This window comes from Panthera uncia, chromosome D2 (assembly GCF_023721935.1).
Source record: "Panthera uncia isolate 11264 chromosome D2, Puncia_PCG_1.0, whole genome shotgun sequence".
In the NCBI taxonomy this organism is placed as follows: Eukaryota; Metazoa; Chordata; class Mammalia; order Carnivora; family Felidae; genus Panthera; species Panthera uncia.
Window position 1 is genome coordinate 64,261,511 of NC_064818.1, and position 72,089 is coordinate 64,333,599.

Genomic DNA, 72,089 nt, shown 5'->3' on the forward strand with positions numbered 1-72,089 from the left:
GAATCTTCATTTAGACTCAAGGAGAGAGAGCTTGATTTCTAAATTTGTAACACACAAAGCCACCAAATCTGAAACAAAGTTTTAAATAACTATGGTGTTACAATGGCCAAAGCAGTGATCACAGATAATGAAATACAAAGGTAATGAAATATCCAGCCTATAGCATATTTCAGGATGCAAAATAACAAGATAGATTAAGTGCAGTGGAGACATAGAAACACTACACTAACTTACTTTCAGAAACACTTGAATAAAAGTTGCTTGGTGGAAAAAAAATTCTTCATAACAGAAACATTGATAATGTTGTCCAAGTAAGCTCTCTCAACTCAACTGAATTTTCAAAAGTAAGTATCATGCTACAAAAACAGACACTCAGATCAATGGAACAGAATAGAGAACCCAGAAATAGACCCACAAATGTATGGCCAACTAATCTTTGACAAAGGAGGAAAAAATATCCAATGGAATAAACACAGTCTCTTCAGCAAGTGGTGCTGGGAAAACTGGTCAGTGACATGCAGAAGAATGAACCTGGACCCCTCTCTTACACCATACACAAAAATAAACTCAAAATGGATGAAAGACCTCAATGCAATACAGGAAGCCATCAAAATCCTCGAGGAGAAAGCAGGCAAAAACCTCTTTGATCTTGGCCACAGCAACTTCTTACTCAACACGTCTCTGGAGGCAAGGGAAACAAAAGCAAAAATGAACTATTGGGACCTCATTAAAATAAAAAGCTTCTGCACAGCGAAGGAAACAATCAGCAAAACTAAAAGGCAACTGACAGAATGGGAGAAGATATTTGCAAATGACATATCAGATAAAGCGTTAGTATCCAAAATCTATAAAGAACTGATCAAACTGAACACCCAAAAACCAAATAATCCAGTGAAGAAATGGGCAAAAGACATATATAGACACTTCTCCAAAGATGACATCCAGATGGCCAACTGACACATGAAAAAATGCTCAACATCACTCATCATCAGGGAAATACAAATCAAAACCACAATGAGATACCATCTCACACCTGTCAGAATGGCTAACATTACCAACTCAGGCAACAACAGATGTTGGCGAGGATGTGGAGAAAGAGGATCTCTTTTGCACTGCTGGTGGAAATGCAAGCTGGTGCAGCCATTCTGGAAAACAGTATGGAGGTTCCTCAAAAAATTAAAAATAGAACTAGCCTACGACCCAGCAATTGCACTACTAGGTATTTATCCAAGGGATACAGGTGTGCTGTTTTGAAGGGACACATGCACCCCAATGTTTATAGCAGCACTATCAAATATAGCCAAAATATGGAAAGAGCCCAAATACCCATTGATGGATGAATGGATAAAGAAGATGCAGTATTATATATACAATGGAGTATTACTCAGCAATCAAAAAGAAGGAAATCTTGCCATTTGCAACTACGTGGATGGAACTAGAGGGTATTATGCTAAGTGAAATTAGTCAGAGAAACACGAATATCATATGACTTCACTCATATGAGGAATTTAAGATACAGAACAGATAAACATAAGGGAAGGGAAGCAAAAATAATATAAAAACAGGGAGGGGGAAAAACATAAGAGACTCTTAAATATGGAGAACAGAGGGTTACTGGAGGGTTTGTGGGAGGAGGGATGGGCTAAATGGGTGAGGGTCACTAGGGAATCTACTGAAATCTCTATCACACTATATACCAACTGATTTGGATGCAAATTTAAAAAATAAAATTAAAAAAAGAAGTTAAAGTGTTTATAACTAAATAAATAAAATTAATTTTTTTTTTAAAAAGGGCACCCGGGTGGCTCAGTCGGCTAAGCATCTGACTTGCACTCAGGTCATGATCTTGTGGTACGTGAGTTCCAGCCCCACATCAGGCTTTCTGCTGTCAGCTCTGAGCCTGCTTCAGATACTCTGTCTCACTCTCTGCTCCTCCCCTACTTGTGTGCCTGCACTCTTTCTCTCTCCCTCTCCCAATAAATAATTGATTAATTAATTAAAAAATATAAAAATAGAACTTTTATAACTAAAAATAATTGTTAATAAAAACTTATTTAGCATTCTGGACTGTATGAATATATTGTATTAAACACTGTATACTAATAAGCTGCCTTCTCACTCAAAAAAAAAAAAAGTAAATATCAAATAAGCAATAAACCAGAGGAGCAGCCCTGGTACACAGTGTAATATCATGCTTTTTTCGAAAGGTAATTTATTTATTTATTTATTTATTTATTTATTTATTTATTTATTTATTTTGAGGTGGGGGGGAAGGGGCAGGGAGAGAGGGAGAGAGAGAATCCCAGGCATGCTCTGCACTGTGAGTGCAGAGCCCCACGCGGGGCTCAAACCCACAAACAGTGAGATCATGACCTGAGCTGAAATCAAGAATAAAATGCTTAACTGACTGAACCACTCAGGTGCCCCTCGAAGGGTATTCCTTATACTTTCAAGCTACAAATGGCACGGGAAAAAATCAGTGCTTTTCTGGGTAGACTAAGCATGAAAAAACCCTTAACCATGGGAAATAAAAGGAAGAGGTCACAGAGCCACAGCTGAGTCTGAAGAGCCATTCTTCGGTCTATGATTTATTAACCTCTTACTAGGTATCAGACACTGGTTGTACCTATGTATCTCATTGAATCCTTACAACATTGTAAGGCATGACATTTTAAACACATTGTTCAAATGAAGAAAATGACTTAAATAACAAATCCAAGATCAGTATTCATCCAGGGAATACTACTCACTACCTCAGTTCAATACAAGTTCATACACATTAGAGTGGCTAAAGTTGTTTTGTTGTTGTTGTTGTTTTTGCTTTTTTTTTTAAAGAACAATTCCAAATATTATTGAAGCTATGGAACAACTTGGCTTTTTAAGCTGGGTTGTTTCTTAGAGGTAAAATATCTTTCTACCCTATATCCTTTTATTACCATTCCTAAATATTTACATAAGAAAAGTGAAACTGTATGTTCACAAAAAAGAAATGTGGAATAGTGCTATGGTAGCTTTATTTATAGTGGCCAAAACCTGTAACGAAACATATATCAGCAAGCGAGTTGTTAAATAAACTGTAGTATATTTATTTCATGAGATATGTAGCAGCTAAAAAAGAAGAAACAAATTCTAATAATAAGGGTGTACCTTGGAAAACATTATTTTTGATGAAATATTATGAACACCATCGTTCCATTTATATGAATTATGAGGAAGTTATACAAAGTGAGAGTAATCAGAACACTTTGCTTGTGGTATGGGGAATGACTAAAAGGGTTTGCGAGAACTTTCTAGGGTGAGGGACATTTTCTATATCTTGATTGAGTGGAGGTTATATGTATAAACATTTATCAGAACTCATTAAATTATAAAATTATTTTATTTGCCTTTTACCATTTGTCATTTTTCTCAATTGAAAAAAGTGATATTAAGTTCTGGGGGTGTAACGTACAATATAGTAAACAGAGTGCATAATAGTCTGTCATACATTTGAAAGGTGTTAGGACCATAGATGTTAAAAGTTCTCATCAAAAAAAAAGAAAAAAAAAAGAGTTCTGATTATGTGAGGTGATGGGTATGTTAAATAAAACTATTGTGATAATCATTATATTGTATGCATTAACTTTATAGAATGTTATATGTCATTTATATGTTATAAATGTCATGTTTATGTTAATGTTATATGTCATTTATAGAATGTTATATGTCAATTATATCAATAAAGCTGGGGGGGGGGAGAGAAAAAATTGTTAATGCATTTGAGCCAATTAAGCACACTACTGAGCACATTATACTCAGTAATGGTCAGTTGTTACTATTCTCATTAAACACTTGGTACGGGGGTAGGAAGTGAATGTATATTGAAGATGTTAAAGTAATTCCTTAAGTGAGCCAAGTATAAAACCAGAAAGGGAAACCAATTTTCCACCAAAGTTTCTTGCACCCATTCAGTAATAGATGGGCCATACACACACACAGTGATTCTTATAAGTCCATTAAAACAAATATTTTATTATTCCTTTCATTGGCAGATGCAGTGTTTCTTTAAATTTGACACTTTTATTCAACAAAAATAAACAAAATATTCTGAAAAGTAATACTAATATTTATGTCTTATTTCACTTGTTAAGCAATTCTTGTTTCCTGAGGAGCATGATCACTCTCATACCATTCCTGTATTTAAAATGTGATAAATATCAGGTCTCCTGGGCAGCTTAGTTGGTTAAGCATATGACTCTTGATATCAGCTAAGGTCATGATCTCACGATTCATGGGTTCGATCCTCATGTTGCACTCTTTCCTGACAGCAGGGCATGCGTGAGATTCTCTCTCTCCCCCTCTTTCTCTGCCCCTCCCCTGCTCATACTTTCTCATTCTCTCTCTCTCTCTCTCTCTCTCTCTCTCTCTCTCTTTCTCTCTCTCTCTCTCTCTCTCTCAAAATAAAGAAATGAACTTCAATTTTTTTAATACCATAAATACCGTTAAATCTGATAATTGTATCAGTTAAAGACATCAATATAAAATTCATTTATAAAAGAAGCAAATTTCAAGCTCTATTATTCTCTATGTAGTATGTTTGCTACAAATTTAGACATTGTCACACACCCCTATGTTTAATAACTATAAGAAATAAACAATGTAAAGGAGGGAGGAAAGAAAGGAAGGAAATGACAACTTTGTGGTTCTACTTACCTATGCAAAATTACAAATTAAAGATTATGAAACTAATACATAAGGGAAAAGATACCTGACCTGAAAAAGACCAGATGTATTATTCAACCAAACACTTTATAAAGTTGAAGAAACCCATCACATCTAAATTTATATATTGTTTTAAAGCACTTTACTGTGTGTACAAATAATGATTTGTTATAACTATTTCAAGGAATACAAAAAGAATTTTAAGACAAAAGTTAAAAAAATGTATTATCTCTGTTCTTGAGGATGAGATCCCAAGGGCACATCATAAAGGTGTTAGATGGAAAAAGCCATCAAGGAAACTAACATTTTGAGGAATATTACATATTGTGATCAAGCTAAGATCTGGATTCAGTGATCTAATTTAGGTCTGTGTGAAAAAAAAAAATCCAGCCAAGAATTCTCATACATTGAAAATTCTTCTTGATCACTTAAAAGCTAGAAAGGATATATAACCATATACCAAGCATGCCACATGCCCTAATGCAGTTCATATTATTGAAGTGTTTGTTAACAGTATACATTTTCCTTATGAATCCAGCCCTGAGGCTTGACTCAAATGTAATGGGCAAGATGGAAAGGATTGCTATCACAGTGTCAGCCAGCACCAGAACATTATTGAGAAGCAAATCAGACAAATATCAAAGCAAACAGCTATGACTCTATGGCACAGTCATGCATTAAGCATCACACACAGAGACCTCACACCGAAGAATCTGCAGGATTTTGAAGGATAATTCTATGGATACCCCAGTAAAGTTTATGTCTTTGGATTTGCCTGAATGGACCAAGGTGACATGACAACACTCCAATTCACACTTCATTATGTAGCACTTCGGGCACTGGAGATGCAGAAAAACCATCAGAAGGGTCTAGCATTATGATTACCATCTTGACAAACTAAATGAGGTTTACTGTCAAGGGAGTAGGGAACAGACTGGGAACAACTCAGCTGAGGCTCTGGACAACAAGTTGCTCTGTGCCCAACTGATAATGGAAAAAGCTGCAATTGTGAAAATCCATCAGGCTCATGTGGGATAGTTGCCTCAGAATCAGTCAGCCTCAAACCCTTGCACTCTGAACAGTCCCATTCAAAAAAGAGGAAGTTAAGTTCCCTAAGCCAAGGGGCAAAATTTCCATCTACAATAGTGAGAATGGAGTCAAAGATTCAAACTTTGCCATGGAAAATCTCTAAGATGTGATGCTCATTTTATTTTCCTATTTGCTGGAAAAAAAAAAAAAAGATGAGAAGTTGATTGATGTCACATAGGAGCTTTGGAAGTATAATGAGAATGCAAATTTTTAAAAGATACTCCACAAAGCTTCAGTTGGCATGTTGAGAAGTCATGCATAAAACAGATTGACTAAACTGGCAGAAATTGTGGAACAAGTGATAGAAAAGCAAACCATGTCCCATGAATTCCAAAAAATGTCAGCTTTAAGCAGTAATAATTTTTAAAGTTTGAATTATCATTCTTTAGTTGTATAATTTTGAATGTCTTAATACCCTGCAATTTCATTCCTTTTTTATACAGTTTAACTATGCTGTATAGATATAAATAAAGAAATCACTGGTAGCACTATATTTTTACAGAAAAACTCAGTTCCTGGAAACATCCTATTGCTTTAAGACTGTTTCTTCTGGGGCGCCTGGGTGGCGCAGTCGGTTAAGCGTCCGACTTCAGCCAGGTCACGATCTCGCGGTCCGTGAGTTCGAGCCCCGCATCAGGCTCTGGGCTGATGGCTCAGAGCCTGGAGCCTGTTTCCGATTCTGTGTCTCCCTCTCTCTCTGCCCCTCCCCCGTTCATGCTCTGTCTCTCTCTGTCCCAAAAATAAAAAAAAAAAAAAGTTGAAAAAAAAAAAGACTGTTTCTTCTAATGTTTGTAAGACAAGAGATGGTATTATCAAGGAAGATCCTTTTATTTGTAAACAGTATAAATAAACCATCCCTAAGCAGTAGGCATATAGAACCAAGTGCAGCTGACCCTTGAGCAAGGTGGGGGGGTTAGAGGTACCAATCCCTGTGTGGTTAAACATCTGCATATAGCTTTTGAGTCTCCTAAAACATAACTACTAAGAACTTTCTCGTAACTGGAAGTGTTACCAATAACAGTTGATTAATACATATTTCGTGTGCTTTTCATACATACACACATTGTATTCTTAAATAAGAAAAAAAAAAGCTTTTCAGAAAATCTTAAGAGAAAATATAGGGGCACAGGAGTAGCTCAGTGGTTATGCTTCAGAGTCTGGATTTCAGCTCAGGTCATTATCGCCCAGTTCATGAGATCGAGGCCCACAACCAGCTCTACACAGACAGCACGGGGCCTACTAGAGACTCTCTCTTCCTCCCTCTCTACCCCCGTTACCACTGGTGCTTTTTCTCTTTCTAAGTAAATAAATTTTTTAAAAAGGTCTGAAAAAAACTTAAAGAGAAAATACATTTACAGTACTGTAGTGTATTTATAAAATAAAATCCAACACCATTTATTGAAGAAAGCATCTTTTCCCATTGTATATTCTTGGCTCCTTTAAATGAATTAATGGGCAAATATATGCATGAGTTTATTTCTGGTCTCTCTGTTCTGTTGTATTGATCTATGTGTGGATTTTTGTGCCAATATCATACTGTTTTGATTATTATAGCTTTGTAATTTAGTTTGAAATCAGGAAGTATAATGCCTCCAGCTTTGTTACACTTTCTCAAGATTTCTTTGGCTATTCAGAGTCATTTATAGACAAATTTAAATTTTAGGAATAGTTTTACTACATCTGTGAAAAATGTCATTGGGATTTTAATAGGGTTTGCATTGAATCTGTAGGTAGCTTTGGGTAGTATGGACATTTTAACAAAAATAATTCTTCCAATTCACACACATGGAACACCTTTTCATTTATTTATGTCTTCATTTTTTAATTATTACTTGAGTATAGTTGGCAATATCCCTCCATCCACCAATCCCTGGCAACCATCAGTTTATTCTCTGTATGTATAGGTTTGATTTTGCTTTCTGTCTGCTTATTTATTTGTTTTATTTATTTATTTTTGGATATCACATATAAGCGAAATCATATAGTATTTGTTTTTTATCTGTCTCACTTATTTCTCTTAGCATAATAAAACCTGGTACGTCCATCCATGTTGTTGCAAATGATAAAATCTCATCCTTTTTCATGGCTGGATAATATCCTCAAACTATTCCAAGATAGAAAAAAGAGGATGAAAAGCTTCCAAATGCATTCCATGAGGCCAGCATTACCCAGATGAAGATACCATGCACGTGCGCGCACGCGCGCGCGCGCGCACACACACACACACACACACACACACATAACTACAGGGCAATATCCCTGATGAATATAGATGCTAAAATTTTTTATAAAATATTAGCAAGGGCTCCTGGATGGCTGAGTCAGTTAAGCATCCAACTCTTGATTTGATTTTTGGCTCAGGTCATGATCTCATGGTTCATCCCAGGTTAGGCTCTGCTCTGACAGCTCAGAGCCTGCTTGGGATTCTCTCTCTCCCTCTCTCTCTGCCCCTCTCCCACTCACTCATGCTCTCTCCCTCAAAATAAATAAACATTTTAAAAACCTATTAGCAAATCACATTCAACAATGCATTAAAAGGATAATTAATCATGATCAAGCAGGACTTATTCCAGGGATCAAGGATGGTTCCATATTTATAAATCAATCAATGTGATACACTACATCAGCAAAACAAAGGATAAAACTCATATAATTAATAGGTACAGAAAAACCATTTTACAAAATTCAACATCCATTCACAATAAAAACTCTCAACAAAGTGGGTTTAGAGGAAACATACTTCAACATAATAAAGGCTATATGTGAAAAACGCACAGCTAACATATTCAATGGTGAACAACAGAGCTTTTTCTATACTATCAGGAACTTGACAAGCATGTCTAATATTGCCACTTTTATTCAACAACATAGTACTGTAAGTTCTAGCCTCAGGACCAGATAAGAAAAAGAAAGTCATCCATTTTAATAAGGAAGGAGTTAAATTGTCACTATTTGCACATGACATGATACTATACATAGAAAACCCTAAAGATTCCACAAAAATCTATTGTAATAAATGAATTGAGTAAAGTTGCAGGATGCAAAATTAATACCCAGAAATTGGTTGTGTTCCCACATACTAATAACAATGTAGCAGAAAAAGAAATAAGGAAAACAATTCCATTTACAATTGCACCAAAAAGAATAAAATGCCTAGCAATAAACTTAACCAAGGAGATTTTAAATACCATGAATATCCAAAGCAATCTTAAGAAGAACAAAGCTGGAGGTATCACAATCCCAAATTTCAAGATATACTACAAAGCTGTAGTAATCAAAACAGTATGGTACTGGCACAAAAACAGACACATAGATCAATAGAACAGAAAAGAGATCCCAGAAATAAAGTAATGCTAATATGGTCAATTAATCTATGACAAAGGAGACAAGACAATTTCTTCAATAAATGGTGCTAGGAAAACTAGACAGCCACATAAAAAGAATGAAACTAGACCACTTTCTTACACCATTCACAAAAATAAACTCAAAGTGTATTAAATACCTAAACATGACACCTGTAACCATAAAAACTCTGAGAACATAGGCAAAATTTCTTTAACATTGGCCATAACAACATTTTTCTTTCTTTTTTTTTTTACTGTTTATTTTTTGAGAGAGACAGAGGCAGAGCATGAGTGAGGGAGAGGCAGAGAGAGAGAGGGAGACACAGAATCTGAAGCAGGCTCCAAGCTCCCATCTGTCAGCACAGACCCTGACAGGGGCGTCCAACTCACAAACAGTGAGATCATGACCTGAGCCAAAGTTGGACACTCAACTGACTGAGCCACATTTTTCAAGATAAGTCTTCAACTTCTTTCATTAATTTTCTAGTTTTCAGTGTATAAATCTTTCACTTCTTTGATTAAATCTGTTACTAAGTATTTTTAAAGTATTACAAGAGGGATTATTTTCTTAAAATTTTTTAGATAGTTCATTGTTAGTGTATAGAAACTCAGTATCTTACTATGTTACCGTCTTGGTGACATCCTTAAAATTAGTTCTTCAAAAGTCCATTTTCTTTAGTAAATCTCATACTTAGAACAAATTATGCTATTTCCAATTTTCTGGTATTATGAACTCTAATGAATGAAATATTCTCATGCATACACCATCATGAACTTGTTTTACTATTCCCTTGGAATAAAAACTAATCAGCTTTTGGGGCATCTAGGTGGTTCAGTCGGTTAAGTGTCTGGCTCTTGATTTTGGCTCAGGTCATGATCTCACAGTCATGAGATTGAGCCCCATGTAGGGCTCTGCGCTGCCAGCATGGAGCCTGCTTGGGATTCTGTCTTTCCCCTCTCTCTCTGCCCTTCCCCTGCTTGTGCTCTCTGTCTCTCTCTCTCTCTCTTTCTCTCTCTCTCTCTCTCTCTCTCTCTCAAAATAAATAAATAAACTTAAAAAAAAAGTACTTTAAAAAATTAATCAGCTTTTCTCCAAGGGGCAAAAATCTTTTTTTTTTTTACATTTATTTATTTTTGATAGGCAGAAAGAGAGCACAAGTGGGGGAGGGACAGAGAGAGAAGGAGACACAGAATCCAAAGCAGGCTCCAGGCTCCAAGGTGTCAGCGCAGAGCCCAATGCGGCCCGAACTCACAAACTGAGAGATCACGACCTGAGCCGAAATCAGACGCTCAACCGACTGAGCCACCCAGGCCCCCTGCCAAGGGGCAAAATCTTGTACACTGGAACTACATATTAGTAACCTAAAGACTAGAGGTAGTTTTGGTTTCCTTTATTGCCTTTATCTGTCTCAATATGCAGGTTAGAATGAGAGAGATGTCCTGCGACACTTCAAAACTTTGAAGTTCAACTAAACAAATGTAAACATTCTAGTGCAGTGATAAAAGTTAAAGGCCAGTCATATTTGGTTTTCTTATGTGTTCTGAAAGAAATTATAATTTTGTTTTTTATCCATTGATTTACTCAACAATTTATATTTTGTTTAAGCTAATATCAATTTCAGTTGCATTCCTGGATACCTATAAAATTAATATGAGAATTCAGACAGATGCTGGAAGTTAATCTGAAATTAACAATAAATGTGGCATTTCAGAGGTGATGGCACATTGCCTTAAAAATTAGGGCTTTCTTCCAAGACATTCAAAGCAAATATTACATACCATCAAAATCAAACATCCATACTTTTGAGCCAAAACATGACTATTTACTACATTTTGACCTACCATAAATTAAACTCTCTTGAGTATGGTCATTTACATCATGGAGAAAATTATAATTTATATTTCGTAGTTTATAAGCAAAACTTTTAGCACCTACCTCTAAACCACAAACTACTTCTAAAGACAGACTCATAGATTTTAAATACATCAAAACATGAATCTTCTATTTTTTCCATACATAATCCAATAAGGGTATTAAACCTCCTATAGACCTTTTCCAGGCAGATAAAATCTCAAAAGGGATTTGGATGATGACCTCATTTATTTTCATAGCATCTTTATGAAATACAAGTGGTGGGGATTACTCTTTTCTCCATTCTCCAAATGAGAAAACTAAGGGAGAGGGGTAAATAAATGGGCAAAACGTATAGCAAGCCAGTGTCAGAGCTTCCATTTGAATCCAACTCTCCAGTCCCTGCTCCAGGACTTTATCTGCCAGTATCAAGCATCAGAGGAATTTTGATATCAGCGATATTTAGTTGCTCTAGTAAAGGCACAGATTATTAAAGCATCAAATACCATTTTATCTTATAAAATTTCCAATTTATTTTATTTTTAAATATTAGCACCTAGTCTTAGCTATGAGGTATAGGAACAGGCAATATGTATTAAAAAGCCTAAAGAAGTTATGCCATTTACACTAATATGTCTACAAAGTGGAATTTGTCTGGAAGATATATTATAAACACAATATTAATAAACATTAAATACTTACAATAGAGAAAAAAAACTTGACTAAGAGGGTATTGGAAAAATAAGTTACAGTACATGGAAATGGTGAAATACAGACCTTAAAAATTGAGACGTGGAATAATATTAAAATAGCACCCAAACTGAATGAAATGTTAAGTGGGAAATCAGTTTATGAAAGAGTAGACACCATAGAAAACCAATTTTATAAAATAGAGCTCCAGATAAAATACACACATGTATGCATAGAGAAAACAATGGAAAGGTCTACAGAAAATAAAAAAAAAAAATGCTGGGAATTTTGTTCAGTTACATATATATATAACATTTTCTACATTTGTCTTCTGTATTTTTCATATTTTTTTATAATAAATCATCGATCCTGCTTATAATCAGAAAAACTGATGAGAATATATTCCAAATCCTCTTCTCAAGAGTGTGGATAATTATTAGTGTCCCAAATCTATTTTGAACTAAATTACAGCAGTCAGATGCTTTCCATCAGTATCTAAATTCAAAGAATGAATTTATTTATTTATTTTTAGAGAGAGAGAACGAGAGAGAGGGAGAATCCCAAGCAGGCTCTGCACTGTCAACACAGAGCTCAACACAGGGCTTGAACTCATGAACCATGAGATCATGACCTGAGCTGAAATCCAGAGTCCAACACTTAAACAACTGAGCCACTCGGGTGCCCCAGTCACCTTTTCTAGCCACAGATCTTCACATTAAAATAGATGCTCCGTCGTGAATTTCCTTTCATGCAGCAATGGCAACAGGCTGAAATACTGTTTTATGTACTAATGGCAGAATGGGTTTCAATAGATCTTTAACACCCTAGAAAGGTCACTAGCCCATGTGCTTGGTATAACTCTTCTTCATAATCCAAAAATTTCCCCTTGTGATCTTATCTTTATGTATTGACTAAACAGGCCAACTTTCTACCCTGGACTTTAACCCAAAGTGAACGAGTTGGTCTTCATGCTGAAGTACTCCTAAGTATGGTTTGCTACATTTCTTATAATTTTTATCTGTATATTATGATCAGGGTCAGGAGGTCACTTAGGCAGAAGTGGGCACAAACAGTTCAACCTAAGTTTTTTCCTCAGTTATACTTGGTTGGACTCCTGCTGGGCTCTTGTGGCCCTAAGAAGGCAATTATGGTGTAGTATTATTGTGTCTGTTTCCCTATAAGAGTTTAATTAGCTATATAATTTTTTCCTAAATACAATATTTCAATTTGTTATGTTATTAACTAACCATGAAATGTGTGCCTTCTCAGTACAATAAATTCCATTACTGATTAAAGCCTTCTATTTAATAATCTGAGAAAGAGCAGAGTTTCCATTCTCCTTACATTTACTTTACATCTCCATCACAATTTTACCATTTCTTCTATTGTACAAAACAGCAGAACTAAGAACATGCTGAAATAGGAATCCCTTATCTCTCATTCCCTAAATGGTTCCGCTAAATAAGTTCTATCCCTCCCCACCATAAGTATCCTTGGCTATTAGCAAAATTTTTTAGAATAGTTATGGATTGATGATCTTGAAGAATTTCAAGTTTAGTGAAAACTTAAAATGACCAGCTTGATGAGAAATCTGGACACTTTTTACATGATAATTGATTAGAGGGTGAACGTATTTTTAGGAAAAAAAATATCTAGTAGAGACAAGATGGTAGTATCGATAGCTAAAGGTTCATGGGAAGATTATGGAGTCAAAGTGAAATATTAGACCTGTTAAATAAACTATTCTGCCACACAACAAACAGATCCATCCAAACAGCACATGCACTTGGCAAACTGGAGAACCATTAGAAGTGGAGGGAAATAAATACTCCCTTTAATAAGCTGTCTTAAACTCAAAAATTTTAAAAATGAAAATATATCACCTCATCTTTAAAAAATTTGTGTCAAAGAAGGAAATTCATTTTACAGAACTACATTTTCCAGAAATGTGGATAAAACATTTTTAGCTGGGATGGGTTGTTGAATTTCATGGCCTCTAGGGTCCTTCTCAAATTCTAAAATTAAAAGTGTTCTGGTGAAAAGTTTCCTTGCTTCCTTTCATGAAAACAAAATATGTTGGTGCCAAATTTTAAAAAGGAATTAAAAAAGTAAAAATAAATACACACTAGAATAATCTTTTGAATAACTACAGACTTGGGTGTTCTAAAGAAGTGGAACATTTTTTTACCTGCAACTGTATCAGCGATCATGTGTCCAGGATATTCTGTGGTATCAGAATAATATGTAGAAGATCAGATGAGGAGTCAGAAGGCCAAACCTATTGTCCATTGGAGAGGTGAATGACCTTATAATAAATCACTTTACCTTTCCAAACTTCAGCTTCCTCAACATGGTTCTAAAGATAATAGTACCTGCCTGATTTTCTTCCCAGGAAAATAGCCAAACAACTTTAAAACCATGAGATAGTATAAAAATACAAGAAAATGTAATTACATGGATTTTCTGAAAATGAAGTAACAAAAAACTTACCTGTGCCTATTACTAAATTTATTGCCAAAGACTACCCCCCGAAAAAGCAAAATGATCCAGTTTTATCCCAAATAACTGGCTTGCAGTTTACACACACACACACACACACACAATATGCTTGACTCATAGTCTACCATACCTGCAGTTGATATAGAATATATATATTTTTTACATAATGGATACTCAATGAAAAAGCGCATTTTTGTTACCTTTTTGACGTCTTGTTGGCTTGTGCCCTTAAGTTTTCTTTACAACATCTGCAAAAACAATAAACCAATTATGAAGTCATCTGTAACAGAGCAAAGAGAAAGTACTATTTTTTTAAAACCTCTCCCCTGAATAACTGGAGCTCTAATGGATGGCATGTTAGCACAATAATATTAACAAGACCATTTTTGATAAAGAAAGAAAGTGAGATCTGCCTAGAAATTACTATTAAAATAATAAGTTACTAACATAATAAAAATTATCATCAGACACAGTGGGTCACATACTGGTTCACAGCTGAAAGAGGCCCATGATCCATTTTCATACATATTTGAAAAAGAAGGTGGGGCCATCCCATTTACGCCTACAAAACACCATGCTCTTCAATAAAAACATGGTTTTTTGTTTGTTTGTTTCAAGTTTTTACTTAAATTCTAGTTAGTTAATGTGTAGTGTAATATTGGTTCCAGGAAGAGAATTCATCATTTACATATAACACCCAGTGCTCATGCTGTATGATTCACCACTTACATGTAACACCCAGTGCTCATCACCACAAGTGCCCTCCTTAATACCCATCACCCTTTCAGCCCATCCCCCATCCACCTCCCCTTCATCAACCCTTGGTTTGTTCTCTACAATTACGAGTCTTATGGTTTTCTTCCTTTTTTTAACCCATTCCCCTATGTTCATCTAGTTTGTTTATTAAATTCCACACACATGTGAAATCATATGTATTTGTCTCCATCTGACTTGTTTCACTTTGCATAACACACTCTAGCTCCATCCATGTCGCTGTAAATGGAAAGATTTCATTCAACAATATGGATTTTTAAACAATGACCCGTGACATAGAACCACAGATTTGTTGGAGAAACTCAAAAAAATATTAGTCTCAAAATTCTATCCGCTTATTTTGTGAAAATGAATAAAAATTGAAACCCACCACTCAGAATCTGCTACTGATAATCTCAGACTATCCCATAGCTATTTGCCCTACTTTATATCAATAGGAAGACAGAGATATATGGTGGTTAGGGATGAGAGCACCGTTTTAAATGTCAAATCTGATAATTACTGTATGGTATTAATCTTACTAGCATTTTGACATTTTTAAAACTCATTTATTTGAAAATTGAGAATTATTGTAGCAGCTTATTTAAAAATTATATAAGGGGTGCCTGGGTGGCTCAGTCGGTTAAGCCGCCAACTTCAGCTCAGGTCATGATCTCACGATCTGTGAGTTCAAGCCCCGCGTCGGGCTCTGTGCTGACAGCTCAGGGCCTGGAGCCTGTTTCAGATTCTGTGTCTCCCTCTCTCTGACCCTCCTCCGTTCATGCTGTGTCTCTCTCTGTCTCAAAAATAAATAAACGTTAAAAAAATTTTTTTAAATAAAAAAAATAATAAAAATTATATAAGAAATTAATTCACACTACCATCACGCCTATTGTAAGCAGAAGTACTTCACATACTAGCCATATTATTATTTTCATTTTTAATTGTTTTATCAATATACGTTGTCATTCTCAAAAATGGTGAATAAATTTCTACTTTCTCCTCCTTTTATATCTTCCCTCAAAAACTGTGTAATTAAATTTAGAAATACTATAAAAATTAGAAAGTAATCAATAATCACATGCAAGTGAAATAAAATGATAAAACAAAAAAAGATCTCCTTATTTTTCCTGAATTAGTGTGTCAGTATCAGGACATGAAGATATTTGTTCTGGACCTGGCTCTGCCACTGAGTGCCTGCATCCTTGTGTACATCACTTAAATTTCCTCGGGTTCATTTTCTTTTAAATGAAGAAAATAATGCAGGTCTTGCTCTCTTCATATGACCCCCATTAAAGTCTAAAATCTGTGGGAAGATTCCTTATCAGTTTAACTGGTTGTATTTAGGATTCACAACTTTTGTCTAGTAGTATCATTCCTAAAAATTTTTCCTATGGAATGATCAAATGAAAAAGAAAAACACTAGGGGCGCCTAGGTGGCTCAGTTGGTTAAGTGGCTGACTTCAGCTCAAGTCTGTTCTCACCCTTTGTGAGTTCAAGCCCCACATCGGGTTCTGTGCTGATGGCTCTGAGCCTGGAGCCCGCTTTGGATTCTGTGTCTCCCTCTCTCTCTGACCCTCCCCCACTCACACTCTGTCTCTGTCTCTCTCTCTCTCAAAAATAAATAAACACTAAAAAAGAAATAGAAAAGAAAAAACACCAAAGCACAAACTATGGGAAAATAAAAAGTTAAGATGGACTTCATTAAAACTTAAAACTTGTACCTGCAAAGGACACTATTAAAGGACATATACCAAAATATACAAAGACCTTTTATAATACAACAATAAGAAAGCAAATAATCCAATTTATTTATTTTTAATTTTTTTAATGTTTATTTATTTTTGAGACAGAGAGAGACAGAGCATGAACAGGGGAGGGGCAGAGAGAGAGGGAGACACAGAATCTGAAACAGGCTCCAGGCTCTGAGCTGTCAGCACAGAGCCCGATGCGGGGCTTGAACTCATGGACCGTGAGATCATGACCTGAGCCGAAGCCGGATGCCTAACCGACTGAGCCACCCAGGCGCCCCTCAAATAATCCAATTTAAAAATGGGCAGAAGATCTGACTGGATACATCAAAGAAGATATAAAGAGGGCAAATATGCATACTAAAACTTTCTCAGAATCATATGTGATATTAAAACAACAATAAGATGCTGTAACACATGTATTAGAGTGGGCTAAAATGCAAACATGAATAACACCAAATTTGGCCAGGATATAGAACAATGAGGCTTCTCATTAATTGTGAGTGGTATTGAAAATGGTATATAGGCAGTTTGGAAGACAAAGCTAACAAGTTTTATCCTGCAATCCAGCAATCACCCTCCATAGTATTTTCATAACCAAATGAATTGAAAATTTATGTGCACACAAAAACCTTCACATTAATGTTAATAGCAGCTTTACTCATAATTATCAAAATTTGGAAGCAACCAGGGTACCTGATTGGTTCAGTTGGTTAAATGTCCGACTTGGCTCAGCTCATGATCTCGTGGTTCGTGAGTTTGAGCCTCGCATCAAGCTCTGTGCTAACCACTCAGAGCCTGGAGCCTGCTTCGGATTCTGTATCTCCCTCTCTCTCTGCCCCTCCCCTGCTCATGCTCCGTCTCTGTCTCTCTCAAATAAATAAACATTAAATTTTTTTTTCATTTTTTTAAATCTCTATTTTTGAGAGAGAGAGAGAGAGACAGAGCATGAGCAGGAGAGGGGCAGAGAGAGAGGGAGACACAGAATCCGAAGCAGGCTCCAGGCTCCAGGCTCCAAGCTGTCACCACAGAGGCCGATGCAGGCCTCGAACCCACAGCTGTGAGATCATGACCTGAGCCAAAGTCAGACACTTACCCAACTGAGCCACCCAGGTGCCCCTAAAAAAATAAAAAAGAAAACTTGGAAGCAACCAAGATGCCCTTTAATAGGTAAATGGATAAACTATGGTATATCTCTACCAAAAATATTATATAGTAATATAAAAAGTTAACTAGCAAGCCATAAAAAGAATAGAGGAAATTTAAATGCATATAGCTAGGTGAAGGAAGTCAGTCTAAGAGTTCATGCTGTATGATTTCAACTACATGATTTCAGAAAAGGCAAAACTCTAGAGAAGTGACAAGAGAAGAGTTTGCCAGGGTGCCTAGGTGGCAGTTGAGTCCAACTCTTGACTTCAGCTCAGGTCATGATCTCACAGTCCATGAATTCAAGCCCCACATTGGGCTCTGCCCTGACAGTGTGGAACCTGTGTGGAATTCTCTCTCTCTGCCCCTCCTCTGCTCATGCTCTCTCTCATTTTCTCTCTCTCTCTCTGTATCTCTCTCTCAAAATATTAATAAACACTTAAAAATAATAAAGGTTGCCAGAGTGTAGGGGAAGGGAGTGACAGATGAATAGGTTGAGTACAGAGTGTACTTAGATCAGTGAACTACTCTTTAAAATACTATAATGGCATTTTTAAAACCCATACAACTGTACAACATGAGACAAACCTTAATATAAACTATGAACATCATTTTGCAGTAATATATCAATATTGGTTCATTGTTTTTTACAAATGTATGAAACTAATGCAAGATGTTAAAAATAGAGAAAACTGGGAGGGGACAGTGTACATTAAGAACTCTACTTTCTGCTTTATTTTTCTGTAAACCTAAAACTACTCTAAAAAATAAAGTCTAGGGACACCTAGATGGTTCAGTCAGTTAAACATCTGACTCTTGTTTTCAGCTCAGGTCATGATCTCATGGTTCATGGGTTTAAGCTGCATATTGGGTTCAGAGCCTGCTTGGGATATTCATATTCATTCACTCATTCATTCTCTCTCTCTCTCTCTCTCCCCCTCTCTCTCTCTCTACCACAAAATAAACTTAATAAAAGTCTACTAATTTTAAGAAAACATACATCAAAATATAGTTCAGCTGTCTTTTCAAAGTATTAATCAATTGCAAATAGCAAAATTCCAATAATTTTCCAAATTTATTTTGATGTTATATAAATGTGATTACATATTAGATCTCCATGAAAATCAAATTCATAACTATTACTCTGAGTAAATGTTTAAAATACAACTTGAAGATAAACCATTGAACGGTTTTATAATCAATTATAACATAAAACACTTGTGCATTGTCTGAAAACGGTATCAAAATTTAATTATATTAGGGTTATAACATGTTATATTATAAAAAACTTAATAAACACAAATTAATGCTATAGTAAGTTTCCTTCTAACATTCTACTTTCGGGTAATTATAGACCAGGCATCTGCAAAAATAGTACACACTCCTTCCCAGATTTTCTCAAGGGTGAAATCTTATATAACTGTAATATAATATCAAAAACAGGAAATTGATATTGACACAATATTGTTAACTAAGCTATAGATCTAACCCAATTTTTTTTTGAGATGCATTTATTGGTATGCATTGGTATGCATGCATGGTTCTATGCAATTTTCTCCCAAGAATAGATCCATGTAACCATCACCACAATCACGACACAGAACTTCAACATCACAAAGACACTTGTGTTATTTGCTACATGTTAGCTCTACCTGTCCCCCTACTCCTGCCTTGTTTTCTGGCAAGTACTAATCTCTTCTTCATCTCTATAGATTTGTCATTCCTAAATATGATAGATATGTCATCATACAATATGAAACCTTTTGAGACAGACTTTTTTTCATTAGGCATGTTTTTGAGATCCATGTAGGATTTTACATGTCCCAATAATCATTTTTATTGCTCGATAGTATTCTATTGTATAGATATCCTATAATTTATTTAAGCATGCACCTTTTGAAGGACATTCATGTTGTTTACAGGTTTTGTTATTACAAATAAACCTGCTTTAAACAATCACATACAGTCTTTTATGTGTGTCTTTACTTTTATTTTTGTTTAAGATCAGGTTTATTTAGGTATAATTCACATATAATAAAACACACAAATCTTAAGTATACAATTGATGAGGCCTGACAAACATCTAGTTATATAATCCCCATCATGATCATGATATTGACTATCTTTATCAATTCCAAAGATTTCCGTATGTCCTTTTGCATTTATGTATTTTTTTTATTTTCTTTAATGTTTGTTTATTTTTGAGAGTGTAAAACAGAGCATGAGGGGGGAGGGGCAGAGAGACAGGGAGACACAGAATCTGAAGCAGGCCCCAGACTCTGAGCTGTCAGCACAGAGCCCAACATAAACCAAGATCATGACCTGAGCAGAAGTCAGATGCTTAACCAACTGAGCCACCTAGGAGCCCCTATGTCCTTTTGCATGGAATCTCCTCACTTCAATCCCAATCCCTGGCACCATTCATGTATTTTCTAATATTAAACTTGTGTTCTTTTTTAGAATTTATCAATAAAATTGTACAGTATTTAATCTTTAGTGCCTGGCTTTTCATGCTCACCAAAATTCTTTTCAAATTCATCCATCTTGTAACAGTAGCTTTTCCTTGTTGACTAGGATTTTATTGTCAGTGTGCCACTAATTTCTTATTTATCAGTTTATGAGCATTTGAATTGTTTCCAATTCCTTGATATTAAGAATAAATTGCTATGAAAATTCAATGAGCCTTTGTGTGAATCATTTTTCATTTATCTTATGTAACTATCTAAGAATGTGACTCTTAGGTTACAGGTGTGTCTACATTTAAAAAAACCACAAGCTATCTTTCTTTCTTTCTTTCTTTCTTTCTTTCTTTCTTTCTTTTTAGTATAATTTACTGTCAAGTTAGCTAACATACAGTGTATACAGTGTGCGCTTGGCTTTGGAGGTAGATTCCCATGATTCATTGCTTACATAGAATACCCAGTGCTCATCCCAACAAGTGCCCTCCTCAATACCCATCATCCATTTTCCCCTCTTTACTGCCACTCCCCCCATCAACCCTGAGTTTGTTCTCTGTATTTAAGAGTTTCTTATGGTTTGCCTTCTTCTCTGTTTGAAACTATTTTTCCCCTTCCCTCCCCCCATGGCCTTCTGTTAAGTTTCTCAAATTCCATATATGACTCATAATATATGCTATCTGTCTCTCTTTGACGGACTTATTTCACTTAGCATAAAACCCTCAAGTTCCATCCACATTGTTGCAAATGGCAAGATTTCATTATTTCTCATTGCCAAGTAGTATTTCATTGTATATGTAAACCACATCTTCTTTATCCATTCATCAGTTGATAGACATTCGGGCTCTTTCCAAAATTTGGTTATTGCTGATAGCACTGCTATAAACATTGGGGAACATGTGCCCCTATGAATCAGCACTCCTGTATCCTTTAGATAAATTCCTAGTAATGCTATTGCTGGTTTGTAGGATAATTCTATTTTTAATTTTGAGGAATCTCCACACTGTTTTCCAGAGAGGCTGCACCAGTTTGCATTCCCACCAGCAGGTCAAGTGGGTTCCTGTTTCTCCACATCCTCCCCAGCATCTGTTGTTTTCTGAGTTGTTGATTTTAACCACTTTGACTGGTGTAAGGTGGAATCTCAATGTGGTTTTGATTTGTATTTCCTTGATGATGAGTGATGTTGAGCATCTTTTCATGTGTCTGTTGGCCATCTGGATGTCTTCTTTGGAAAAGTGTCTATTCATGTCTTCTGCCCATTTCTTCACTGGATTGTGTTTTTTGGGTGTTGAATTCGGTAAGTTCTTTATAGATTATGGATACTAACCCTTTATCTGATGTCATACTCATACTGTTGGCTGCCTTTTAGTTTTGTTGATTGTTTCCTTTGTAGTGCAGAAGCTTTTTATCTTGATGAGGTCCCAGTAGTTCATTTTTGTTTGCTTTTAATTCCCTTGTCTTTGGAAGGAGACTCATTAAGCAAGAAATTGCTGTGGCTGAGGTTAAAGAGGGTGTCCCCTGCCTTCTCCTCTAGGGTTTTGATGGTTTCCTGTCTCACATTTAGGTCTTTCATCCATTTTGAGTTAATTTTGTGTATGGTGTAAGAAAGTGGTCCAGATTCATTCTTCTGCATGTTGCTGTCCAGTTCTCCCAGCAACATTTGCTAAAGAGACACTTTTTTCCATTGGATACTCTTTCTTGCTTTGTCAAAGATTAGTTGGCCATATATTTGTGGGTCCATTTCTGGGTTCTCTATTCTATTCCATTGGTCTATGTGTCTGTTTTTGTGCCAATACCATACTGTCTTGATGATTACAGCTTCCTAGTAGAGGGTGAAGTCTGGGATTGTGATGCCTCCCACTTTGGTTTTCTTTTTCAACATTACTTTGGCTATTCAGGGTCTTTTATGGTTCCATACAAGTGGATTAGATTGTTTGTTCTAGCTCTGAGAAGAAAGCCAGTGCAATTTTGATTGCGATTGCATTGAATGTGAGTTGCTTTGGATAGTATGTTCAGTTGTTCTGCATCTCTATCAACACTTGACTTTGCTGGTTACTTTTATTTATTCTAATGAGTATGTAATGGTATGTCAGTGGTTTTAATTTGAATTCCCTAGTGAGTAATGATGTTCAGCATCTTTTCATATGATTGTCATCTGTATATTTCCTTTGGTGAAGTGACTATTGAAATCTTATGGCTGCTTTTTAAGTTTTAGAATTTTTTTAAATAAATTTTACTATTTAAAATAGTTTTATTTTTATTTTTTTTCAACGTTTTTTATTTATTTTTGGGACAGAGAGACAGAACATGAATGGGGGAGGGGGAGAGAGAGAGGGAGACACAGAATCGGAAACAGGCTCCAGGCTCCGAGCCATCAGCCCAGAGCCTGATGCAGGGCTCGAACTCACGGACCGCGAGATCGTGACCTGGCTGAAGTCGGACGCTTAACTGACTGCGCCACCCAGGCTCCCCAAAATAGTTTTAGATTTACAAAAAAAAAAAAAACTGTAATGACATTACAGAAAATTTCCATATATCCCACAGTTCCACCTATCATTAACATATTAGTATGATCTCTGTGTCACAGTAAGCCAGTATTAATACATTATGCTTAACTAACGTCCACATTTTATTAAGATTTCCATGGTTTTTATCTAATGTCCTTTTACTGCTCAAGAATCCTAACCAAGACACTATATACATTTAGTTGTTACCGTTATTTACCATTACATTTAGTTGTTAGGTTGCCTCAGGATCCTTTTGGCTGTGGCAGATTTTTTAGAATTGCCTTGTGTTTTTGACCTTGATAGTTTTGAACAGTACTGATAAGGTATTCTATTGAATGTCCCTCTATTGACATTGTCTAATCTATGTCTCATGATTAGACTGGGGTTTACTGAGGGGAAGACAACAGTAGTAAGGTGCCATATTCATTACCTCATACTAAGGGTACATATACTATCTACATAAATTATCACTTTTGATGTTGACTCTTATCCCTTAGCCAAGGTTGTATTAGATTTCTTCATTGTTAAGTTTATACCCTTACTTTTCTGTATTGCACTCTTTAAAAAGAAGTCACTACTCACAGCTTACACTTCAGTAATTGAGAGGTATGCTTCATCTCCTTCAGGGTAGAACATCCACGCAAATAATTGGGAACTAATCAGCATAGGAAATTTGCCTATTCTCCTTCAACTATTTATTAATCCATTCATTTCATTCATTGAATCATTTATATCATTATGGAATCAGATATTTACTTCATATTTTGGGTTATAATCCAACACAGCTTCATTTGTTTTGTTGTTCAAATCGTCTCAACTTTGGCCTCTGGAAGCTCTTTCATTTGGCTCTGTGTCCCTTTGACATATTCTCATCATTATGCTTTTGTTTTTGTTTTTAAGTGCTCCATTACTTTCTGGCACTGTAAGATGCTCCAGCCTTATTTTGCATATTTCCTGCCATAATCCTAGGATCAGGCATTTCTGTAATGAAACTTGAATCTTTTCCCCATGAAATTTTCTTTGCCTTATTGTCAAAGATCAGTGGACCAGATTTGTGGCTCTATTTTGGGGTTCTCTATTCTGTTCCATTGATTGTATGTCTATTCTGTAACTAATATGCTTTCTTAATTCTTATTACTTTATGATAAAAATCATGAAATTGGGTAGCATGTGTCATCAAACTTTTTATTTTCCAGTATTTTGTTGGCTATTTTAAGCCTTTCATCTATCTTACAAGCATTAGAATCAGTTTGCTTCTATCGACAAACTAGAATGCTGGCATTTTTATTGCCATTATATGAACTCCATAGGTCAAATTTGGAACAACTAATATCCTAAAAATATTGAGTCTTTAAATCCATGAAAATGGAATACCTCCCTATTTATTTACATCTTTTTTTTAATGTATATTTATTTTTTGAAGGAAAGAGACAGAGAGAGGAAGAGGCGGGGGAGGGGCTGAGAGAGAGAGGGACACACAGAATCCAAAGCAGGCTCCATCTCTGAGCTGTCACCACAGAGCCTGATGTGGGGATCAAACCCACGGACTGTGAGATCATGACCTGAGCTGAAGTCAGAGGCTCAACCAACTGAGCCACCCAGGTGCCCCTAGATCAACTGTCTTTATCAAAGTTGTACAGTTTCTGCATAATGATTCTGTACATATTTTGTTAGAGTTATATTTAAGTACTGCTTTATTTTTAGTACTGTTTTAAAGGTTATTTATTTCAAGTTCCAAAATGTTCATTATTTTTATATAGGGAAGTAGTTGGCTTTTTGTATTAATCTAGTGTCCTGTGACTTTGATCTATTAAATTGCCCATTGTGGGGTACCTGAGTGGCTCAGTCATTTGAGTGTCTGACTCTGGATTTTGGCTCAGGTCATGATCTTCCGGTTCATGGGATCAAGCCCTGTGTTGGGCTCTGCACTGACAATGTAGAGCCTGCTGGGGATTCTCTCTCTTCCTCTCTCTCTCTGCCCATTCCACTCCCCCTCTCTCAAAACAAACATTTAAAAAATAAATTGTCCATTTTAAGAATGAATCGAAACAGAAGAAATCAGAGATAGTTATGTTTGACAAAATATAAAAGGTCATTATACATGTGAAATAAAGTTCTATTCTAACTCATCATTTGTCTAATTGCCTACAAAGGAAAGGAAGCAAGTCATTCAGACATCACTGAGTGAGAACCTCCTACATATAGGATGCTGTCCTGGAAGTTTTTCAGGAACAAAACAAAACAAAAAAGTTATCCACATTATCAATGATTTTACAGTTATCTTTTTAGCTAACATCAACTGCATGCTTACCATGTGTCAGGCATTACAGAGAGTGCTTTACATGCTACTTCATTCGATTTCCACCACATTCCTAAAACTCTAGTCGAGTTCAAACAAAAGTACAATTCTAACTAAATTAAGTGAAATAAAATCAAAATAGGTAATTAAGAGATTTTAACATTTCAAGGCTCTGAAACGTGTGGGTGAAAATGGATCAGGCACTATACACACACACACACACACACACACACACACACACACACAGTGCCTACTCTTCTTTACCCACTTCTCTTTATGTTTTGACTATTCTGTCACACTAAGAACAGATTCCTCCATATGGCAGAGACGGTGAATACTTATAGCTATCAAGGAGAGACCCCATTGCATTTATCAAGCAGGGAAGTTTCAAGATAGTGTCTCCATTGACATTGATTGGGTCATATATCTATTCATTAACTAATTACCATCGGCAAAAGAACGAAGCTCCCTTATAGGCCAGTCCAGGTCCTGTACTCAACCTTAAAGGCCATAAAGTGGAGCCTCATGATTGGCAGCCCCACTGGAAATGAGTACTGGATGGGGGATTTTAAAAATCTAATGCCAGTTATAGGTAGGTATCATTTTATAGATGAGAACATGAAGCTTAGTATTTATATAAGTTATTGAAAGTCATCTATGTAAAGTGCCAGAATGATATTTGATTTTGGTCTGATTCAATTATATACCCAAGGTCTAAATACCTAAGTTACATTGCCTTCCCCATTCCTGTTTTAGTAGCGCTTACAACCTATAGGGAAGAAAGAAGGAAGAAGAAGGAGAAGACCAAACTAGATAACCAATATAGGATAACAAGGTGACCCAGAATCTTCTCATCAGTCACAGAAGATATAATGATCAAGTAAGGGAATTGATAAAGAACTTCTTGGAGAAATGAAACTTAAAGTAAATTTTAAGAAGGATAAAGGATTGGTGAAGGGGAAAAAAAGAAAATATGAATCTATGTTTTTCTAGTTCCAGTTAGAACTTTATTTCTTGTCAAAATAGCATAGAGATTAGAAATTAAAAAAAAAAATGGATTCTAGGCTTAGCTGCTGATTCATTTGTCACTATGGACAACTCATTCAGTCTGTAAGCTGTTTTTACTCATCTACAGCATATGGACACCAATATCTGCCTATTTGATGGATGTGTCATGAAATTCAAACTGGGAAGCAAGTATCAAAGCACACTGAAACCAATAAAAACTCTTCAAGTAACAGCACTGTTTTTCATACTATATGCTTCCTCTTCTGCCTAACATTGTCATCAACATTCTTTAGAAAATCCTAGAGAAATTAAATCCTTATTACAAAAGCAGGCTTTTTTGACAGGTAGCTGAAGGGGCGAATTTTATACCAGCTAATTTATCCCTTAACTATTAGTTTATCTTACTCTTTTAATCCAAGGGAGCTGTTTTTGCTAACCATTTCTCTTGTGAATTAAATTCTGTGCCTCGAGTATTTTTTTTTCACTTCACCCAGATGAAATATTTATTTCTTTATGCTTTATAATCTTCAGCAAACAGGGATATCACACTTTCTCCACACTGATCATTAATTTCCCCTGAATCTTTTCCTGTGTAATTTAAGCCATGCTTTCATTTCTTCTTATGGGAAATGTCTTTTTCCCCTCAAATACTTCTAATCCTCTTGGGGGATCCTCTTCCTATGCAATTCCAGGTGAGAATAAGGCACTGATTTATGCTGTCTGTATCCACAACCCTAAGGCAAAAAGTGAAATGCCTCATTTTATGAATAATTGGTTTGTTAAACAAACCCAGAGGCAATGAAAAAGATAATGAAATTTGTGTTTGATCTCATTTATTTTGACATTTGCAAAAGTTCAAGTCCAATTATGCATGTTAATATTGGTAAGTAAAGGTACATAAAAAAATTAAGTCAAAAAAGATGCAAACTCACTAGTGCTCAAAAACCATTAAATTGTGACTATGTAGGATAGCATGTTTCTTATAATTTGGGGATGTATTTTGTCAAAATGTCCTGCACATTTCTTGTTTCTTTTTTTTCCCCACAATAGGATAAACAGCCCAATGAAAACATTCTTTCAGGGAACCCACAAAGAGCAGCAGACTGCCCTTTGACCTCATAGCGATGCTGTTGCTGGACAGGATACCTGGATCTTAGAAAGAAAATGTCTGTTTTCTTCAGACTCAGTTTTTTTGGTTTGAGTTAGAGAGAAAAGTGGTATTTTTAAAAAGGGATATAAGTATAGACTATAAATTAAATGAATAAGGTAAAAAAAATCAAGACAAGGATATAGAAATATTATTGAAACATTGTGATGTCAACATAGAAAAATAAAAGAAATTACTAAAATTGGTTATATCCAGGGAATGAGATTATAGCTAGGGTTCAGTGGAGTGGGAATTTTTCATCATAGAGCTTTTGGTACTATTTGGTTTGTTTTTATTATGGACATATTACTTTAGTGATGGTATTAACAATGATACCAATAATAATAACAATAATAATAATAATAATGTTAGAAGAATTAAAGTTAATAAGGAATAGCACTGAAGTCTACAAAATAATGAAGTCATAATTCATAATTATTAGTCTAATATAGCATCATAATACCTCTTTGAGTTACATAGGTCAGATTTATTATCCTACTATTCAGATAAAAAACTTAGGGTTCAAAAACATATGGATTTCTCCCAAAGTTATGTAGCAAGTTGGGAATAGGGAAACAGACAACCTGTCTCCTGAGTTACATTCTAGTGCTCTTTCCTGCTTACAAGATTGAAAAAGATGTTCCCAAGATTCTAATCACAAGACCAAGAGAGATTTAGTGCAAAGAGGAGCAGTGAAAATACCACTTCAGCCAAAGAAATATCAACTGAGACTTGACAGTCAAAATCATTACCTGATTCAATAAAGTTTTAAATAATAAATGTGAAAGCAGTTGATCTATCTATACAGATCTGAGAAATTGCAAATAACTGGGCAGAACCCTGATATTTTTAAAGGTACACATTTTCTCATAAATCAGCCCTGACCAAACATACGAACACATGAACACACAAACACAAAAATGAGTGAACCATAGTCTGACATAATGGGGCAATGCTTTGACTATAGATTTAGAGACTGTCATAAACAAGTACTACATTTCTTCCACTAAAGTAAGATCAGTATAAATGTATAAGCAAGTACTGAGTAGAACATGTCTACAAATATCAGTAATATATCCTGAGCAACTCACATCATGCCCCCACCGCTCTTCCAGTCTGCCATGGCAATGAGGAGTCCTACTTGCATCTTTTCTATTCTGATTATGGTAAATATTTGAAGACACGTCCAGCAATAGGAAAATATTACAACAAGATGTAACCCAAAGAATTTGGGTGGGTGATATTCAAGCAGAACAAAGTGGGAAGAACAGGAATAAAAACTCTGAATTGGGAAGCACAGAACTCATTGAAGAACAAGAGATATTCAAGCTGGGTTGGAGCTTCAAGGGAGAGAGGAAGGGTGTGGGACTTCAGAGAGGGCCAGGGCCAGTTCCTAGAGGATACTATATGCCATGTTGATAAATTTCACTCTCCAAATGTCCCCATGGTTTACTCCCTTACCTCATGCGAAACAAGTCAGATGCACAGACTTTCCTTGACCACTACATCGAGAATAATAGGTCCACTCTACCACTCTTTATCTCTTTATCTTGTTACTCTCTCTACAACTCTTTACCATATATATCTTCTTTTATCGAAAAAAAACATTGTTATTCCCCACTAGGGTGTAGACTCCAAGAAGATAGAATCTGTTTCTGTTTTGTTCACTATTATATCCCCAGTACCTAAAATAATGGAATATATATAATAAGTGTTCTATAAATGTCTGGAAGATGAATGAATAAAAGAATTTGCTTTTGCTGTTGTAGCTGGGAGAATTGAGCAATTCATTCAGCCTCTCCATATTCACGTATACATACCTCACTGGGCTGTTGTGAGATCAAAGGACATGTATGTATTTACTCTGGGTCTGACACACAGTAAATTCTCAAAAAAAAACCAATAGATTTTAGAATCAGAGAGATGTAAAAAAAAAAAAAAAAAAGAGAAGCAAAGAGTCAATCAAACTATGCATCCATTCTATTTTTCAGATATAGCACTTCTGTTGATTTAAATAAATCTCTGTCCAAATGTGAAAAAAAAAATCTCTTCTATCTTCATCAAGGAAAGAAACACAGAGAGAAATAAAAGAAAAAAATGAAAGAAAAGTCTAAGAGTTTAGTGAGGGATACCACAAGAGTTTCACCTATTATGTTACAAAACCAAGCACGATAGTCCTGCCACAAGTTTTTCTTTCCCACAATAGTACATAATATTCTGCATAGGAAGAGTGTGCTTGTGTATGTGATACTGTGTGTGTAAACACCTAACTACAAAATCACATATAGAGTCAGTGGGAAAATTGAGACTTTTCCTCTCATCTTCAGTACACAGTAGAAACAACAAAAAATAAGCAAGTCTTTCTGGTTTTACAAAATATCTTACTCCTGACTCTGAGGAGTTGGGTTTCGATTTTGAGGTTTATCTACTTTGTTTATAAGCCATAGCCTATTTGCCAAAAAGATTCAAAGTAGTTTAAGGAATACTTGCTTTTATAACAAAGTTGTGTTTTCCACTATCCCAAGTCTTTCGGCTTTGCGGGGGGAAAGCCAGAGCTAACCCTGTTCATCCTATCCAAGTGCACTTGTGGATGTGGGAGAAGTGAGGGGGGATGGGGATGAAGATTATCCAATCACTATTTCTAAAGTAAAAATTCATGACAGGTAGCAGCTGAATTATCGCGTATTTGTATTAGCTTCAAAAGAACCAAAGTGATAGATATATCATAGGCCAGTGGTTCTCAAATCTGTGTCTTTCAGGATTACTCTCAGAGCCTGTCAAAAAAAAGTTGAACTCCAAATCTAGCCCCCCTCACCCCAGGTTTTGATTCTGGGTGCCATAAGTGAGAACAAGGGATCTGAAAGGTTAGGAATCACCTGAGGTGCAATTTATGGTCCGTGAGCCATATTTTCAGTACTCCTAGAGTAATCAATCCTCTGGTCGCTGTCTTGCATAGGACTTGTTTATTGACACCTTTTTTATTTCATTAACTCCCTCTTCCATAATCCAACCTCCCTAAATTTTCTCTTAGTCTATTGTGTGAGTTTGAACTGGTCCCACTGTAAATGTCACTTTATAAGACGACAAATGCCTATAGATAGCCCTCCCCAGAATTAAGTGACAGGTAAAGCAGCAGATATGACAGAGATACAGAAAGACTGTCATCTCATTTAATGACTACAGGATTTACATTGGCATTTTTAGTAGTTGAATAAACTAATGTTGATAAAGGTCAAGTTACTGGTCAAACTCACACAAATGGGGTAGGAAAGGCTTTAGGAAAAGCAAAAAGTAGAATGGAAAATTATTGTGAATTGGAGGTTGGAGGTTAAATTTCAGTTTTTGGGGGGGCACATTATTGATATTAATTATTCTCTGAAGGATCAAAGTAGTCCAATAAACTGGCTGTGCTAAATAACATGATTACAAAAGAAGATTGTAGTGCCTGTTATCCAATCCCAAATGCAAGTAATTCAAAAGTGAACCGAGTGAGGTTGCACATGATACAGGAGTGAAAAACCCTTGCCAAAAGGGATATATGTGCATATGCATGTGTGCACCCACAAGCTTGGGTGATAAACTTCTGGGCCAAGAGGTTATCATCTTTTTCAAAGAACAGCTGAGATGGAGCGGATCACAAGGTGGCACAAGGCATGCAACCTCAAGAATTAAAACTTCCATTTATAACCTTTCTTTTAAAAGAAGAAAATTGATTAGAAGTTTCTCAAATCAAGTGAATTAACTTCAGTAATTCTAATCCCTATGCCCTAGGCTCTCTGCAACCCATCTCTTCAGGTCTTCTTGAAGCTAGCATGTAATTTAATCCTGTGTGGTCTGTATGAAGATAGGAATCACATGTTCTCAGTCAGATGAAAAAATGTAGGCCCTTTTGTCCAGGGACCTCATCCATAAAACATGATTGAAATTAAGCCATTAGCATGAAGAGAAACTAGCATTTCATAAATTTCAACTTTCACTGCTATGTAAATTTAATGCATTTAAAATAATGTATGAATATTTATGTTTATATTATCTGTCTGGGTTTTTTTTTTAATTTTAAATGATTTAGAGTGCATTACTGCATTGTATAAAGCCCAGTAATTGGCTGTATATGGAGCTACAAAACAGAGATCCATTTCCTTCTCAAAGAAAAACTAACTATACTAACAACAAAGTCCCAGAAGGATATATTTAAACACACACACACACACACACACACACACACACACACAATTTACAATTGAACAAAAAATTATAAAATACCTGGACAAAGCTTAACCAAAGAGCTGAAAGACCTGGGCTTGGAAAACAATACAACACTAATGAAAGGAATTGAAGATGACACAAATAGAAAGATATTCCATGCTCATGGATTGGAAGAATTAATATTGTCAATGTTTCCATATTCCCCAGAGCAATCTACAGATTCAATGTAATCCCTATAAAAATACCAATATTCTTTTTCACAAAACTAGAACAAATAACTTTAAAATTTGCATCTAACCACAGAAGACCTTGAATAGCCAAAGCAATCTTGACAAAGAAGAACAAACCTGGAAGTACCACAATTCTAGATTTCAAGATATACTACAAAGTTGTAGTAATCACAACAGCATGGTACTGGTACAAAAATAAACACATAAATCAATAGAACAGAGAGTCCCCAAATAAATCCACAATTATATGGCCAATTAATCTATGACAAATGACGACAGAATATACACAAAGGTCACAATTTCTCTGACATCAGCCATAGCAACATTTTTTCTAGATAGGTCTCCTAAGGCAAGGGAAACAAAAGCAAAAATAAACAATTAACACTGCATCAAAATAAAAAGCTTTTGTACAGCAAAGGAAACCATCAAGAAAACAAAAAGACAACCCACTGAATGGGAGAAGGTATTTCCAAATGATATATTCAACAAGGCATTAGGACCTCAAATACGTAAAGAACTTCTACAACTCAATCCCCAAGAGAAACCAAATACAATTCAAAAAAATGGCAGAAAATGTGAATAGACATTTTTCCAAAGAAAACATATATACGGCCAACAGGCACATGAAACATGATCAACACTCACTATATACTAACTATACAGTAATTAAAATAAAAACTTAATAAAAACTCAGAAAAAATATACTCCACATCACTAATTATCAGGGAAATGAAAATTAAAACCACAAAGAGATATGACCTCACACCTAGTAGAATGGCTAAAATAAAAAAGACAAGAAACAGGGTGTCTGAGTGGCCCAGTTAGTTAAGCAATGGACTCTTTTTTTCCGTGCAGGTTATGATCTCACGATTAGTGAGTTCCAGCCCTGTGTTGGGCTCTGCAGCTGGCAGCATGGAACCTGCTCGGGATTCTCTTGCTCACTATCTCTCTCTGCCTCTCCCCCACTCACACTGTCACTATCTCTCTCAAAATAAATAAATAAAATTTAAAAAAAGACAAGAGGGGCACCTGGGTGGCTCAGTCAGTTGAGCATCCAACTTCAACTCTGGTCATGATCTCACAGTTTATGGGTTTGAGGCTCACATCAGGCTCTGTGCTGACAGCTCAGAGCCTGGAGCCTGCTTCAGATTCTGTGTCTCCCTCTCCCTTTGCCCCTTCTCTGTGTGCTCTCGCACTCTCTCTCTCTCTCTGTCTCAAATACCAGAAATTGGTATTATAAAAAACAAATTCCCTTGTCTTTAGAAAAGACAAGAAAAAACAACTGTTCGTGAAAATGGAGGAAAAGGAACCCTCATGCACTGTTAGGAATGTAAATTGGGGCAGTCACTGTAGAAAACAGTGTGGAGTTTCCTCAAAAAATTAGAAGTACAGATATATGTCCCAATAACTCCACTGTTGGATATTTGCCAACAGAAATAGAAAACATTAGCTTAAAAAGATGTATGCACCCCTGTTTATTGTAGCATTATTCACAATAGCCAATAGATGTAAGCAGCACAAGTAATCATCAATAGACAAACGCATAAGGAAGTGTGATATATGTATACTACGGAATATTATACAGTCATAGAAAAGGATCAGATCATACCATCTGAGACAACATGGAAGGACCCAGACAGTATAATGCTAAGTGAAATAAGTCAGACTGAGAAAGACAAATACCATGATTCCACTCCTATGTGCAATCTTTAAAAAGTAGTAAACGAAAAGCAGAATCACTACTATAAATACAGGGAACAAATTGATGATTGCTAGAGGGGAGGGGTTGGAGGGTTAGGAAAAATGGGTGAAGTGGAGAGGGAGATACAGGCCTCCAGTTATGGAATGAGTTATTCATGGGAATAAAAAGCAGAGCCTAAAGAATACTGTCAATGACCTTGTAATAGCAATATAATGGGACAGATGGTAGCTATACTTGTGGTAAACATAGCATAATGTATAAACTTGTCAAATCACTAAATTGAATACCTGAAACTAATGTAATGTTGTATGTCAACTATACTCAAATTAAAAAAAATAATAAAAATAGGGATGCCTGAGTGGCTCAGTTGATTGAGTATCCCACTTCAGCTGAGGTCATGGTCTCATGGTTCATGAGTTTGAGCCCCACATCAGGGCTGTCAGGGTGGAGCCCACTTTGGATCCTCTGTGCCCCACCCCCATCTCTGCCCCTTCCCCACTCGTGCTTTGTCTCAAAAAAAAAAAAAAAATTAAAAATAAATAAATAAATAAATGAAAATTAAGAAAAAGTAACTACTAAGACCCTTCTAAACTAAAAAGGAAGAGGAGTGATACCAAATCTAAAGGCACCAATATTAAGAAGCACTATGGAATAATCAAGTGGCTCTATAAAATGCACATTTAAAAATGACTAATATTTGAGCCATAAGAAATGTAAAACCAGCAACAACTAAAATTTTAACATTTATTCATAATTGAGCTATGCTCTAAGCACCAAAACATCAAGGGTTTTATTCTTTTTTATCCTTGGGGCCTAGCACAATCCTCAACATATAGTATATGAATTATAGGTTCATGTTTATGACAGAGGCACATTTCATCCTGCATCTTCTGAAGCTACAGGCGGTCTCTGGAGAACCCTGGATAATACAGAACCAATAGGCTATCCATCTATCCATCCGATCTATCCATCCATAGATATACATTTATATACATATACATACATTGTGAGAGCTAACAATTCTGAAATTTACAGGTCAGGCCAGCAGACTGGAAATTCTGGCAGGATTTCTATGTTACAGTCCTGAGGCATAATTCCTTTTCCAGAAAATGTTTTGCTCTTAAAGCCTTCAACTGATTGGATAAAGCTGGTCTACGTTACCAAAGGTAATCTTACTTAAAGCCAACGGATTGTAGATGTTAATCACATCTATAACAAATCTTCATAGCAATATCTAGACAGTTTGACCAAACAACTGGCACAACCATCTAGCCAAGATGACACAAAATTTAACCATTGCAGACTTACAGGTGGGGAAAAGCCTCATGTTGAAAGTTGACGGTAACAGAAAATTTTTTAACAAAGATGCCTCATTATTTTTATGATTTAATGAAATAGAAACTTATCTTTTTAACCTTATACAGCCTAATGTGATATTTTACATTGGTAAGCATTCTTCTGAACATGGTTGTTCAAAGACTCAGTTTCCTTCCATCTTTTGCCTCCAGTATCTCTCAGGTCCTCATTATCCTCTGCACCTGGTCAGCAGGGCAGGAAATATAATATTGGATATGAATAGCTATTACTTCCCAGCTCTATCCCAGAAGTTCTATTTCTTCCACTCACACTCCAATCGCAAGATCTAATCCTATGGCCATATTTAGAAGCAAAGGGGCTTGGCAAGCTTATTGTCAGCAAAACTTACTCTACCAGGGGGGAAACACACAGTCTCTCGGCCATCTAGACACTACAATGCAAAAGGAACCTCAAGAGTTCATGTAAATAAAGTCATTTGTTTATAAATTAGGCTCTGGGTCAGCCTATCACTAAGTATGTAGGAAGTTTATTTTCAAATACATATTCCTGTGGCTCTTGATTCATAGGTCACACTTTAAGAGGTCTGGTAGGAACCAGAAATTCGTATTAAAAAAAACAAATTCCCTCAGATCACACCTCTAGTTAGAGACACACTCTAACCAGAACCACTTAATTCAAATCCAGTATTCATCTCCAAGCAAGGTCACAAACTAGTTGATAAATGGATACCTACCATGGAACTCAGTGATTCCCAAAGTGAGCATGCATATCCTAGCTCCATTTAACCAACCCCCAGCTAATAATTTTAGCTAAACTTTATTAGGCATTTCAGATGTAGTAAGCATTTTTCTGGGAGTACTGCATGAATTACTAATTTTCCCTGTACAGAAACATCAAAACTTAACTATTATCTCCAATATTTTACAGATGAGAAAACCTAGACACAGGAAGATTAAATTAAATTCTAAAAGTTATACTAGGAGATGAGAGAGATAGGATTTAAACCTCAGTCTTGCATGTTTCTTAGTGCACTATTATCCAAGTGATTCTGATACGCATGGTCTAAAACACATTGAGTGAAGGGCTTTTGATTGAAATTGAGCAAAGTGTTGTTGAGAATCACTGCAATAAATAATACTTGACTTTTCCTCTCTCACTTAAATCTCTCTCCAAATAACTTCTCTGAATTCCAAGTCTGTATATCTAACTACTTATTCCAGATATCTCAAAGGCAATCATAATACATGACCTAAAACAAACTGGCAATCTCTTTCTAAACATTAGGGCCCTTCCTAGTGTTACCCATCTCAACGAATGTTGACATCTCCCCCCACCCCGACACTGCAAGTCTATTACCCGGGAATCATGCCAATACATTCTTCATCAGCATTCCCCATCATCCCCATACAGCCATAAATTAGTTGTATCATTTTATTTACACATTCTCTCTCAAAACCATCGTCTCCCCACTTTACCAGCTTCCAAATTCTTAGCACCATCATGTTGCTTTGGCAACTCCCAAAGCCTTCTAAACAGGCTCCAACTCTTGCCCTTTCTGATGTATATACTGTGCAGTCGCAAGATTGATCTTTGAAGTATGTAATGATTGAAGCCCAAAATACTTAATCATCCTTGTTATCTCACAATCCTCTGCTCAGACCACTCTTTCCATTTTTCCAACTTTCATCCCCTCTTTTTTTAGGGTAAGTTTTTGCACATATGGGCTTGCAGTCCTCCCTTTAATCCACATTGGATGCTCACTTAACCACTCTAAACCTCACCACCTCATCTATAAAATGGGACCAAAATCCCACCATTGTTAAATGATAAAAGATGAAACAAACTTTTCAATGAACTTATTTCCCCTTAAATAGTTCTAAATTATAAAAGATTTCATCCAACATTCTAAAAAGATATATCCATTTTCTTGTTCCTAAAATTGTGATTGTATTGAATCTCTAGGTTGGAAAGAACCTTTAAAAGGATTTATTTATCTCATTTCATAAATCTGTTAAAACAGCGTATTTTTATCTGAAGGCAGCAACAGACATCTTAAGTTATTGTCAAGTTAATAACACCCCCAGCATGTTGCATCTTTGCCAAATATTGAACTATCATAATTTGCAATACTACTGCTTTGTTCCAGAATCATTAATGAAATACACATGCCTTCATAGGCTCTGACATGAGAAAAGGACAATTTCAAATAAATGAGCAAGAAAAAAAAAATAGTAACTAGTATCTAATTTCAAAGAGCAGAGTGCAGCACTCAATTTGAAAATCAATTAAAATTTGATGTTGGTATAAAAGTTGGAAGCATAGCCAGGTTCTCCTTGAGATAATATTAATGTTAACTTAATAAACATATTAAGAAAACTGGCTTGTTTAAGAAACAAAAGTAATTATATAAGGAAGATCTGTATCAGTGCACATCCAACTTGGTACAGCAAAAAATTAGAGTGTTTGAAGGATAGTGTAGAACTGTGAAAGTGGACATGCAGGGGAATTCTGGAGATAACAGCAGCCAAGACAACAATAGTAGTTTTATTTAAGTTTAAATCATTAGAAAATTGCACTAGAATGTTAGCTGATGTGTAGAAGAATCCAAATAAACAAGTTTATAATAATTGAAAGAACTGTTGGTATGATTTAAGTCTTTTGGAAATTGAAATTATTTAAACTCAATACTCAATAGTTTTTTAAACTCCCTTGAAGGAATCTTTGTAATTCTCAATTTTGCTTACTGGAGTTTTAGGCAGAATTATATAATTTTTTTAATTAAAAAAAAATATTTATTTTGAGAGAGAGAGCATGAGCAGAGGAGGGGCAGAAAGAGGAGAGAGAGGATCCCAAGCAGGCTGCACGCTGCCAACACAGAGCCTGACATGGGCTCCATCTCTCAAACCCTGAAGTCATGACCTGTGCCAAAATCAAGAATCCGACGCTTAACCGACTGACCTACCCTGGGACCCTGGAGGAATTATCATTTTATGAAGCAGTAATGTGCATAGATGATAGAGACAAAGGACCGATCATCAATCACTGTGGGTATATAGTACCATGACTGAGAGGCTAGGCTTTACACTCAGACACAGGTTCAATTCCACCACTAAACCTTGCAGACTGTGCAAATTTGACCAATTACACAAGCTTTCTAAGTCTCAGTTTCCTCATTTGGAAGATAGGGATAATATTACCTACTCATTGGTTTATTTGGGGTGAGGGATCAAATAAGGTTATTATGTAAAGTGGCAGAACCAGGATTCCGACCCAAGTATTCTAACTCTAGAACCTCGCATTTTAAAAAGGACAATGCTATGCCCACCTTCCCATTCTATCTACAGGACTTGGATGTCCTCAAGTGTGCCTAGAACACAGTAAATGCTCAGTAGAGGTAGAAATTATAAATCCAGAACAACAGTTTATTTCTTATTTTTTGGACATTTAACCCAAATTGATCAGAAAAATAAATACCAGACTTTGGCCTAGCATATTGTCTTTAAAGACTGAAACCCAGCAGGAAATCAGGTAAGTCTGATTTCCATTTCCTAGAGGTACTTGCAGAGATAATATGGTATACTACAAGCTTGGGCTGTATTTTTTGTGTGTTTTGATTGCTTTACTCATCACAAACAAATGTCAGTCACTCAAACTAGCACTTGTATAGGGAATCAATGCAGCTTAGTCCACACATGTTGGACCTTACCCTATAATGAAGGCTGACCTTTCAACTCACTTAGTCCTGCGGAGAATCTGATTTATAAGACAACCTCCCTTTTTGTACTAACTCAAAAAAAAAAAAAAAGTTTTGCCCCTAGAGTTTTTGAAAAATAAAAACTGTGTTTTAATACACAAAGAGATTACTATTTTAAAACTCCCCAGATAAAACATTTCTTAACGCAACAAAATTTTATTTACAAGTACATAATAGGGGCACCTGGGTGGCTCAGACAGTTGAGCATCCAATTCTTGATTTGGGCTCAGGTCATAATCCCAGGGTCATGGGACAGAGTCCCACATTGGGCTCTTCTGAGGGTGGAGCCTGCTTGGGATTCTCTCTCTCTCCCTCTGCCCCTCTCCCCTACTCTATCTCTCACAAAGAAATTAAGTGAATGAATGTACATAATAGACAGCAAGGCTTGACATAGAGGGCCTGGCCTATTGGCCTGCACTTTAAGAGTGAATTTCTGGGGAGAGAGAGAAGGAAGATCCTGAGCTCACCTCCCACAGACACAGGGGCAACATCCACACGTAATGCAACTCACTCTGAAAATGTCCTGAGACTGATGGACCAGATCTTCCACAGGGCAGGAGGGAACAGACATGGTAGGGAACAACCCTCCCCACCTCCCACAGCGCAACAGCAGCCCACAGCAAGAGAGATGTCAGAGGCATGAGAAGGGAGAAGGGAGGGGATCAAGCCCCAAATTAGGCAACTATGGTCCTGGGGACCTGCACCAGGAATATGGGTCCCCACAATGTCTGGCTTTGCAATATGGCAGGTCTTGGCTTGAGTTTTGAAAATAAGTGGAGCTTACCTCTGGGGGAGCCAGAAGGCTAAAGGAAATGTAGTCTTTGCTCTTAAAGGGCCAGAGTGCTTTCCCACTCAGCCTAAGACCCAAAGCAGCAGTTTGAACAGCACCTGGGGTATACATGAAGATTTATTAACTAATTTTAGGAAGCGTGCTGGAGGGACAGGGATCTGTAGGAGCTTTCTCTGGAAATGGAGATCTAAGCCAGTGCCATTTTGCTTGCCCGCTTTCAACCTAGCTAGTAAGACACTGGTGCCAGCCAGTTCCAACTCCCCCAATAGAAATAGGTTTTTAAATCGCCATGATGTGACACCCTATAAATTCAAAGAAGAAGGCTGAAATGGACTTCCTTGAGAGAGGTGCATCATGGGACTGGGACCCAGACCTCGGAAGAGAGGCTGCTAGCCATGCAGTGCTGAAGTCACTCAACCAGAAAGAGTGATGAGGAGGACCCAGGACCTAGACTTTTTGAACAGGCTGTCAGGCAGCTGGTGTCTAGGAGCATGTGGGGATCAGTGTGAGAGGATGCTATGGAAGGCATGGAGGAGCTATGTGCTGAGAAAACCGTAAACAGGATTCCGCTGCTGCCACAGGAGGGTTCTGCTGCTGCTGAGGCAAAAAAGCATTTTTGGGATGATGCTTCCAGGAACTAAGAACAGAAAATGCAACCCAGAGAAGCACTTCTCGTTTGGACAAGTCCCAATGTACAGACATCCTTGAGACTAGCCGGCTCGTTCTATGGTTCCCTAAATTAATAAATTTCACTATCGTGGGCTTATTCCTCTTATTTTCAACTAAGCTTCTGTCACATGCAATCAGAAGAGTCCTGAGAGAACTTCCCAGCACGAACACTTAAACTGTGAGAGGTCCGACAGAGGGTATTTGGAAGAGAGGGCATTTGGAAGAGGTGGAATCTAAACAGGTAAGGGGTTCCCACAGGTGGACATCAGAGGAGATATGTCCTACAAAGAGGAAAGAGCCTAAACCAAAGCACAGCAACCAAGAAGAATAGAATGTGTTTTGGGCAAAGCCAGTGAGGCCAGAGTACAAGAAAAAAAACAGAGACGTCAATCTGCTATGTCACTGATGTTTGCACGGCTGATACTTTCTCATCTCTCAGATAGCATCTTCTCCTAGAGGTCTTCTCTGACTACCCTACCTTGTTTTCCCGAATGTGTAGCATTTATATCGCATACCGTCTTCCTTGTGGATCAGTCTGTATCCCCCACTGAAACGACAGCACTCTGAGGAAAGTGCCCTCGTCCTTCCTCTCCCCAGTGCTCACAAAGAAGGCTGAACAACACAGGCTCTCAGAGAGCATCTGTGAAGTGAGCAGGTGATAAGCTTCGCAAGAGCAGCTGGAGCCAGATGTTGGGGGATGCAAAATCTGGCCTTTACTCAGAAGACAGGACTGGACATAAATTTTCAGAGCTATGCTGTTAGGAGATTCATCTAGTATGGAGCTAGAGACTACAGGCAGTACAAAGGGCAAAGAGAGCAGTTTAGAAGCCCACTTGAAAATATTGAAGGAAGAGGTAACATTTATTTGATTGAGTGAATGAGCTCAATGAGTGAGTTTTTGAACCTTCCCCTCAGGTGAAAGAAGAATGAAAAATGGTTTGTAACTCTTCTTTTCCTTTTTCTTTCAGAGCTGACCGCACTGCAGACTTTCATCTTCCTTCAGATAATGTTTTGTGACCATACATGAATGGTGTCTTACACATCAATCTATAACAGCTATTTTCCCCCAGGTAACAGCTTTGAAAAGAGGACAGTGGCTGCTTGATCAGATAATGAAAGCAGAGTGATTCTCAAAGGTCCAGCAATACAGCCTGTATTTCACAGGCTGTCCTACTCCAGGCACCTCTCGTCTGAGCCAGATGACAACAATCCTACCTTCTGCCACACAGCCTATTTCTAGTCCAAAATATTCCCTCCTCCCTAGAATGTTCATTCGGTCTTTTATTGGTTTGTTTGTTTGTTGTATTTTGCTTGTTTTCATTTTTGACATAAATGGTATCAAATGATATATAACGTTCAGAACTTATTTTTCTTCTAAAATTTGGTTGGGGCGCCTGGGTGGCTCAGTCGGTTGAGCGGCTGACTTCGGCTCAGGTCATGATTTCACGGTCGGTGAGTTCGAGCCCCGTGTCGGGCTCTGTGCTGACCGCTCAGAGCCTGGAGCCTGTTTCAGATTCTGTGTCTCCCTCTCTCTCTGACCCTCCCCCGTTCATGCTCTGTCTCTCTCTGTCTCAAAAATAAATAAACGTTAAAAAAAAAATTTTTTTTAAATAATAAAATTTGGTTGAGTTGAAATATGTAGTCTGTTCATTTTCACCAGGATATAGTTTTCCCCTTGAGTATGTATACCACCAATTACTTAGCTACCTCTTGCCAAGGAGCACTGTTTTGGGTTTGCATGCAGTACTACATTGGATATTCTTCCAAATCGTTCCTTGCACAAATATGAAAGAGTTTCCCTAGGATAAACGGGCCAAACACAAAATTGCTCCAAAGGTATATAATGAATACTCAACATTACAAAATATTGCCAACTTGTAATCAAAAGGATTTTACCAATTTGCATTCCCACCAGCAGTCTATAAGAATTATTTTTCCACATCGTTGCCATCTGCTTAACATTTTGCAAATACAATTATTACAGAATATTTCAGTTATTTAAATTTCTATAACTCTGATAGTTTGAGAAGTGAGCATGCTTTCATATCTCTACTATTTGTGTTTCCTCTTTTTTGAATGGCATTTTCATTAAATTATATCCCATTTGTTGACTTGCTTTTTGCACATTGATTTGTAGAAACGCTTTGTAAATTCTTTACATAATTATTCACTAGTTTTATTCATTTTAAGTAATTATTCCAAGTCTGTAATTTTTGTTTGGATCAATTTTTTTTTTTTAATTTTAAAAAAGGTCAAGCAAGATTTTTTATGGCTTGTGAGTTTTCTGTCTGGTTTTAAAAAGTGTCTTTTCACGTCCTACTATCATAAAGGTAGTCTCCTACATTGTCTTCTTAAAGTTTTAGGGGTTGATTTTCATTTGTAGAACTTTAATCCACCTGTAATTTAACTTGTATTCACTTTTCTTCTGCTACTTCTCAGGAACACTTCTCTCAAGTACCCTGCATGTATCCCTCTCCTTGTCTAAATTCTGTTATCTTACAAGACAACTTCATTCTCACTTCTTTTTTGAGACTTCCTCTCTGACTGTTCCAGCCCTCACTGACCTTCTCCTCTCTGGACTCCTAAGGCAGCAACCATTGGGCTAGGATTTAGTTATTGCTTAATCAGATATTATAAACCTATAGACATATAGCACCAGGAAGGTCACCCAAATGTGTGAATGAAACTGAATTAAGACAACAGAAAGCAGAGAGACTGGAATAGTTCCTAACAGTCTTTGGATGTGGAAATGTGGGCCCACAGTTTCTAATCCTTTGAAATTATACAAATATAAATATTGTTAGGAATCCATTTTTATTTTAATAGTATTTATCTTTACAGGTTGGAAAGTGATTCATTTTAAAGCAATTTGTTTAAAGCCAAACAATTCTTCTACACTGAATTCATCTCATTGCCCTTTGGTCTATCTTTGATTTATCTTTATATAATCATTTTGTAATTTCTTATCACTACTTGTCTACTAAATAAAAATTGAAACCATTCAAGTATAGAGATTCCATTAGTATCTAATACAGATACAATCTCAAAGAAAAACACATGATAACTGATCAATAAATCCACAGTTGCATGCTGGTTGGTGGGAGATCTTATAACCACACCTCTGAACACATAACTGCCTCCACAGTCCAAATAGAGGAGAGGTTTAAAAGATAATTGCACATATCAAAGTGACCAAATGCCTTCCCATCCATTGTGTTTCCATACAGACATGTTTACAAGTGAACTACAGATAGACAGAAACCTCCCCTCAAGTCCTGATTATCTAAACACCCAACAGGCCATGATGCTGTGGTTTTTGTGTTTTTTTAGTGTTTATTTATTTGGGTGGGGGAGGGGCAGGGAGAGAGGGAGAGAGAGAATCCCAGGCAGGCTCCACACTGTCAGCACAGAGCCCAAGGTAGGGATTGATCTCCCAAACCCTGAGATCATGATGTGAGCCCAAATCAAGGGTCAGATGCTTAACCAACTGAATCACCCATGCACCCCAAGGATGCAGTGGGTTCTGAATCTATTATAACAGCATCTGTGTGTTTGGTTAAAAGAACAGTTGCACATATCTCAAATATGTAATCCCCGTTGTCTTCTGGGGGGTAAGCACTTGATGCTAAGTCTGTTTGAGACATACATACTGCCGTTTTATTTCCAGAGCTGGGCCTTAGTATCTAAGCTATATTTCTCCCTTTTCACCTGGTCAACATCTATACATCTCATTGCCAAGTTGAAATTGACCTGAACTAGGAATTGGGTTTGTCCTGGAATATCCCTGAGTAGGGCAATCTTTCTGAACCTCTTTTTCTTTCATTTACAAAGAAAGAATAATCATAATGTCAATTCCAATTTCACAGTATAACATGAAGATAATAAATCTACCCATCCAGTTGATTGCTCAGAGGATCAAATGAGATTGAGATCAAACTGTAAAGCTATCTATAAATGCAGGTATAATAAAATAAGTTTGAAGGTGTGAGAGAAGGGGGAAATGTGTAATGCCACTCAAATATTATTCCGATTTTTTTTAGAGCTCATTTGGTCTGCTATTCACATGTCTCAGCACTCCATACTCAAGGGGAAACTTTCAATAGAATTTCCTTTCTGGGGGCTCCTGAGTAGCTCAGTCGGTTAAGCATCTGACTTTGGCTCAGGTCATAATCTCTCGATTTGTGAGTTGGAGCCCCACTTCAGGGTCTGTGCTGACAGCTCAGAGCCTGAAGCCTGCTTTGTATTCTGTGTCTCCCTCTCTCTCTGCCCCTCCTCCACTCACACTCTCTCTTTCTCTCAAAAATAAACATTAAAAAAAAAAAAAGAATTTCCTTTCCCATTGATATGTTGAATGGTTTCCTCCTTTGAGGCTCCAGTTGCCATCTTACCTTGCATAATACCCATACAAGTGAGTGATCTGGGGGCTTGCACTGAGCTGGGCTCAATTATATCCATAGAGAAACAGTAGATAATCCCTAACGATGTTCCAAGCAAACAGGAAAAAAACTTCTAAGGTCAATATTGTTTTTAATTTTTTTAATGTTTATTTTTCAGATACAGAGAGAGAGACACAGCGCATGTGGGGGAGGGGCAGAGAGAGAGGGAGACACAGAATCTGAAATAAACTCCAGGCTCTGAGCTGTCAGCACAGAGCCTGATGCGGGGCTCTAAATCTGAATGGCAAAATCATGACCTGAGCTAAAGTTGGACACTTAACCGACTGAGCCATCCAGGTGGCCCTAAGGTCAATTTTTTAATGTTTCTCTATCTTTGTGTCTGTTTATGGCTTCCTATTTGGTCTCTCTTGGTCTCTGTATGGATGATTCTGTATGTAAATCTTTGAATGCTTTTATTGTGGGCAAGTCTTCATGCTTAGAACTGTGTCTACACAAGTAAGTGTTAGTATGCATGTCTATGTTTCACATTAGTCTTTGAGTGTGTTGTACCTTAACATACCTGTATCTGTGCATAGCTGTATCTCCATTTGTGTGGGGGTCTATGCACCTATGTCATTAAAGTGTGTTTTTATGCTATATGCTTGTGCCAGTGAACATTCTAGAATATGACTGCATGTCATATACCTCAAATATACCTGAGGCTGTAAGTGTGTGTCTCCAAGCATGTTTGTGTATCTGCCAGTGAAACTATCTTTGAGCTATATATATATGCCTGAGTTTTTGTGCAACAATGAAGGATTGAGAAATTTCTACTAGGTCCACCAATACTCCTAAACTACTCCTTACTGTTATCAAGCATATTCCTCAGAAAGCAATTTGTTTAGTATTCACCTGCAAAACTGAATCACCTGGCAGCTCTTAAAACATATTGATGTTAAGGGGCACCTGGGTGGCTCAGTCACTTGGGTGTCCAACTTCAGCTCAGGTCATGATCTCACAGTTCCTGAGTTTGAGCCCTGCATCAGGCTCTGTGCTGACAGCTCAGAGCCTGGAGCCTGCTTTGGATTCTGTGTCTCCCTCTCTCTCTGTCCCTCCCCTGCTCATGCTCTGTCTCTCTCAAAAAAATAAATAATAAACATTAAAAAATATTGATGTTAAGACTCTATTTCTAACAGTTTTTAATTATTCATTCTTTTTTGGAATGAGGCCCAGACACCAGAAATGTTTTAAGCCCCTCTCTTGATTTTAATATAAAGCTAGATTTGAGAACCACCATACCAATGAAAAGGGTACAATTCTTTACAGAAAACTTTAATGTGCTTCAATGATATGTGCTTTTAATTTTATCACAGTTGGAGAGGAAGGAGTATTTAAATCCCATGAGGGGCCACCTGGGTGGCTCAGTTGGTTGAGTGTCTGACTCTTGGTCTCCACTCAGGTCATGATCCCAGGGTCATGGGATCAAGCCCCGCGTTGTCCTCTGCGCTGAGTGTGGAGCCTGCTTAAGATTCTCTCTCTCCCTCTGCCTCTCTTCCAGTTGCGTTCTCCCTCTCAAAAAGTTTAAGTAAAAAAAATAAATAAATCCCATGTAGAAAAGGACTGATCCCCTCTTTTCCTTCTGAGGGGGTGGAAGCCCCACCAGACTGGAACCCATGAGTCAACAGCCCTAGGTTGACCTGTGGAAATAACTGAAGAACAAAAACCCTCCAGCCTATCTTCTCTTTCATCCAGCACTTGTTTGCTCCTATATAGAGCTCTATATAATTAAAATGACAGAATGTTTACTTAATTTACATATAAACTCTTCATATCTACTATGGGCCTTTGGCAAACAAAGAGAAGATTTATTAGTATAATAAAGTGAGTACTACATAAAAATTTAAATGCATGTTTTGGAGCATTCTTTACATAGTAATTAAAAGAAGGACAGTAAATGGAACAAAATTGATAGCCTTCAAAGATGGGAATCCTAGGATAGGAGGGACAGAGGATCTAAAAGTTGAGAAGAAAAGAAATAAAATCATTGATGTTTAACCCTAAAAGGCAGGGCTCCTTTCATCCTTAAATACGTTTTGCACAAATTAAAAGCCTGCTTTCCTCCAGAATTCAGCCATGTTTACATCATCAGCTTACACCTGTTTTTCAGTGAACATCCCAGAAGCCCTATTGGAGATAGATAGCCTGTGTGGTGTCCACATAGCCCTTCTCTCATTTCCAACTCTTCACACTTAGAGAAGCTCTCCAGAGCACCGACTATTTGTGCCTCCCATTAACATGAAGTCAAGGGAATAAACTCTTGATTAGGAAAGAGGGAAACAGACTTATAAACATTCTTCAGTTCAATTCTTCATTAAACTCATAGAGACATACTAAGGGGTGAATAAATATTTGTGGAACAAAGAAATGGATTACTGTTTAACAACCTGTCTGAACTGAAAGAGCAACTCACAAGGCTGTTCCAATGGAAGCCAACACAGAGCATCAAAAGGAAGCTTTGTGACACGAGCACAGTTATCACTATAGAGATGGGTCTTACAAAGTATCCATGGAAAAGCATGGAGAAGATTGTTATTTCTATGGTGTGCCTCAGTTGATATACTCAACTTCCTGATGAGGTAGGTCCTCTTTCACCAGTGAAAAAACCTAAGTCCAAGAGGCCAAATAAAATAACCAAGGTGTGACAATAAATACTTAAGTAAGGAATCCTGAAATCCAGTTCAGATCATAGGACTCCAGACCCTGTACACTTAATATACCACTTGTTTTCTGTATACCAGGGACAAGATAATAGAGCAATGGATGAAGACGCATAGATTGGGCCCACTTTAAATTCTCCCTTATGATACCAGGCCCTTTTATCTCATATCCTAAGTTACTTGGGTATATCCAAGATGCTAACTGACTCCACAGGGTGAGGGATGCCTTAATGAGGAAGGTTGCAATTGCCTTGCTTGGGACTTTTTCAACAAGAAAGATGAACACTTTATAGAATGCTGATCTGGAAAAGACTCAATTCTGTCCAGGCTAGATGTCTCATACAATATTGAGGAAACCGGTTTTCAAAGATGTAAAGTGATGTGTTATCACAGAGCTGGTCAATGATGGAACCAGAACCTGTACCCAAAACTACTTTTCCTTATCCGTTACGTTTTTTAGTAAATCATGTTTTCTCTCTTTCTCTCTATCTTAACAAAACTTATTTAGCAGCATAAATATAGACTTACTGATCTCATGAACCTTGTGCTAGACCATTTGACCCCAAGAAATTCCATTTTTCCAGATCTACAACAAATTTATTGATAAAAAGTTCAATATAATTTCCTTCCCCCTGTGGGAAACAAGGACTCTTCCAGTTCCTTCTCTTTCTTTTCCTAATTTGTAACCTGTCAATGTTTACAGGTATTGTTATGCAAATCAAGTCACTAAAAAGAAATTGCATTTAGCCTGCAGAACTACTTTAGCTTTTAAATTAGAATGATGGATCTGTGTGTTGGTGGGAGCTAATAAATGGTACATGTGCATATCCTACAATGAAATCAAATCTCTATTAAGAAGGAGAAAATCAAACACACACACACACAGACACATACAAATGTATAATCTTCTTAGAAATAAACCCAAAGTTTTGAAGTTCATCCAGTATTTAATCATTTAAATAAGGTCATGATTGGAAGTAACACCAATTACTAAACTGATTGTTTTTGTATTTTACAGTTTTTATCTGACCCACAGTTTTGCTCATTTTTACAATCCATACACTCCCCCCACTACCACCAAATGTATTTCCACATGTAGCTATCTGCAATAATAAATAAGATAAAAATAAAAGAAGAAGAACAGACTGTGACTTACTATTGGAAAATCAACTTTGAGGAACAAGAGTGCAGTGTAGCAGGGTTCTAACATAGAGGGACGGGACACTGAGGCCTCCTATCCAGAAAGCAGCTTTATTTGTGCTGGCATGGGCTCAGTTGGGTTCATACCTGAAAAACTGAGCCTTCAGCACAGTGAGGTGTAGCCTTTTATACATTTTCTACTTCTCTGTCTCCCATACATGGTAATATATAGACATACAGTCTGACTGGGTGGTCTCATGCTACAGGGTCATGAGGGATGTCACTTACAGATACAGAGTCATGACGAATGTCAAGTATCTGCACAAAGCCAGATTGCCTTCCTTTATCTTGTTTTTTTCTTTTTTTTTCCCCTCACCACATTCCTTAGGGAGGGGACCCTACCACAGCAGGATTTCCAGATGTGGAAATGAAGATAAGCAAATGCCAGATTTTGCCATCAGAGGCTCCTCCCCACAGTGGGAGCCATTTTCAAGGATGCAATGTGTTATATGGACCTGAACCCAGTTCAGGCCTCTAAATTATCTTTTTAAATTTTTGGCCAAAAGGCATGGAAATATACCCATTTTTCAGCTGCCCAGGACAAGCCTTGTATGTAAAAGCCTTGTTAAAACTGCCACTTAGCAACCTGGAGCAGCCTGCCTTTTTCTTTGGTCTCTCCCTGCCCTCCATGTACAGTGACCTGTTTCAGATTTTACCTGCAAAGCTCCTGCATTTGTGAACCAAGATCTTGGCAATGATTTAAAAGGTCCTAATTAGTAATCATTCACACTAGCCAAACAACAACAACAACAACAACAACAAAAACAAACAAAAAAACACCTCAAATGAGCAACATTGGTATGCATTGACTACTTACCCCCAACGTTTATTAGTCATTTTCTATAAATATTTGCAAAAAGAGAAATTACATAAATTATCAAAAACTTGGGAATTTTCTGGTAAGGACATTTTAGTGGAGACTTTTTAACTGCAGACATATTTTAAAGCTACTGGAATAAATCTCAAAGAGCTAAAAACATGCAATTCTTTTATTTGTATGTAGTTTGAAATTTTACTAATCTATGACAAACTTATCCTTAGGCTTAATAATTTTCCTAATTATATATTTGTTACTTCATGTACAAGAAACTTTTTGAAATTAAAGTCTTCTCAGATTAAATATGAGAAAAGGTAGCCAAATACTAAATGGGATTACAGACTATAGAACAAGAATATGCAAACAAAAATAGTCATTGACAAATGTGCAGAAGCCAAAGCTTGAAAAAATAAACTGCAATGTTATTACTTCATGTTAAACACATATCCATTTATAGATGTGAGTTTAAAAAGTAAAAAAAAAAAAACAAAAAAAAAAACTAAACGACAACAATAACAACAAAACAGGTGTTGGATGAAAGTGTTGAATCACTATATTGTACACCTGAAGCTAATGTTACACTGTAAGTTAACTGGAATTTAAATAAAAACTTTAAAAAATACATTAATGTGGTAGAAAAGTATTAATTCACTTATTTTCCCTTTTGCCTTTCTGTATTTTTTTCTGTTATGATACATGTAGCATTCAATAAAAGAAAACACTTTCTGCCTTCTATTTTGGCCATTATTTTCATTGCTCATTTCATGTAATAATTAATAAGTAATTATCACCTACAAGAGGGAGGGGACTGCTAAAAAAAATGTGTATTCTGATGCCCAAAACACTAGGTATACCATTGGGTACTAGGTAGATTGGCACATGAAATTCACCTGTGGCTATGCTTCTATTTTTTTTTTTTCCCCAACTTCTCAAACTCCCATAGAACAGATATGGTTACTCCAAGTTCCTTCCAGGTATACTGAGTGGGAAAAATCTAACCTATGCCAGCTTGAGGTAGTAAGAGTATTAGTTAATTTTAGTTAAGAGGCTACAAAGAATGTATTAGCCACTACGCACAAAATAGCCATAAATTAAAAGACCCCAAGTAGCCTGTGATTGCTTTTCAGCATATCTGTTTGCATTCCCTGAATCCTAATTATACATCATTATGCAGTGATTCCTTGAGGATGTAGGCAAACCACAACCCAGGTATGTCAACCCTCTTGCCAACAGGCTGCCCAGCTGTTATGTAAGACAGCATAATAGCAAAGAGAATAATAGACAAACTTCAATCAACTCAATGGATATGTCCCTCAAAAGCTCTGGGCAAGCTTAGTCTTTGCTACTCAAATTCTATTTGAAATGCAAAAGGGATGCCTACAATTTAACCCAGTATAATTACAATGATTAAGGGAATATGGGCTACAGTTAATTAGCTATACACATAGTGTATGCCATCTTTTTTTTTTCTTTTGCATGTTCCTTGTTAGAAGGTCAAACTAAGATTTACCTCAAGCACCTTGAGGCATATTGGGTGGGAGGGAGTAACTCCTTTAAAAAACCTTACTGGTTGACCAGTCTATAAGAAGAGAAACCAAGTGGAAACAAACTTGGGCACTTATGAAAATATTCAAAGAAAGACCCTTGCTTCCTTGAAAAACTTTAAATCTTAGGAGAAATTAAAGAAATAAGTTAGAGATAAGTGACAAAAGTTATGTATCAGTCAGAGTGTTTTCAGCTTCGAGTCACAGAAAAGTTGAAACATGGCTGTTTAAACTTAAAGACATTCATCATTCATGTAACAAGTCATTCGGAAGAAAGCGGTTCCAAAATGACTGCAGTGCCTCAACAATGTAATCCTAGCCCATTATCTTGTACCTTTTTGTTGGCTTGTTCCTTTCTTCCCAAGATGGTGCTTCACACATCATGCCAAAGATATTCAAGGCAAAAAGGAGGAGAAAGAGAGGACATCTAAGAGCTCTCCCTTCAAATTTGGCTCCCGTTAGAAATTACAGTACTCCCTGGAACCCTCCTAACAGTGGTCTCTTCATTTCTCTTTGTCTAGAATTGAGTCACTTGGACACTCCTAAACCTAAGGGAAATTTGGAAAGTTGGTATTTGGCAGAATATAACACAGTTATAACCGTATCCCCTTAAAAAGCCATGGTTGGTTAGCAAGTAAGTTGGAGAAAGAGCAAAGAGTAACTGTTGGGTAGTAAACTATTCTTGATGCATTTCAAGACACTCTCTGATGTAATCACTATTGATGAGTAATAGGTCCCCACTTAACTTATGAATTTTAATGTAACAACAACAAAACAAAACAAAACAAAAAACATCCAAACTATTTCCGATGTGTTTTGGAGAATAGTCAGCCTGCAAGATGGCCCAGAAATAAATTAGAATATTTTAATTCACATTACCATATTAAAGCTTTTGGTAATCCTGTAGTTATAACAAAACCTCTTAATGTAATATTTCTCCCATGTATTTTACTTATTTATAATTTATCTACAGAATAAATTGTTTTGCACAACACTCTTGGAATGCATTCTGGAGTACATCTCTCTTCTACTGATTAGCTCAGACTCTAAAGTCTTTAGTTGAGTATTTGGTATTTTCTTAGGAGAGATTGTCTAATATTATTGATTATACCTACTTACTGCTCACCATGATGTCCATCACGATTGTTTGAGATATTTCTCTCTGAACAAAGTATAAGTCAGGAATGAGAAAGCTATCATATAACTTGCATTTAATAAATATCTAACAGAAACATGAGTATAACCATGCAAAGGCAAAGCAGAATATAAGGCTACTGGCATCTAGAATTATAATGTAGAACTAGTTAAATACTGTTTAGTGGAAAATACTGTTTTCTGAGACTTGGAGAGATTACAAAGAGTGGAGAATAGTTTTTATATGACTGAATCGTTTTATGCGACTTTACTCTTGCCTCAAATATCTAACCTGCAAATAGTTTAAAACAAAGAGAAAAGTCATAGAAATAGAGAAGTTGTGGAATTGCAATCTCTCTCCTTATACCTTTTACCCACACTCCCTAACCTTCACTGCTCACTATTCTAGAATTGTCAGTCCCTAGGTAAACCAAAGTGTGGAAGATATGGATGGACTCTTATGTTCTCCTAGTTTTCAATAATATCAATCCCAAGCTCCATGACCTGCAGGCTGATAAACACAAAGTAAGTTCTCACCTGGATATGCAAACTCCATTTTTCAAGAAAGATTTCTCACTGCCATCGTTTGCTGGATTAGAGAAAAGCAAGATCGAAATCTATGCAGATCAGACATATCTTTAAAAAACTTTCAAGGTTCCAACACAATCCATGCAGAAAGCCTTACCTAATCCAATGTCTCTGGAGGGGAGGGGACCCAAACACAGTATTGTTTAAACAATTTGATGCACACTCCAGCATATTCTGAGACCAGAGTTCTTCATGACTCAATTTTTTTTTTCCTGCAAACATAGATCCAATTCTTTTTCTTTAGCTGTCAAGAAGACCTAGCACCATTTTACTACATTCATTACAGGAATTAGGTTAGAAGGCAAGAACTTTAGGGTTTGGATGCTATAAATATAAACACACACACACACACACACACACACACACACACACACACCTAGCTCCTCTAGAAACCTCTACTTCCCTGAGGTCCCTCAAGTAGAGATCAATTCTGATTCATCTAGAAATTACTCAGAAATGCTCTCCTTCATCTTACATGATTGTCTTCCTCAGCCTGATGTTTGGCTATGTGGGCCCATTTGAGAATACTCACATGGCTGGAGCCTCTAGAGACTGGGAGAAACCTAGTACAAACTTATTAGCAAGGAAAATAATGGTGAGGATTACAGAAACCAGTTCTCAGTGCTCAATGAATGAAACTTCCTGATCAATACTGTCTTCCCCAGAGATTCCACCAGTCAGATCCATTGGTTCATAGATGACCAAACACAGCATTAGACTATCTACCCTGACTTAGATTTCTCTTGAATTCACTTCTCACAAAGTGCTGACTTAACCCAATGAAAGCCTACCAGGACCCCACAGCCATGAGCTTGGGGAAGATGAGTGGGTCCCAAGGTCACCTGCACTCTTAACTGCTTCAGAGAACAGTAGGGCATTGGCCCCAGTGAGAGGCAGAATTGGTATTCTACTCAGGCAGTCTAAGCTCACTGTCCATACCGTTAGCTATCTCACCGATAGAACCTCCCGAGAGCACACTGGCTAGTAAAATCACACCCACTCACATAACTTCCCCTTTTCAGACTTTTCACCGACAAGTTGGTAAGGGGAAGTCAGGGGCATTAAGGAGGCAGGGGTGGGACTGGAGGGGGAAGAGCGTCAATACAATTAGGCTGCCTCATGTTAGTGTCTCCACCATAAAGCAGGCTTGACTAGCATTTACAAACCCATATTTGGGGCATGCCTTAGGAATAGAATTACTATAAAATTAAATCCAAATTCCAGTCAAATATAACTGTCAAAAATTTCACCATATTTGTGCTCCACACTGAGTATGGTGCCTGCTTAAGATTCTCCCTCTCTTCCCTCCCCCCGCCCCGCCTCAGGATGACTCTGTTGGTTAAGTGTCCAACTCTTGATTTTGGCTCAGGTCACATGGTTCATGAGATTGAGCCCTGCATCCACACTGACAGCATGGAGCCTGCTTGGGATTCTCTCTCTCTCTCCCCCCTCTTTGCCGTTCCCCCACCCTTTGTTCTCGTTCTCTCTTTCAAAAATATTTTTAAAAGTTTCTCTCTCTCTCCCTTTGCCCCTCTCCCCCACTCACAGGAGCTCTCTCTCCTTCTCTAAAATTAAAAAAAAAAGCGGGGGGGGGGGGTGCTTACCACATTGTAAAGTAATGGTTTTGTCTTCAGTGTGTTAGTTCACAGGACAAAAAGATCAAGTAAAAATCTCTTCTTGCTCTTGACCCTGAAAAGCTACAGATTCTAAATAACAACCAGTTATTTTCTGGAAATCAGAAATATCTCCTGATAAAAGAAAGCCCCTTCCTCTATGAAGGTACTGGTGAATAATCCAGGATCAGAACATATGTTAGTTACATCTGCAGTGTCCACATTCATCTGTTTGTAGTTTCTAGATATTAATTTCCAGATCTGATTAAAAACAGCTATAGGAGGGGTGCCTGGGTGGCTCAGTCAGTTAAGCGTCCAACTTCAGCTCAGTTCATGATCTCACAAGTTGTGGGTTTGCGTCCTGCATTGGGCTCAGTGTTGACAGCTCAGAGCCTGGAGCCTGCTTGGGATTCTGTGTCTCCCTCTCTCTCTGCCCCTCCCCCACTTGTGCTAGTTCTCTCTCTCTCTCAAAAATAAACATTAAAAAGGTAAAAACAAAAAAAACAAAAACAGCTATAGGAACGAGTTTTAAAGTTTCCTCAAAATGTCACCAGGGCTTTGATACTGCCATTTCTAATTCAAGTATATCTGTCACTAAATCACTGACCTGAAGTGAATTCTTTACAAGTTTTATAACTCTTCCTCATCTCCCAGTACACCCTCTCATTTTATCTGTACGAACATCTTAACACATCTAATAATTAGCTTTTATAGTAAATAAAGTGTTCCATGTTTATTTAATGGTAATGTTTTAGACAGAATATATCCCCCCAAGGCTCTTACAGACTTTTTTAGACTTAGTTTTACCATTGTCTTGTACATTTTTTATTGTTCAAATTCATACTAACTATAAAAGTTCATACTATTCAAAAGAAATCCCTCAGTACCTTAGAGTTTCATAGCATCTTATATATTCTTTTCTTATTTATCATTTGCCTCACTATAGAGTTGTTTTGTGTGTTTTTTTTTTTTTTAAATTTCATTTTCTGTACCAGAGAAAATACACCCTCTTGGAACATAAAATTTGACAAGTGTTTATCTTCTTGGCTTTCACCATGTCTAGAGCAGAGTCTAACAAGTAGAACTAATGTTATCTATTCTGGCTCAACCAGTATCTGTAAATGTGATAATTTAACAGTCAATATGTTAATGACCAATCACCATCTAAACAACTTCAAACCATAGAAAAGTAATATAGTTTAGTAATTAAAATTTAAAATTTCCTGGTAGCCTTAGGTTTGGGTTTCTGACCACTTAAAGTGAGAGCTTAGTTGGGTGATTTAACCACTCCAAGTCTCAGCGTCTTCTCTTTTCAAATGCGAACAGGAGAGGATAAAATTCCCCGCTATGATTCACAATGAAAAAGAACTGGTCATAAATTGCAGATTTTCTAAGAGAAAAAAATACTATTGTTCTTTTTAATGGGGAGGAATGTCAATAAAACCATTGCTTTCTCTTTTTTTTTTTTAAGTTTTTTAATATTTATTTATATTTGAGAGAGAGCAAGCGAGCACGGGAGAAGGGGAGGTGCAGAAAGAAGGGATCCGAAGTGGGCTCTGGGCTGATGCAGTGAGCCCGATGCGGGGCTCAAATCCACAAACCAGGAGATCACGACCTGAGCCAAAGTCAGACACTTAACTGACTGAGCCACCCAGGTGCCCTAAAACCATTGCTTTCTATATAGTCAGGAAAACAAAAGTGGATCTCGGTTTGGCACATTGTGTGCCAAGGCTGAAGAAGCTCTACACTTTGTGCATTAGCCTCGAAGAGCAGAAGTCACTAACAAGAGCAGTGAGTGACAATGATGTAACCCAGAAACCAACACTTTTCTACTTTTCAACTCTTCTGAGCTTCTAGAGATGATTGCAGAGGTGGAGGTGCATGGGGGAGACAATGTGGGAATAAAATGAGGAAGGGGAAAAAAGTATACCTCTGAAAGAAATAGGGGATAATGAATTATTATTTCACTCAAGTAACAGCAACTTGAGAATAAAAAGAACACTTTCAACTAAAACCAAATGAACTAAAAATTTACTTTAGCGTCTGCCACTGACTTACCTGAAAAATTTTCCCTAAGACACAATTTATCCCTCAGAGTTCATCATCAATAAAAAGCCTAAAATTAAGTATTTTATCATCCCTTCCAGCTCTAAGGAATATCATAGGACTTTGATGCTACTATTTAACCCCAGGAAAATCTAGTAACAGTGGTATGTGAGTAGAAACAAATGTTGTTGGGGTGCCTGGGTGGCTCAGTCAGTTAAGCATCTGCCTTTGTTTCAGCTCAGGTCATGATCTCATGGTCAGGTTCATGAGATAGAGTCCTCTTGGGCTCTGCGCTGACAGCAAGGAGCCTGCTTGTGATCCTCTCTCTCTCTCTCTCTCTCTCTCTCTCTCTCTGCCCCTCCCTCACTCACACACATGCTCTCTCTCTCAAAATAAATGAACTTACAAACAATAACAAGATGTTTTCTCAGGTCCTCTCATTACAAAAGCATGGACCCAGATTGTTCCAAAGTTGTGTGAAGGTCCATTATGAATTCCTAAGCTGAGGTATGCAAACTCTTAAGAAGGAAGGGAAGGAGGAAAGGTGGGAGGGTAGAAAGGAGTTGGGGGAAGAATCAGGAAAGCACAGGAGGGAGAGAGGAAGGAAACAGGAGAGGCGAGGGAGGACAACTGAAAAATTGTGTAGTTACCAGAAGTCATCATGGAATAGGTTCTTTAAAACTAATTATATCCAATTTTCCTTTCTATCCAAGACTGTTGAACTATATGGGGCAAAGGAGGATTCAGAAAGAGGAACACTATATACACAGTGACTGTATATAATTTATATTATATTATATCATATCATATCATACCATATCATATATTATAGGTACTCTGTCATATTTCTGGAAAGTGGACATTATAAAAACCTAATTTAAAGGCTAAGGCTAGGACTTCAAGTTATTCACTGCAACCACCACCACTACCAACTTCCTCCTGTCCTTGGGAGATATTTAGAATAGAATAAGCAAACCTAATTTGATTTTTAAAAATCATACATACTATATACAATTATGTTGTCCTGACTTTCAAAAATGGGAGAAATAATTCCATTCCAACTGATGAGTCTAATGAGGTTCAAACAAAATATGCTTGTTTGGACAAACATCAGTGAAAAGATAAGGGCTCTTACCTGGATAGAGTCACACTTGATTAAAACTTTTATCAATGTGACAAACTTGGAAGCTGTTTCTATGTTTTGCTTCAAGTTTCTTCACTTGATTTGGACCATGTCTGGTAGAACACTTCTTCAGGAACTTAAAAAATGACAAAAAGAGGGGCACTTGGGTGGCTCAGTTGGTTAAGTGTTGGACTTGGGGTTTGGCTCAGGGCATGCTCTCACAGCTCATGAGTGTGAGTGCCAAGTCAGGCTCTGCACTGGCAACATGGAGCCTGCTTAAGATTCTCTCTCTCACCCCCCTCTCTCTGCCTCTCCCTCACTTTCTCTCTCTCGCTCTCAAAATAAATTTAAAAAAAATAAAAAATAAAGAAAAACAAAGGAACTTTTTATCATATGGAGACCTAATTAAACATCAAACAGACATTAAGTTAGAAAAATAAATACTCAAAACAGAATACTTGAAAAATAATTCAGCAAGGAGCACCTAAAATAAAGTTCTATAAAATATGCACACCTTTTTATCCAGTGAGTCAAATTAATCATTTTTATCCTAAGAAAAATATTAGGCAAGAATCAATGATATAACACTAAAATTTGTCATTATAGCTTAATTTAAAATAGTCAATTATAGAATCCACAAACCCACAAGTACAGTATTAGTTTGGTTATATTATTGTTGTTTTTGTTGTGTTTTGTTTTTGTTTTTAAGTGTATTTATTTTGAGAGAGACAGCATGTGAGAGGGGGAGAGAAAGAGGGAGAGAGAGAATCCCAAGCCAGCTCTGCTGTTCTTACAGAGCTGGACGTGGGGCTTGATCCCATGAACAGGAGATCATGACCTGAGGCGAAAGCAAGAGTCAGACATTCAACCCACTGAGCCACCCAGATGCCCTTGTTGTTGTTTTTCCAATATTGCATAAAATGTGACTTAGTGACACTATAAAATGGCTATAGTGTTTTGTTAAGTTGGAGGGTGGGAAAAAGACACAAAGTAGAATAGTATCAGAGCATTTTTTGTTAAAATATGCATTGACTGACTAATTAGGCATAATCACAAAGCTCATGATCTCAGGAGTTTTTGTAAGTTGAATCTGATTCATTTTGCTTCAGGAATGCTCTCTGTACTCAAGTGGGGAAAGGTGTTTTGTTGACTAAAATTCATCATGTTCACACAATGAACTAGCCCCTGCAGCAATAGGGACTATGGCTGGAACTGGAAATCAAGAGCAGGGAGTAAAGTGAGGAAAAGTCTGGAAGAAAACACATAACACAGCTTTGTGGAACCCAGTGAAAAAGACCAGAAGCAGCAGGAACATGGGAGACTGAAGAGTGAATAGCGCTAAGTTCCATCAAGAGAGTGAGTGCTACATGTGATAGAACCTGGATGGGATGGTCTTTTCTCTTCTTCCTTTCTGAATTCTCAATTGATTATGTGCCCAGCAGTGTTATTTACTGTGGAGGATACAGCAGGAGAATGAGACACTGGCATTGCCTGTAAGGGTGTTTTAAAATCGGGGCACCTGGGTGGCTCAGTCGGTTGAGCTTCCGACTTCGACTCCGGTCATGATCTCACGGTCCGTGAGTTCCAGCCCAGCATTGGGCTCTGTGCTGACAGCTCAGCGCCTGGAGCCAATTCTGTGTCTCCCTCTCTCTATGACCCTCCCCCATTCATGCTCTGTCTCTCTCTGTCTCAAAAATAAGTAAGCGTTGAAAAAATAAAAAATTTTAAATCATGGATGGATGTGGTATATGGAATGGAGAGTGTCAAGGAATGTTCATTTGAAATGAGCAATAATTAAATGCAGATAGGAGAATGATGCCTATGTTTACATGACACTTTTGATTAGGTTTATCAAATGGTATTTTTATCCCACATTAATCTGGTGGGTTGTGTAGAACAGACATCATCATGCCCATTTTATGGAAGAAGAAATGCCACTTGTTATCTACCCCCAGTGATAAAATATAATGGTAATCTTTCACAGCACAGGAAGAAACACCTTGGTGTGAGCTTGCCATAATTTGTAAAGTCCAGATAGGTAAAGCCACATAGGTAGAATATAAATTCCATGAGGTTAAGCACTATAGCCATCTTGTGTATTACTGAATCATCTGCACTGAAACAATAAATACTCCATGAATTCAGAATGAAGGAATAAATTAAAGAAAGACTACATAAACAAAATGCAGGGGACTGTGGCACTCTCTGACTAGGATGTCAATAAGCAACAAATGGCCCCCAGTGGACTTTAGGCCATGTGGTTTGGTGTCTGCCCACAGAGATGAGAAGCGGGAGGATTATTCTTCCCCGCCCCATCAGCAAATATTTACCCAACACTCACTGTGGGGCAGGTACTACCTGAATGCTTGATTCTTCTAGCCTGGTTCAGGACCTCTCATGGTTTCTCAGAACAGCAAGGGCTTTGTTGATCCCAACAACCCCGTTTCTATTCGGGCCCCCAGCCAAGAGATGAGGAGTGAATAAAGCTACTATCAGAACCTCAAGAGTACATCAGAGTTCCCTGTATTGCGAAGTTGATAACATCAGCTTCCCTTTCTGTTCACCTTCACACAAGGGCCTTGAAATGGGATCAATCTCTGGCAGAAAGCACAGATGAAGTCTTCATTCTTTTTCCATTGTGGCCAGATGAGAGTCAAAGGAACGTGAAGAGTTGGAAATAATCTTACATTTCCAAACATCTCCTTCTGAACTAGGAGCCTCACAGAGTACAAGGTCTGCCTTAAGTCCCCAACTAGTAAACAGCAGCTCCTTCCCCATATTCTAGCAATATATAAGCAGACCCTTGAACGACACAGGTTTGAACTATGTGAGTCCCCTTACTTGCAGTGTTATTTTTGAATAAATACGTTAGAAAAGTTTTCGGAGATTTGCGACAATTTGAAAAAACTTGCAGATGAATTGTGTACCCTAGACCTATCAAAAAATTTAAGAAAAAGTTGGTATGTTATGAATGCATAAAATATATGTAGATACTAGTCCGTCTTATTTACTACCATAAGTTATACACAAATTATAAAAAGCTAAAATTTATCAAAACGTACTCATACGTAGACCATACACGGCACCATTTGCAACCAAGAGAAATGTGAACAAATGTAAAGACGCAGTGTTAAATTACAACTGCCTAAGATTAACTGTAGGACATACCGTCCTACTGCAATAATCTCGTAGCCACCTCCCGGCGCTACAGCAGTGAGCTCAAGTGCTGTTGAGCGTCCCCTTCAAACTCCACGTGACACTAATCATCTCCACGTGAGCCATTTTCTCTCTAGTAAATTGCATACAGCCGTAAAAAGTGATCTCTCATGGTTCTCGCGTATTTTTCATCATGTTTAGTGCAAAATACCGCAAACCTTGAATAATGCCATGAGACCCATACAAAGAGCTATTGTGATTCTGGAAGTGCTCCCAAGAAGCAGAGGAAAGTCATGACATTACAAGAAAAAGTGGAATCTCTTGATATGTACCATTGATTGATGTCTGCAGCTGAGGTTGCCTGTCATTTCAAGATAAGTGAATGGAGGGGGGTGGGGGGGGCGGGAAGGAAGAAGAAAAGGACATTTGTGAAGCTATCACTGCAGCTATACCAGCAGGCATGAACATCTTGCACTTTTTGTGAAATACCTTTTCATCTCCTATTGAAAAAGCAGCTTTTATGTGGTTGCAGGATTGCTATAAGACATAGCTATAGACTTATACAATTAGAGGATAAAAAAATTCATTAGATGGCAACTTTAAGCAAAAGCAAGGTGAGGGATCTAAATAAAGCTGGAGCATTTAATACCAGCAAAAGATGGTTTGATAATTTTAGACAGAGGTTTGGCTTAAAAAGTTCAAGATATCAGAGGAACCTGGGTGACTCAGTTGGTTAAGCGTCTGACTCTTGGTTTCAGCTTGGGTCATGACCTCATGGTTTGTGAGATCGAGCCCCGAGGCCCAAATTCAACTCTGAGCTAACAGTACAGAGCCTGCTGGGGATTCTCTCCTTCTCTCTGCCCTTCCCCCACTCACGCTCTCTTGGTCTGTCACAATAAAATAAATAAACTTTTAAAAAAAATCAAGATAGCAGAAGCAGCTCCTGGTTTTGTTGTTTTGTTTTGTTTTAGAAGCAGCTCCTGTTGGCCAAGAGTTAGAAGACAAGTTCCCAGATGCCATTAAGAAAACCATCAGCAGAAAGGATATCTGCCTGAACAGGTTTTTAATGCAGACAAATGTGCCTTATTCTGTGGGTGGAGGGAAATGGCACAAGAAACAATTTTAAGTAAGGAAGAGAAGTAAGTACCAGCATTTAAGCCAGGAAGGGATAGGCTAACTCTATTGTTTTATGCAAAGGCAGTCAGGTTTATGATCAGGACTGCCCTTATCTATAAAGCTGCTAACTCAACTTTGAAGGGAAACAATAAACACCAGCTGACAGTCTTTTGGTTGTACAAAAAGAAAGCCTGGACAACAAGAACTTTTTCTGGGCTGGCTCCATCAATGCTTTGTCCCTGAAGTCAGAAAATACCTCACCAATACAGGACTGCCTTTTAAATTTCTTTTGATATTGGACAATACCCTTGGTCACCCATGACCCCACAAATTCAACACTAAAGTAGTCTGCTTGCTCCCAAACACATCTCTAATTCAGCCCCTAGATCAGGTGGTCACAAGGACCTTTAAGGGTCACTAAACACAATACTCTATGTAAAGGTCTGTCAATGTTATGGAAGAGAACACTGAGAGAACATCATGTAAGTCTAGAAGGATTACACCATTGAAAATGCCATCGTTGACATAGAAAAAGCCATGAATTCCATCAAGTCTGAAACCATAAATTTGCACTGAGGAAAACTGTGTAAGATGTTCTACTTGACTTCATAGGATTCAGGGGAGAGCCAGTCAAGGAGATCATAAAAGAGATTGTGGATATGGCAAAGAAAAGTGGACAGTAGAGAATTTCAAGATATGGATCTTGGAGAGATTCAAGAATACATACCACATCTTAAAAATTAATTGAAGACACCTTGGAAATGAGTGCTTCTGAATAGTGCCAGATGATGAGGAAGAAGACAAAGAAGCAATGCAAGAAAACAAACTGACAGACAATCTGGTAGAAGGGATCCAATTATCCAAGACAGATTCTGACTTCTTTAAGGACGTGGGCCCTTCTAGGATCTGAGCACTGAAACTACAGCAAACAGCGAAAGAAGGATTGGTACTGGGTAAAAACATTTAGACAGATGAAAAGCCAAAAAAGGCAGACAGAAATCAGGATGTATCTCCATAAATTTTCACTGAGTGCACCTGCCTCCCCTTCCCCTTTTTCAGTCTCTGCCACCTGAGACAAGACCAACCCCTCCCCCTCCTCTGCCCACACGACACGAAGACAACAAAGATAAAGACTTTTATGATGATCCATTTCCACTTAATGAATAGTAAATAACCTTCATGCTGTACAATTAATAAATGTATCTGTCCTCTAGGTGTATGTGGGTCTTCTTGTGAAAATCCAAGAGCTGTACACAAAAACCGTGCGTGATGCTTGTGCCACCATCATCACCTAAGTGTTGACGGTGTAGAACGTCTTGTGCAAGACTTACATAGAAGTGGACAGCCTATCCTTAAATAGAAACCGAGTGATTTTTTTTTAATGTTTATCTATTTTGAGAGAAAAAAGAGAGTGAGGGAGCGAGCAGGGAAGGAGCAGAGAGAGAGGGAGACACAGAATCCGAGGCAGGCTCCAGGCTCTGAACGGTCAGCATGGAGCCTGATGGGGGGGCTCCAACCCATGAACCATGAGATCATAACCTGAGCCAAAGTTGGACATTTAACCAACTGAGCCACCCAAGCACCCTGATACAGAGTGGTATTTAATATGAAATTAATGTTAGTTTTCTTGCTGCTTTATAACTTTGCTTTCAAAGAATTACATTACTGTACAGCATTACTGTGGAGAAACTGCACATTAGCCTATTAACAAGTGGGTTTTTCTAAATACATGTTTCCAATACTAGCCTGTGAATATGACTAATATTGTATGCCATAAAATTTTTATTACAATTCATTCATTACTGTATAGGCTAGGCTACTAGGAAGCAACTGTATTGATTTCACCAGGTTACCATAGAGCAATCATATTGCTGCTTTGTTATAAATGCATGGATCATTACACCTATAAATACGAATTTATTTTTCACATTATCTTTTCATTTTTCATCTAGTGTTAGCCATAAGATTTACGTGTTTTGCATCATATAAGACAATATTGATGTAGGTACCGACAATTCATCTTGTACGCAGATGATGTAAACTTACTATATCAATACAGTACTGTAAATGTATTTTGTCTTCTGATTTTCTTAACATTTTATTTAGATAAGAATACAATATGTAACACATAGCACATACAAAATGTGTGTTAATTGACTGTTTATGTTATTTGTGAGGTTTCTGGTCAACAACAGGCTGTTCGTAGTTATGTTTGGGGAGTGTCAAAAGTTCCTCATGGCTTTTCAACTGTACAGAGGGTTGGCACCCCTAGCCACCATGTTGTTCAAGAGCGAACTGTATTCACCTCCCCTTCCCCAACCCAGGAGCCCAGTGATAGAGCAGGGACTTAAGGGATCCTGAACCCTTTCAAAAGCAGCTCCTGCTCCCCAGGAACACAGGCCTCGTTATTTAAAAAGACAATGCTTGCTGAGGGAGTAGAAGTAGTTGCTTCCAGGCTGGCTCTCCAAGGCATAACGGACCCCTGGCTGCTCCCTAAGAGCTAGGAAAGCATTAAACATGAAGGAAATGTGATCTTTAAAAAGCTCCCCTGTCAACTGTTACCTTACCGTTTATCTCTAAATACAGTTTAACCACTCCGCACTAACAAATGCAATCAGAGTATATAAAATGCCTGCTCATGTCGACAGGACAAATGGGCTTCGGAAGGGAGGGGGAAACACGTCGGAGCTACAGGGTCCACAAATGTGAATTCTCCCATTTCGGTGGCAGGAAAGTTTATGATTTGGCTGTGGGGCTTTAGGGAAGAGCTGATGTATCTGGAGCTCAAACTGCGACAGTAGGGACATGAAAGTGAAGAAGCTTCTGACTTAAGGGGTCACCAAGCTTGTGAGCAGTCATTCCCATTCAGTACAAAATATTACTCTTTTGTTTATTTTTTTTAAGGACAGGGTTTTGTTTTTTGTTTTTTTAATTAACATTTTATTTATTTATTTTGAGAGAAAAAGAGAGGAGCAGAGAGAGAGGGAGAAAGAGAGAATCCCAAGCAAGCTCCACTCTGTCAGTGAAGAGCCCGGTGCAAGGCTCAATTTAATGAGCGTGTGATCAAGACCTAGGCCGGGATTGAGTCCCATGCTTAACAGACTGAGCCACCCAGGTGCCCCACAAAATCTTACCGTTTAGTGCCAAAGTTGGACAATAAAATTCCACCTCCTTAGAACCGCATGAAGCTTTTAAAGTTCCTTAAAGGATTTCCATTGTTGTAATTTCATCATTCTCACCACCACCCAGACATATGAAATAGCTTTCATGATTTTCCCCTGAGAATACAGTACCCACTGAGACATAATGGGATTTGCCCAAGGTCATGTCTCAAAGAGAGGGCCAAGTTGGGATCAACACCTGTATCTCTTGCCTCCCATTGTCTGTGCTCCTCCACTAAGGCAGGGGAGGGCTAACTACAGTCCTAGGGAAAATCTGGCCCTTAACCTCTATTTGTCAACAAAACTTTATTGGAACAGAGTCACACCCAAACCAAACCTTCTTCTGAGCTACAACAGAGTTGAGTAACTATGATGGAGACCTTACGGTTCACAGAACCTCAATATTAACCGGCACATTACAGAAAAAAACTTATTGATTCCTGCTGTGCACCAACCCAGCACCTCGAGGGTCATTACATGGCCCTTTTAATCCTCAGGTCTGACTCTGATAATGCCTCAAGGGGAGGTTTCAGACGGAACGATCTGCGCTGTTACAACAATTTCAAAATCTATTATGACCGAAACACCCTCTGTGGAGTGACTCATTTGTAAACTTGTCTAAGTTTCTTCAGCCTCAGCTCATAAACTGAGCCAAGTGCTCACAATATCCAAGGGACAGTTTGTACGACTTGCATTTCTTCAGTATGAATTACGGCTCTAAAAACACACTTTTTCTAAAATCCCATCTATGGCTTATGAGTTCACGTATTTGAATCTGGTACCCTCCCACACCTACTCTGCACAGGCACCTTCCCAGCCTGGTTCTTAGCTCAATCCACCCTCTCCCATTCATCCCCTTGGCCTTGCTGTGCTGCTCTCTCACTCAGCGCAACTTAATTTCTTTCTTACGGGCTGTGAGACTTTCTCACCCAGCTATAGAAGGGGATGCATCGCATCATTTTCCCACAGAAACTTCATCTGCAGGGGCCCCAGATGCTCTTCTTCCCTGGGGGACCAGAGAAAGGAATGAAGGAATTGGGAGAAACCCAAAGAGCAGATAGAAGGGAGAGTAAAAACAGAAAAGGGAAAATTTTTTTCCTGAATTATATTCCGACTGTGAGGTTTCCATGTGCTTTTCCATGAAACTGCTCACTCGGTGAAAGACCACAGGATACTGGCTTTGTTCACTGATGACCCACCCTCCAACACAGTACCTGGTACTTAGTCACTGAGTAAATACATGTGAAAAAATAAAGTTAGGCAGATTCAGGCCCTGCCAAGGATTGTGAAGGGTAAGTTTTGCCTCAAATACATTATATTTTGCCAGCAATTGTGACCATTTGACTTAGGATTGCTTTGTCTTCAAAAGAAGCTCAGGTTGGAATTTAAAACCAGAGTCTCAGCAAAGGGGAGACCCTGGACACAGTGGGGAGAAAGCAACACTGAAAAGACACCATTCCCAGCCCTGTCTTTATGCAACCACGATTTCTTCTCAAATAAATTCTCATTTACAGGAACTAGCCTCTCCTAGAAAGCAAAAGTCGAGATAAAAATTCAATTCCCTTAAATTTAAATTTAATTCCCTTTGCTTGCATTTATGTCAGAGGTTTGGCTTGTTTTTATAGCATAGACAAAACTTTTGAGGAACACATTAGTCCACACGTGCATGCAATGTCAAGTTTTGTGAGACTGAATGGTAAAACTCAGTATTTCCTCTAACCTTGTATCCAGGAGCACAGCGAAGGATCTAATATTTATTTGTCCCATGTTTTGTTTCCCCAGGAACTTTCCAGGAGATGCCTCAGCAGTAGAGCAGGCAACCAAACATTCAATCCATGAGGCAGGAAAACCAGTGATGTTTATCCCTCAGGTCAAACAGCCAACAGAGCTACCAAAGCAGTCTGGGTGCAGTGGTAATGAGCTTAAATAAGCACAAATGCAGGAGCGTCAGCCTGCCGTAAATTAACCTGGAGATTGGCCCTGAGTAGATATACCTGCCTTGGGTCATTACCTGCCTTTTCTGGGGTCAGATCTAAGCACACATCATTTGCCATGGTTTCTTACTACTAAAGCTAGCTTTGAGCTGAGGCAAATTAGGTCCAGGTTCTGTGTTCCACAATTTCAGGAGTGCCTTTTCTATCAGTCAGAGACAGCCACATAAGGATTCAGTTTATTTGGGAGAAAACATAACTAAGCCAGATGCTGTTAAACTGAACCTAACCTAAATATCCATTAACAAGTTGTGAAAACACAACCTATGGTACACCCAACAGTTAAAAAAAATAATAAAGGAGGCACATCCACATTAATAGTTGCCAGGCCAGCTGCCTATCTGATTAATCTGGGGACTTTTAACCACCCCCAGAGTAACTGAATCAGAATCTCTACAGGTGTGAGTGCAGGTGTGGGTATTGTTTCTAAAGCTCTTCAAATAATTATAATGTGTATCCTAGGTTGAGAAACATCATCTTACACATGCTAACTTGAAAAAAAAAAATGAGTTATTCTGGATAAAAAGCACAAGTTTAAAACAATACGGAAAGTATAATTGTGTTTTGTTACAAAAATCAACCAACTTAATTATGATTGTATATTTTTGAATAAGCAGAGAAAAAATTGAAATATGACAAAATGTTAAGTTTTGACAAAGATAGGTTCTTGAGTACACTAGTGTCCATTATATTGTTTTCTAATATGCCATATATATATATATATAATTTCATTTTTTAAAGAAAATGATGTAAAATTACTAAAAACACAAACTTCATGCTGGATACTTTTGAAAGGGGCGTTTTTACACATCACTGTATTTCTTTTTGTAATTTTATATTTAATGAAAAACTCACTTCCCCTCCTTCTTGCAGAAAGCTAAGGTTGATTGATATAAGGGCAGATAACCTGTGACTGCCTACTATCCCCAAAGCAAAGGGAGATACTGAATCCTCTTTATTCTCTGTAGGCAGTCTCAATCTTCAGCTGAAAATTCTCAGGGGCTTTTTACCCTTGGGAGCCTGCTCCGAATGCTGAGGTAACATCACCTCCCATAGTTATCCAAGTAAGAAGAGAAGAGCAACAAAGAGAAGGGGGCTCAGAGTGCAAATCCTTAGGGACAGTCCATCTCACAGACCAGAAAAAGCCCCCAGTATAGGGACCACTTCCCATTTGCACCTGCCCTCTTGGAAGTCAGCTTTATAGTTTTTCATGTCACAGTCACTAAAGATTTGTAGATACAATTCTATAGCCAGTTACTGAGACAGAGAGAGGGCAGAACCGAGCCTAAGAAAAGACAACTGGTACAGTATTTCCAGAATTTATTAAGCTATTTGGAGGGGGAAAACAACACTGGATATTAAACGAAAGTATGCAGGTAAAATAAGCATTAGTCCTTTCCAGCAAAAAAATTGAGAATCTTTTATTCTTTGGGTATATAATTGGGGTTTTAAGCACTCCCTCCTTATCCATGGTTTTGCTTTCCACAATTTTTTACCTGAAGTCCACCGCGGTCCAGAGTAAATGGTCTTTCTGACGTATCATCCAAAAGTCAATAGTAGCCTAACACATCATTCACCACACTTCATCTTTTTATGCAGGCATTTTATCATCTCACATCATCACAAGACAAAGAAGGGTGAGTACAGTACAAGAAGATATTTTGAGAGAGACCACATTCACATAATTTTAACTAAAGTGTATGGCTATAATTCTTCTATTTTCCTATTATTGTTGTTATTCTCTTACTGTGCCTAATTTCTAAATTAAACATTATTATAGATATATATGTAGGTATAGGGGGAAAAAGCACAATAATATAGTGTTCTGTACTGTGGTTTCAGGCATCCACTAATAGTCTTGGAACATATCTCCGATGCATAAGGGGAGACCACTGATCAGATACCCTGAGTCAGTGCTGACAGTAATGTAAATTGACCCAATCAGTTAAAGTGTCAATCTGATAACATCTAACAAGGATTATACAAATCAGGTCCTTTTGATTAAATTGATGACATTAATTGCAACATTCTTGATACAAGGCAAGTTCCTAGCAGATGGGATTATTTTAAGTATCCAATCAATAGTGATCCATGGTATTTTCCTAGAATTAGTCTTTTTAGGCCCGCAAAGAAGAAACGGCTGCTGTTAGAAGGGCCTGACTTATGGTCAACAGTCAGAATAAGTTCAGGGCATCTTTCTGGTTCTACCTTTCAAAACCTTAGGATACTGTCAGCTTTTCCCTGAACTAGGCTGCTGGAAGTATAGCCATGCATCTGCTGGTTCTTTGGAGTCCAAATGGGATAATGAGTTGGAAAGACAGCTGCACTTGGATTGTTTTGCCCAAGTTGGAAATTAGACCTTCAGTCTGTAATAGACTAAGAGGGCAAGTGGGAGTTGCAGCTCTGGGATCTGCATATTAACAAAGTCCTTAGATAATTATGATGTCTCCCAAAAATAAAATAATCTTCCCAACCTGATGATTTGATACTTACTTTTCTGGGCAAAAACAGAAGATCATTTGTTATGTTCATACGACAATCCCCTGAGCATAGCCGACTCCTTTCCATCATTCACATTTGAGCTGAAATACCCCCTTCTTAGAAAGTATTTCCTCAACAACCCAATCTAATGGTTCCTCTTCTGTCACTCTGTATCAAACTTCCCTATTTAATTAAATATACATAATTTATCATCATCCAAAGTTAATTATTTATTTCATGTACTTCTGGTTTTAGCTCCTGTCCTATCTGATCTGCGGAATTAAAGAATGTTAATATTTGTTGAATGAATATGTTAGTGAGTGAGTGAATGTGTCAAATAATTTTTATACATTGATTAAGAATTGCAAATCCTGAAGGGTCCAAGAAGTGAAGTGACTTGCCCAAGACTATTGATTTATTTATTAGCTATATGAATAATAAAATTGAACTTTTTATCTTTGGCCCCCAAATTTATGATCTTCCCAGTACCCTGCACTAACTCCAAGGATTGACATCTATATATGTTCTTCACCTATCTCCATGCATTGACTAGCCCACCACACACAATGGAGGCTGCTGTTACATCTGTGTGCTGTGTTCATACCACACCTTCTGTGTTTCTCCTTTTTCAGATCTGGATTCCACAAAATACTGGGCTTAGATCCAGGAATTGGGTGGCCAGGTCATCTGACTACTACTACCAACACGGTGGTTGGCATACTGGGTGTGCTCAAAAAGTACCACTAAATCCAGCTGCAGTTCTGATGATGGCCAACACAGTACAGCACTGAACTACATGTGGGATGTTTTACCTGCAGTATCTTTCTTGATTCCTGCAATGTCCTTTGTGTGTTTAAAAACAAAACAAAACAAAATAAAAAACAAAACAAAAAAAAAAACCCAAAAAACAAAAAAAAACCCTGAGAGTCAGAAAGCCTTCCCTAAAACTGGATGGTTGATTGTAGGCTGAAAGTTTTTCTTTTCTTTTTCTTCATTATTTTTCCAACTTCCAAATGTCTCATTTAACATTTCTACTTGGTGAGCTGCAATTCAACCTTCTAGACCCAACAAAAACTTTACCACTTCTGTAACAACCCCCTGAAGAGAGTTTATAACAGGTTTAGTTATAAAACCTGGAAACTACCAAGATGTCCTAGCACAGGGTAATGTTTAAACAAATTACAGTACATCCATACAATGAAACAATACTCAGCAATAAAAAGTGATGAGCTACAAATTCATACAAAAACATATATGGATGTAAAAAGCATTTTCCTAAGTGAAAGAAGCCATACCTAAGAGACTATATGTTGCATGACTGCATTTATGTGGCATTATGGAAGAGGCAAAATCATGACATAGAAAGGTGATCGGTGGCTATCAAGTGTCAAGGGAAGGGGGAAGAATTGACTATAAAGTAGCAGCACAGATGAAATTTTAGGGTGATGGAAGTATTCTTTATGGGACTGGATGATGGTATTTTGTGCCATTTCTTAACTGGAGTTTCTGATTTTTGATATGCTCTCTCCTCTTCCTTTCCAAGATCTTTCTTTCAAGATATGAACAAATATAGAAGTCAAAGGGGTAAGGTGTATTTTCCACTTGGAAACTTAGAAAGCAATAAATGGCAGAAATAACTCAAGTCCAAAGTTCTTTGAATCTTTGCTTAACAAGACTTGTATGTTTCAAAAACTTAAATTTTCTGCTTAAATACAGAACTTTGATTAATTACTTAAAGCAGCAGGGAAGTTATTTAATTAGTATAAGAAGATTCAAGTTCAAATTAGAGGATTAATTTTCAGGGTTAGGATATGAAAGATATGGTAATTACGTTAGGAAGTGAAGGCAAAGTCTCTCAAACCTGAATGGAAAGAATTTCTGATTCAATTATTTGATTAAACCACTCCTGGGAATGATATAAAATCATAACTTCTGACAAAAAGGTTGAATTGTAGGGTAAACCCTGTGGATGATATCATACTAAATACATTATCATGATTTGCCTTAATGTGATATATACCTCTGTACCAAAGAAACAGAATGAGTAGATTATTATTATAAAACGTGCACAACTTTTAATAGAAAGCTAAAGTAACACTTTTCTGAAAAAAAGTTCTGGCAATTACAACAGAAAACACAGAGAAACGTACCAGGCTGTATAACCTTTGCTTTTCTGAGGAAATAGTCTGGAAATAGATTTGCTTTGCATAGAAGTTTTCTGGATACTTGGATAGAAGAAGAGGAGGAGGAAATGGGGATGAAGGCAGTTTTTTCAGCAGATTTTATCATTTCTAAGAAACATGGATGAATTTTTAGTTCATAGCATCTCCCAAATGCAGTTGTCACCTCACCCCCACGCCGCTCCTCCGCTGGCTTTAACCCTTTTCACCCTTCATCTCTTGGCCCCCAGCCCCATCACCCTTTCTCTATTCGCTCTGCACATTTTTTTCAAATCATTTACTTTTGCGAGAGAGACAAGAGTGTGGGTAGTGGAGGGGCACAGAGACAGGGAGACAAAGAATTCGAAGGGGAGGGAGGGGGGAGAGAGGGGTGTAGCTCCAACCCAGGAACTGTGAGATCCTGACCCGATTGGAAGTTGGAGGCTCCACTGCTTGAGCCACCCAGGTGCCCCACTTTATGAAAAATTTTGTTTTAACCAGACCAGCGGACCACGGCTTGCTCCGGTGCTGAGTCTCGGAGCAAATGCGTGGCTGGTTCCGCATGAGCTCCTCCATCCGGAGACTGATGGCTTTGTCCTTGCCTCGGTTCCTCGGTGCAGGGCACTAAACCTGGGCTCCCACGCCCTTCCCCCTCTCCACTCGCTCCCGATAGAGGGCGCCCTGGGCGACGCAGGGGCCTGGGGGAGGCCGGCCTGGCCTCCGCAGGCTGAAGTCCCACCGCCGTCCCCGAGTCCCACCCAGAGCCACTGGGCGCCGGGTGGGCGGAGGCCACAGGTCCACCAGCTCCCGCGCGCAGAGGAACGCGAGCCGCGAGCCGGCCCGGAGAGCTGGTGCCGCGAGCCCCAACCTTTCCCAGCTTTTTCCGACGTTAAACCGGAGGGAGGTCCCAAACCTGAGTGCCGCTGCAGCGATCTCCCCTGACCCGTGGTAGGGGAG